The 55,244-nt window shown below is 47.6% G+C and overlaps 1 protein-coding gene across 1 annotated transcript; it reads right to left on the bottom strand.

The window, feature by feature from the left end:
• Positions 1–12,051: 12,051 nt before the first annotated feature.
• Positions 12,052–47,916, bottom strand: CACHD1 (cache domain containing 1). Its single transcript, XM_010147483.1, has 23 exons — positions 47,792–47,916; positions 45,514–45,658; positions 43,932–44,148; positions 40,389–40,538; positions 39,074–39,307; positions 36,207–36,356; positions 35,533–35,656; positions 34,906–35,023; positions 33,032–33,200; positions 30,512–30,654; positions 29,479–29,660; positions 27,999–28,109; positions 23,888–24,010; positions 21,718–21,817; positions 21,482–21,598; positions 19,598–19,758; positions 18,815–18,901; positions 18,521–18,637; positions 17,454–17,605; positions 16,917–17,078; positions 16,006–16,083; positions 14,993–15,094; positions 12,052–12,526 (listed from the first exon to the last, which is right to left on the bottom strand). Exons 3-23 carry the CDS (start codon positions 44,047–44,049, stop codon positions 12,288–12,290), a joined length of 2,937 nt encoding a protein of 978 aa, XP_010145785.1. The 5' UTR covers positions 44,050–44,148; positions 45,514–45,658; positions 47,792–47,916; the 3' UTR covers positions 12,052–12,287.
• Between the last annotated feature and the right edge of the window lie 7,328 nt (positions 47,917–55,244).

Below are 55,244 nucleotides of genomic sequence, written 5' to 3'. Positions count from 1 at the left end.
CCCAGGGAGGACAGCGGGGGGAGCAGAGGAAGCTCGGTAGCGCTCAGGCTGCCAACCCTTTTGGGGTGTGGGGGTAGACGGGGGTCGGAGGGTGAACGTCACCCCCACAGTAACGTGTCTCGAGGGAGATTTTAGGGAAGGGCTTGAGCTGAGAAGCGTTTGGGGCGCCGTGAGGAGGGCCATCACCCCAAGAGCCATCGTGAGGGAGGCGCCTCCAGGAAGCCAAGGCCTGGGCGCTCCCTGAGGCACCACGTGGCTCACGGCACCCCGAAGGTACCGTTTCCCCAAAGTCCTGCAGTCGGTACCTTCCTTCCCGCCACCCCACCGCACGGACTGAAATGCAGAAGGACACCAAGATAGAGCAGCTCTCAAGTGAACCTACGGAGCATTCTCCATCGGAGGTCAGCGGGTGCGACGGCCCAAGATGATCTCGTTCTAATTTTGTTCTTCATCAGAAACATACCAAGCAAATTCCAAAGCACCCAAATGGGTAAACCCGCGCCTGGGCGCTGCACTGGCGGCAGCAATCGCCCTCCTCTGGCAAAGCACCACGCGAAGGCGGACGGGCAGGCACAGGGCTTGCGGCTGTCACGCGGAGAAAAGGAGCACAACACCCCAAAAGAAGGGAAGTATTTCTGGGAGTCACCAGAGAAGAAATTTTCCCTTCCATGAAGCCTCTGTCTGCGAAAATGTTTTGCTTCAAGAAACAAAATAGGTTGTTCTCTTGGAAAATTCATTTCTCCGTAGCATAGTTACTCGCAGCGTCATTTGCAAGACAGTAAATTTAGCTTTTAACGTTGTCATCATTGCTATAAATGAATGAATTTAAATATTTGTATCCATTTTTAGATGTGAGGCCAACCACAACAGGCAAAAGAGAACCCAAACCTGAAAAAGAGTAGTCTTAAAAAGGAAATTGGAAAGACATTGAGTTAAATTGGGTATATGTGACTAAGTTCTTATCAAGAAAATCTCACTCTGGATGATAATTATCGACTAGGTTTGAAGTGCCATTTCAGAGACAGGATTACCAGTTAGGGGCAAAAAAACTCCGCTGAACAGTGTGTTTAGAAATTGCTTTGGTTCAGGCCAAAGCTAGCAAGTTAAGACTACAAACAACTTTGGACCTTCATTACTTCTGAAACTAATTTTCAAACTACTGAGCAAACAAGAATCAAAGTGCTTTTTGTTCTTTTTGGTGTGTTACTAAAAGATTTGTCAGGGCTGACAAGGGCTTCCTTTTCCCTGATGTTTTTTTAAACAGGCAATGTTCCACCTCCTTCAATATTTGCATGATGTTTAACAAATTTTTGGAAAGCAGAAGTGTGAAGGATGTTTGTAAATAATCCCTGTATTTGACACAGGATAATTTGAGAACTGCCACACGCAGCCTGTCCTGAACAATATTGGCTTGGCCGTCAAACCAAGAAACAGCAAAACATGTCGTAACAAATTATCTGATCTAAAGAAAATGGCATATTCTTAGGAAAAGAAGATTTACCTAGGTCACCATTCTTTGAGAAATATAACTGAAAAATAAGTATACACCTGCTATTTTTTCAAATTTCAGACAAAGATTTGTGTTTTAAAACTATGAAATACCTTCTCCAGCACAAGCTGTGACGTACAGGCTTCTTAAGTCCCAAAGTTTACAAATATTACCCATCCTACCTATAAAATTATCGTTGGAAAAGATGGACAAATCTTGAGTGAAAAGTCTGCTAGTGACTTTACAAACCGACTTTCAAGTGAAGCCATGACATTGAAGTAGGGATACTAAGTACTGTCTCTTCAAAACCCGTCGGAAGCGTATCATAGATTCCGTGATGTAAATTATTCTGGGACCATGAACAAGATTGCTCTGCTAGGAACACTGAAAGATGTAACTAGCTCCTCAGAACTAACTACCAGATTAAGCTGTTAGGGCAGAAATTATGAATCTGCTCGCACATCATAGTGAAGCTAATGAAGTAGTGAAACCAGAGTAATTAATTATCCCATCAGTTTTTCCAGTTTGAAGGTGGACACTCTAGTTCACCTATATGCTACTGATAATTAATCCTCCCTATAGCAATTACCGTCTCAAAAGCTGCCTTTTTCTTTTTTTTTTTTAGGCTGCAGGTGAATGAAAGTCATTAAAAGTTACAGCTAAAAGAAATAGTTCAGAAATGAATAGTTCGATATTAATGGCAAAAAATAAGAATACTGCAGTACGGGTTGCAGCTCCAGAGAAATGTAAACGTTTTTCTTTCTTAGAGGTGCATATTTAAAGACTGTAATTTGTAGGTAAAAGTATTAATCTGGCTTTTTTTCCCACTAATGGTCATACTTCATTCTGTATGCAGGCAGTGGACATCGCACTGGTGGATGAAGGAATTGCCTGCGCTACAAGGCAACCGCAAAGCGCTGCGGGAAGAGGGCAGGAGCGATCAAGAGGGCACCTCAGGCTCACGGAGGTGGTGTGTGAACAGGAGCAAGGAGGTAGGCCACACGTCACCTGGTACCACAACCCAGATCAGCGAACGGGCATCAGCAGCCTACCAGCCTGACCCGAGGAAGTGTTCCCTCTTGAACCAGATGCCATCCCTGTTCTGGACCCCGCAATGGGTACAATTTTGTACACCCTCCACCTAGAGAATCAAAACGTGATTCTGAATGAAAGAACAACCAAAACTGAGCACCGTTAAACACCAGAGCCCTCTGGAGCCCTCACAGAGCATCGTTGGGCACGCGGATAGCGTAGAGGTGGTGCAAGCCAACCATCCCGCCTCCTTCGGAGCTCCACAGACATACCAGCGCATTAGACACGCAGCTCTCGCATTTGACAAGCTGATCTTCAGCCTTCAGGAATTCGCCCATTTCACCGTACGCTTTCTGCCAGCAGTACCACAACACGGTGCAAAACAACGCTGGTAGGGCAGGTCCCTGTCCTCTGTGCTGGTTTTGGCCAGTGCTCCTGCCAGTGAGCCACTGCTGCTCTCAGCTGGTAACTGCTACCTGCCCTGAACAGTGAAAATAAACTCTGTAAGCTTAAACAGCCCTGGCTAAGTGACCCAGGTTAGGGAACCCTCACAAGGCTCCCCGCTGCTGCAGGAGTGGGAAATGCCTTCAGGAGGATGCTGAGATGGTGCAACTGGGGTGAAATGCACAAGTCTCCACCCAGCTGCACCCAGGGAACGACGGGGACAGGGAGCCAACGCACGGATGTATTTTCCTTAAAGAGGTTCATCTTGTCGACGCAGACGTATGCATGGGTGTACGACTACACCACTACTCGCTTCATGGGGCTTTCAAAACACAGCCCCACGCGTTTGTTTATGCTTCGTGCTCTAAACACTCTTCAGGTTTCTAATGCACTTTCCTGAGGTTTCAAAATCGCTGCAAAAGCAGAGAGCACTATTAAAAAATAGCAGAAAAGTATAGTGTAAGTTTGGTTGCGCTGCTGACGATGCTATTACACAGATAAGCCACCTCGTAGTAATCTCATTTAGTTCACTAAATTCCTTGTTAATTAAGAGTAACGTACCCATCCACAGCAGTTGCTTTTGTAGCTCTTCTACGCTGAATTTGCCCATGCTTCTGCAGCTCTGAAGCAATACAAGCCATACGTATTTTTTCGTTTTTATGGGATGAGAGTGTTAGAATTGTGTCACAAACATTCCTTCTGGGTTAGTGATGTGCTCAAGCATAACTGTCCATGTTGAAAGGCACAAACGATCAGACCTGTGCAGGTAAAGTAAAAGCCAAGATTTAGAACATCTGCTGGATCTCCAAGACCCATCTGATGTTCCCAGGTATACGAGACACTAGGAATGTATCGGTGAGCTCTTTTAGGTAAGCGATTTCTTAGATGAGAATCTAAACAATTTTCCAAAGCCTGAAACCACGTGATTGGTGTGTTTCCTGCAAGTTGGGTGAGGAACCCATCACTTGCTGCAAATTGGAAGTTGCCATAAAAATCCCTGACGGCCAGCACCACTTCACGTGAACGGAGTGTAGCCACTACCATTCTCTGTAGTCTGTATTATATATAGACTATATACAAGCTCTGGCTGCTCCTTCGGTGTCATCGGGAAACGGAAGTTTTCAAACCAAACGATGTGGATTCAGCTGTCCACACCAGGAATTAGTTTGGCGATGACCATCTAGATGCTCAGTCGTTTACCTCACAAATGCATACTGCCTCCAAAATAAACCAGAGGTGCCAAAAGAAGTTCCTTTCACCATTTTTCTAACAAACTGAAATACTTGCGGCATTCTCAGTGTAACATTCTGCAGTGCAGTAACTGTGGAGGTTATTAAATAAATGGAATTTCATATCCAATTGCCAAGCTAGAACAGCGCAGTGAGCAGCTGATACCCTCAGTATTCTGAAGGGAAGACTTGGTAACCCTCGCCGCAGCTGCCCCATCAGTCTCAGGCTTCGCTTGTCCTGCAGGGTTACAATTCACTAATTAGAGTAACGCAGCGTGTCTAGACTGCCATTTTGCTGAGAAATGGTAATGAGAAATACCGTGACATGGTAAATCCTCCCAACTAACCGCTAAGCTCGTTTTAAGGCTGGAGATAGTTGGATTACAGTTTCATTCTCCAAGCGCTTAGGGCTTGCAGGAATATAGGATCAGACTTCAGGTCCATCAAATCACATCCCAGCAGCATCCATCTTAGGGAAGTGATGCCAGATGGGCAACAGATTGCTTCAGAGACCACGGCATTCAGGGCTGCATTGCCTCTGAGCAGCTCTTTTCATTTCACTGTGCTCGCACTCCTTTGGGGAGCCTTATATGTACTGTACACAGCTCACATGCACTGGAGTATGTAAGGTACTGCTGTGCATGACCAAAAATGGGATGTTTCTGCTCTTCCACACAGACACAGGACACTTCAAGTGCCTTTGCCCACAGCTGAAGGTTTTCTTTCTAAGTGGAACCTGATAGCTATTAAACCCGGTGTAATGCTGCTTCTACGGGTGTTAGGAATGATGGATTGTCTCAGTGCCGGACTGGTTAGCAACTTCTCCTCGGTTTCCACTCTGTAACACAGAAATGCAAACAAACAGTAAAAATGAGAAGAGAGCAAAGGGCTATAATTTATAAAGCCAGTAACTATTCTGAGGAAATCCTTACGCTGAAACGTCATGTAATGGTCTATTTTGGGCATCGTGGTCTTTGCAGTAGAATTTGTAACCTTTGTTGCCTAATGCATATCCTTAGCAAATCCCTGTGAAGGTTGCGTTTAAAGACAGCAAGAAGAAGAGTAAATCTCGAAACAATCCACCACAAAACAAATGCAGGTTCTTGAATAATAACTGAGAACAAAAGAAAATAAGATTAAATAAAAATTTAGGTACAGTGCTCTTCAATAAATGGCCCTAAGGGCGGGTATATCCACAGGGGAACCTCAGCAATACTTTCTCCTAAAACAATACCTTCCCTGCTTTACATCGCCATCAGCTTCAAATATAGTAAAAACTTCATGGCAGAAAATGCATTTTGGCCATTTTAGTATTAAAAAAAAGATGATGTTCCCTGGGTTTCTAGCAAAAGCAGGTACAACCCCACATTCTTACATGGAGCATTGTTATTGGCTAACCTGTTCATGTCCTGCAAATTGTAGTTTCAAATCATTCTGTCTCAGCAGCCTTCCAGTGCCTGGGGGGCTACAAGGAAGCTGGGGGGGGGCTTTTTACAAGGGCCGGGAGTGACAGGACAAGGGGTAACAGGTTTAAATGGAAAGAGGGAGATTGAGATGGGACATCAGGAAGAAATTCTTCCCGGAGAGGGTGGGGAGGCACTGGGACAGGTTGCCCAGAGAAGCTGGGGATGCCCCATCCCTGGAAGGGTCCAAGGCCAGGCTGGATGAGGCTTGGAGCAACCTGGGCTGGTGGAAGGTGTCCCTGCCCATGGCAGGGGGTGGGAATGGGTGGGCTTTAAGGTCCCTTCCCACCCAAACCAATCTGTGATTCCATGAGGCCTATCTTCCACGAACTGGAAACTGATCTTGATAGTTCACAGGAAACTCTGAAATCATTTCACATCAAAAAAATAGTGAGATCATAATACTGAGTTGAAGCATTCACTAGGGCAAGCGGGTCCATCTCCATTACTGTATCATTACAGCCCGTGGGTCTGGCTAATTATAAATGCAAAGAAAATCTTTGGACAGATTATAAATGCAAAGAAAAACTGGACAGCTAGTACGTACTGGGAGTGCACAGGCATCTTACCAGCAATATGTTTTGATATGATAAACTGGTCAGTGATTTGTCTGCAGCAGAGACTGGAATATAAACACCACACACCCCTACCCCACCCCCCCATTTTGTCCTTAAAAAAGCTGTAACTCGTTAAATATGGAAAGCTGGTGTACAGGATGTAACACAAGCTAAACTGTGCCAATGAGTTCTTAAAAAATTTATGAGATTTTAAAATGTTCTGCCACTCAGTTATAAAAAGGTTTCCATAGAAACTGTCATACAGCGTGACTTTTTGCTATAAACACACTTACTGAAGTGTTGAACTTCTACGTTTGTTCTGTTTTCACGGGGAGCAAAAAATCCCATCCCCTTCCCGCTACCCAGGTTCTCTGGCTGAGGTTACAGCACTGACACGTTTTGCCTTCTTTACAGATTTCCTTGGTTAAGCTGCAGTAAATGAACACACTTAGAGAAGTTACTATTATTTTGCAGGAATTAGGTCATGTAGGTTAATTATTCAGCCTTTCCTCTCTCCCAGTTGCATGTCATTTGCATGCATTATGCCAAGAGAATTGATATTGGGAGGAAATCAATTGAAGTGTCAGAAAGTTGGAAAACTGGAAAGAATTATACTAAAACTCTTCGACCAAGTTCCCACTTTCCCGCAGCAGTGCCCACCCATCTCCGTGACTTTTTGGAAGAGCGCTAAAATTAGGAAGAAACCCATCGGTGTTGACCAAACTGGAAGTATCTGGCAATCCAAGGCTGGCCCGCTGTGCAGCTGTATGACAGCGCCTGGGTTTGAAGAGGAGAGACGGCCCGTTGGGGAAGAACATGGATGGCACTGACTCTTTCCGCGCCTTTTTCCACCCACACACTGCTTGTAAAAAGCGCTGACTCGGCAGTCTGGGAGGCTGAGGTTATTCCCCTTCTCCGTGGAGCAGCTGTTGTCCTTGCGCCCTCACGGTGCGTTGCCAGGTGGAGGGTGGGGTAGGACGGTCCCTGCACTCTGCTTTTTGGCCAACAGGCCCCCTTCCTGGCGATCGCTGGGTTTGTTCTGTCGGTGGCAATAACAGCGATTGTTTGGGCAGTGCTCCAAGTGCCGGTGGTTTTGCCAGCGTCAGCTGCAAAACTGTAGAATCAACCAGAACAAAACACACCTATTACTGCTGGCTCCCAGCTCCCGAGAGCAGTACCATCCACTCCACCACCAGCGAAACCAACCCAGGGTAACAACGGTCAGTATCTTCCCCAGAATTTAGACGAGGCCACGAGCTGAAGGGGAAACTTCCAGATCCAATAGATGTTCTGCCATCAAACTGATGCTTCTCTTCTGCTCAGGGCACTGCTGTTGCTGCCTCATGGGCTCAGAATTGCACGGCGTTACAAGAAAAGCCTTGGTTAAACGGAGTAGATGCGATTAGTTGATGGAAACCCTTTTGTACTTCAGACATTTATTTTCCATTAGTGTATTATTAGATCAAGAGCTTATTGAAAATCTCACTGGAAGTTTACAGGAGAGGCAGACGTGATTAAGCTTTGCCTGGACCTGTGCAGACAACCAGTATGTGCATGTGCCAGTGCGGGCTGCCACGCAAAGTCACCTCAGGAACTCCTGTAAAAACGCGGTGTTAGAGCTGCTCTGGATTTCTGCCAGCTCAGGCTCCTCGGGGTTCCCAGAGGGAGGCCCTGCATACCCCAGCCTCAAAAAGCAGGGTCCAGATCAGCGGTACAGGCGGTGCCGAGGCAGGGAAGCATCAGGCTTTCCTACAGAGAGAACCGGCAGCGTTTCTGCGCACGCGCTGGCAAAGACGCCGGTTCTGCTTGGCACTTCACTAACAAGGCAAGGGCTGGAGGACTTCACTCTTGGACTCGAGTGTCTAAATTCCACTGTGGCCTTGGCTTCGGAAATGCAAGCCTTTCTGGGCCAAGGTCCTTCCGTGACTCAGTTCAGAGCACATAAAGTAGAGAAAATAATTACCCCTCATCACGCACAAGTGCTATGAAACACTCTGTGGCACTTATTTGTAGTGAGAGTCCATGGCAGAGAGGAGATTGTACAGCAAAACACCCCAAGTTACACAATTAACTGCTGTCGGAGTGAATATTCCAAACACCCCTGAAAGCCTTGTGCAGGCTCCTCTGAAGATCCCGGCCAGCTTCTCTTTTAAAAACAAGTGAAAGGGTAGCTAAGAGCTAGGAACGCTGCACATCAATCCCTGCACCTGCACACAGCCTTTGGGATTACCTGCACTCTCCTACCTTGACTGAGGACTTCTGCGTCCTATTTCCCGCCCTTTTCCATATTTGCTGCCCGCTTACTCCTGTAATTTGCACTCACACACATCTACTTTCTATCCTCATCACCAGCTCTGGGTCACTTTACAGAAAAAAGCCTTTGAGAGCCGGAGACCTCGTTTTGACCAGTTATAGTCACAACTACTGCTGCACACGTGAACATCCCATGAATTCACATCCGTCTTCTGTCATTGCCAAGGGCGAGAGTAAAGATAGTATTTCATGGCTTATGTGGCCTTATAAAATGTTCACGGGCAGATTGTAACATACTCTCCTTTCCAAATCACATTTGTTATCAAGGCGATAGCGTAAACAAATTGAAAAATCATCTCAATTCACTTCCAAGCAGTATATTCCAAACACAAAACAGCTTCTACCTCCGGGCAGGCCAGCTGGTTACGTGGATGGAGGACCTGCTTGTCACAGACAGGAAAAGTTAATTTGCTTCCGAGTGCTGAAATGCTGCAAGCACAAAGTCAGTTTAACACTAGCGAACACAAAGGCAACTCACTATCATTTCAAACCAACTTCTGGATGAATGAAAGAAAACCTACAGGAAATTCACACGTGAAACAAGTGAAAATTAATGGCTGCAAATTCTACCAGGTGGAGGGAGGGAGGGTGCGGGGTGCGAGGCCGAGTCAGGCAGTTAACTGCTGCCTTCATCAGCTCGCTCCTCCCTCAACACAGTAAAATACCGGGGAGGGAAGCCACGGCAGCATCCTGCGCAATAAAAACGGAAGAGCTATCATGCAGCTCCTTAGAAACCTCAACTACATCCATGTTCCCTCCTGTATTTATCAGCTTTGGTTTTCAAGGCACAATAGTATCCTCACCTGCGCTACATTTATTCCTGCTCGGACAAGGTTAGCTGTCAGCATCTGAACTTGGGATTTGGCACACCTCTAGAGCTGTGTTTTCCCCTTAGTTGTTCCGTAGTAGCACGAGTTTTGGCCCTTCTCCTGACTTCAGGCACAAGCAAGGTTGTCGGGACCCCACGCATCAAGAACAGCTTGTCCGTCCTAGAAGCAAAGTGCTGAAGCAGCAGCGAGGGGCAGCTCTACAAAAGCTTTTAAAGGTAAAAGCTTTTAAAAGTCAAAGCGCGGGGGTTTGGCTGCTCTGACTTCCTCAGAGCTGTTCCGAGAGGAGCGTCACACGCGCGTGTGGCAGGGCTGCAACAGAGAACACTGCAGGCACTCTCTGCCTGGCAGGTGGCTTTAACAACAACCAGTCAATCTGAAACAGAGGTGTAGTCAGAAAGCAATTAACATTATTGCATTTCACAACACGTGCTTATTCCCATCTCCTCCCGATACACCTTGAACAAAAATGGTTTCTCCCACTGTAAAAAAGTAGTAGGGAATATGCCAGTGTGGGTTATTCAGTGTATACCTACAACCAGAGTTTAACACCGCAGTTTAATTAGGGCTGGACTTAACGACGTGCTGCTCACTACAACGTGCTGTGTAGCCTTACCTGGTAAATGAACGTCAGCCCCAGCGCAGGCAGGCAAGTGCGGACCAAGCCAAAGGTGCGCTTTTCTTGCCTTCTATTGATGTTATTTCGTATGCAAGGGAACTATTTCTAATGCTGCTTTGCGTAACGAAACCTACAGTCGGGGAGCAGATGCTCAAGATCAAGAACTACTGAGCAGCAAGATGCCTTCACGTGTGCGCAGATGGGCAAAATACAGTGACAGTTCTGCTTTACACCTCAGTCGCTTCCAGAGACACTTTTGCTTTTGGCTGAATTTCCGCTGCTGTGTTACACACAGGTTTGAGCAGAAAAAGTCCGAGCTAGCACCAAATCTGATTTACCTCTGACCTGTAGCGAGAACACCTTTCTGAGTTCTACAGGCCTAGGAAAGGAAAGAGCGTCTTGTCTGAGGTTTTGCACAAAACATTATTAAATCTTCCAGAGTTGGGCAGTTTCCACGCTGGAAGTGATTCTCCCTTCATGCTTAAAAATCCTGCTTCGTGGCTGGGTGTGCTGCTCTCTGGTCTAGCAGTAATACTAAAATAAGGCATTTTCTTCTGAAGGCAAACCCGACCAAATGGCCGGATTGCCCTTTACCCAACGACCAGCCTTATTTTGGACCCAAAATTAGAAAACCTAGCAAGTCGGGTTCACAGACTGACACACAAACTGTCCCAGGACATCGGATGCAGCTCTCTGAGAACACAAAGCCGTGTGTAACGGATTTCTACAGCTGTCTGCTCCGCAAGAACCACACCCCAGCCCTGCACCGGGACAGCACAACAGCAAGTCCAAGAACCTGACCTGTTGTAAGTCCTGTTACAGCACAAATTAAAGGAAATTGAGATGGAGCAACTTCCATCCAGCCAGTATCCACGGAACTATACTTTATATACAGTTTATTTCACTAGATTTTAATTTTATACATAGTATAAAGGGGTATCCTGGTATCACACATAATTATTTTACTGTACTGTTTAAGAACTGATTTTTTTACATAATACAGCATTAAGTACCATATTAATTAAAACAAGTGATCTTTTTAAAAAAACCTACATATAAATGGATGTTTACCGTATGCACAGTGCAAGAATGTTTTAATATCGTAATCACAAAATGTGAACCTAAAATACAACACTGTGATTTCAAACTAATTCATAATTACGATGCTCTGTGCTGTAGAGAGATTGATTAATCTTTCTCTGAATTACCAAGCCATGTTAAATTCCAGACAAACAGCAGCAGCTCAGAATTCTGATGTCGCGTAGATACCTTCCACAGTAACCCAATTTTACAAAACACTGGTTTCTCCCTACTTCTGATCCTGACAGTGGCCTAAGGAAACGGAAGAATGGCACAGGTTTCATTTGGAATTATCTGGCAACTAATGCTAAATCAATTCGTTATTATTTCCACACAGGAAACCTGTAAGGATGCTCGAAGGGGTAAAGGTGGAGAGGTTTATGGGCAGAATTCTCACGATTTTCGTAATGGACTACAGGATTTCTCCTCTGCAACTAGGAAGAAAATACTGTCATATAAATCAGGTCGTAGTATTTACAGAAAACAGTTGTGGAAAAGAAAGCGTTCCTAATGTAAACACGTCAGAAAGGACTTCTTCATTTTCCCTTTTGCAGAGCGGGGCAGCGGATGAGCATCAGCTAATAAGAAACAGATGTCTTCCTGGGAAGAACCACTTCACCATCACAGAACGTATGTGGCAGTTGTCGAGAATTGCTAACATGTTTTCTCCCCTCCCTCCCCCCCGAGTTGCAAGTTCAATAAATAGTAGAAAAATAATCCTTTACTTAAAAATCTTGAGATGCATTGTCCCGGGTTCCACGCAGCAATTGTCGGGGCAGCGACCTTCCTACGCGCGAAACAAACCGCAGAGCAAGCAGCCGCCTTCCCCCCGCCCCACCTCTGTCTGGCACGTCTTTCCTCTTCAGCTGCACGGATCTCTGCTCTTCCAGTTAAGGAAACCAAGCCATCTCTGGCGCCTGGAAGCTCGCGCTCTCCTCTTGGCTCAGCGTAACAGGGCTTCCATAGCGTCAGCTGCTGTGTAAACTCGCGTCCCTCTTTCGGAGGTCTAACGTGCCTCCTGCTCCGTTTCATTAAACGTTATGGCAGGTCCATTCGTCAGGCGCGTTTCCCTTCCGTTCCGCAGCCAACCTTACATTTATAAGGATGTAAAGCTCTTATGCCTAACCAGTCTGCTCCGGAAGCGAAATCGTTCCTGGTGAGAAGCACAGAAGCAAAGCTGCCCGTCGCTGCGTGGATCGCTGTTCGCAAGTCACGTTGCTTTTGTGGCCGGTCATTAGCATTCTGCATCCACAGTGTGTACCGTGACTGCGGCCTGTAAGTGGTGGCTGTGGTGGAGAGTCGGGTGGTGCAGCCGGTAGTGGTGGAACTTGTGACTCAGCAGGGCGGCCGTTTGAGGGGGAGTGTCCAGGTCCAAGTCTTCATCGTGGTTTCCAACATCAACGCCAGCCGACAACGGGTCGTTATTGCATGGCGGGTTTTCACTGTCTTCCTGAGGACTCATAGTGCTGTAGCCTAGAAAATAAACCAGCAAGACTGAGAAGAGCAAGACTAAAAGGTCAATATTCCACGGTGCTGACTGCGGCATCCTTCATGGAACCAGACACCGTCAGTGCTTTAGAAACAATAAAACAATTCATTTTCTTTAACTAATAGAAAATCAGAAGCTCAAACCATCCTCTCCTCTACGTTCACAGCAGATCCCTTTCTCAGTCACCGTCTGTGCTTGTGAACTTTGGGGACCTGTGCTCTGTGCCACCCTGAACGGTGAAACCCAACCGTGCCTTCAACAGTCTGTTACAGCAGAATTGCCAGCACTGATGTCAAAACCCAAACATCACAGAGCTTTTTGGGGGTGGCACCTGTTAAGGTATTACTTGGATTTTCAAAAACAGACAAGGAACAGGTGGGATCCGTTACCTCTGTTCCTGTCAAGCTGCATCTTCCCTGGGAAGGATCGCCAGCTACTGCATCAGGATCAGCAAAGGTTCTTCCCATCACTTTGTACAATCCCAGTATTGTATTTTTGAAAGGAAGAGAGTTCCTTTCACCTGTGTCACGGTTCACCCACCTGGGAGGGTCTATTTGCAAAAACCAAGCATGCGTGTTTAGCGCTGCCGAGTCCCAGGCAGTCGCGCTGAATTCCACGGGAAGTGCTTCGCGCAGCAGGTCTGTTCAGCCAGGCAGCCCCGACGATTAACTCGTGGGTCTCCTTTGGCTAAAACATCCACTACTGGAGCCCAGGAAGTTACAAAACCAGTGGATCAGCCCTCCAGGAGTAACAAGACACTGCAGTCACAGGGATATCCTCAGGAAATGATGTCAGCGGAAGGCTCGCTAACAGCTAACCCTGCTGAGACACCATCGTGCTTTCTCAGCGAGGAAGCTGTCCCGTGGCGGGTCCCTCGGAGATTTTCTGTCCCTTTCTCTTGCAGCAGGTGCTAGTAGTTACTCTGAGATTTGGGTTTACCACTGAAACCAGCTGTTACCCCTCAAACCCAGTTTGCAGTGCGAACAAAACCTCCTCAGTATTTCTAAATGCAAAAACACCAACAAAAATCCAAAGGAAAAAGACCTTGCTTTACTGAGAAACATGATCCTTCTCAGAAAACTTTGGGTAAGAGCTGGAAACCCACGACAGCTTCTGAGCACCTCGGTCAGGTTTTCAGCTTGAGACACCTAACAGAGGTGTGTTAAAAATGCCAGGGTAAGCACCAGAGCTGGTTCTCACTTCCCGTGGTGAGAGTGACAGTTTCTAGCTGGCAGGGAGGAATTGGGGAAGAAGCCTGGGCAGCCCTTTGAAGATGGAATTACAGAAACTAAAAATAGCACTAAAAATAGCAGGGCGCATTTCAGAAATAGGTAGACAGTTACCCCGCTAGCCCTGACGTGTTGCCCAGAAAGATGGGACGGATTTGCTTGGGCTACAAGAAACGTTAGTCTAGCAGATCTGCCTCAGCACAGGTGATCTGGCCCCAAATCCAGGGTAATTCCTCCCGGAGCAAGATTGTCTCTCAGACATCTGTTCATCCACGATCCACGGCTTTGGCCTTCGGATTTCCTGTCCCTCAGCAATTCCATTAGTGCAGCCACTGTCTTAATACTTTAACGGGTCTGCCGTAACCTACCCAGCCACTCCGGCACACGGGTAGAGCTGACATCGTGGCAGATTGCCTTGTCTAACCCTCCTCTTCATTTATATGAAGCCTTCTCGTGAGTCAGCAGCATGACACCCTCCTCACAGCTTTCACGGTTTACGACGACTTTGTCTCGGGGCACGAGAGACGTATCGAAATGCCCTGAACCTAAGTAGGGCTGAAGCGCGGGCTGCGGCAGACACACGTGGCTGAACACCCTTCGCTGCTACACACGTACTCAGTTAACGCTGACCGTTATTTGCTTAAAAGTGACATCAGACGTCCTCTGCGGTGACGGTACGGACCGAATGTCCAACAGAAAGGCTAAGGAGGCGCCAACACATCGGTCTCTGAATCCTCGCTGCCTTTACCCCAGCAGATGCAGGTGTCCAGCACATGTTGGCAGACTTTTAGGAATGATGCGCACGTCCTGTCAAAGAGCGGAGCAGCAGAGATGCCGATCTGATTGCAAGGGGTTTGCTTTCTCTCCGCAAGCAGGAGAGGTCCATCATCTCAATGCAACACCTGGACTGTTCGGGTTGGCGTACGTAGCACCGTTCCTGCTGGCCTGAATTCTGGTCACCCAGTGAAGCTGGCAGAACCCACACGCTGGCAGGGGGAGCAGGGCATTTAGCTGCTGCTCCGCTCTGGCTCTGCACAACCAGCTCCCGCGCTGGGCAGTATCGTCTGCTGTGGGGCGTCAGAACTCGAACCGTGAAGCAGTAAGGAGCATGGGGGTTTGCTTTGGTTTGGGCAGCTTTAGCTGCAATGTGCCAGGCATCGGAAGGAAACCGAGCAACCGCAACCGTGAACCTGGGGCCAGGGCAGCGATTCGAGGTCTTACCGTGGTCACTCTCCGTTCCCGATCGCCCCCAGTACCGGCGTCTGCGTTCGGGGCTGTGGGCGTGCCGCTCTATTACCGCTGCTATAAACCGGGTGTTACTAACTGGGAGAGACAAAGAACAGGTCTTAAAGGAAGCGCTTTTACTGAACTGTATCAGTGGGACAAATCAGGTGCAGGGGAACCGACTTTCTGCAAACGAATTCTTCTCAAATACTACTGCTTTTAAGACTGTCAAGTGACAGGGGAGTAGGAGCAAGGAGATGGTGTTTAAATGTGGAACAGATCAAGATCCAGTCAAACTCGTTCACCCTATCTGCTTGGATGTTAGAGAACTGCTGTGCCAATGCTAAAGAACCTGTGGCAGCACTGACAGCCAGCTCAAAGTGAAACTAAAAAGGACTCGGAGCAGCAATGGATGCAGGCCGTGAAACTCAGACACGCTTCGTTTTCCACCTGAGTGCTGACACAGTTTCAGCTTGGGTACTGCTCTAGAGAGGGCCCAGAGACAGGGCTGATCTGACCCTGGAGGGTGCTCCGGCTCATCTTACCCCAGCAGCATATCCAAAGCACGGTTTTACTGAATGGTAAAGAAGCACCAGCATCCAAACCAGCGCAGAGAAGGTTTACTGCCACATTTGGAGAATGTACGTGCCAGGCTTGGCCTCCGCGTTCCAAGGCTGAACCAGGGTAGGAGTTTTCCATACCCTGTACTGTCACAATTGCAATCAGAGCCCATCAGAGCTATTTCTGGGAGTGGTCATGATGGGGGGGCATAAGGGGCAAACCTCCTCCACACAGAACAGAGATCCATCTTTTACAGAAGTGAAAAATGTAGTTTTTCAGCATGAGACTAAAGGTGCACTAGAAGTTACAGTTTAAGTTAAAACCCTGTTCTGTCCTTTTCTACCACTCATCAGCACAGGGCTTCCTCACGTATTTTTAACTCATGTCTCAGGAAAACAAATGACTCATTTAATCTAACACATTTTTTACAGCAGTGATTTGGTACTTACTGATTCCCCTGTCTTCATGGCTGTCGTCGTCTCTCTCGTCCCTATCATTTTCCAGGTTCGACATACGCACTGACATTTCTACACACCATTACAAACAGAAAAATGCAACTGTTAAGAGAAAAATTTTGGATCATCTTACTAAGGGCTGTCCCCCTGGTCGTACAGCGGAAGCACTTTGCGTGACTGTGTGAAGAAATGCAGCCTGAGCTTGGTGTGCTCTTCTTTTTCCGAGACAGGTGGGAGTAGGGATCCTGGGAAAACGACACACCCCACATCCCTGACAGGAACAGGCCTTCAAGTTTTGAAGAAAGCACACGGATTCAAATTCGAGCCAGGGTATAACACAATATAGAGGTAACGAGCCCTGATCCCACTGGTACCAGTATCCTTTCTCCCCAACAGTTTTGTCCCCCGGACCTCAGCGATGTTAGCTATGTAGAGAAATCCCACAAACATAACAGGGACCAGGAGCTGGGAACACAAGTGAAAAAAGACACATCCTGGAGCAGCCCAAGCAGAAAGGGTGGGCAGAGCACCCCAAAGCACCACACTCGTGCAGAAACAAACACGCGGTCAGCGTGCTATGGCAAGGGCCAGAATGCTGTTACGCTGGGCTTATCGTTTTAGCTCTAGAAACGGCCAAACTTCAGCTTCCTGACAAGAACCGCTCGTCAAGGTTTTAGGGCAGAGGCTCCTCGGGCGGCAGCAGGGCTGGCTGCACCCAGGAGAGGGCAGCAATGCACTAGCACCCTGGCCGACTCCAGACTGGGTGGGCAAAAGGGAAATAAATGGGGTGAAGCACTGAAACAAAACCAAGGGAAGAGGTTTTGGATTTTGGTTTGGTTTTGTTGTTTGTTTGTGGTTTCTTTAATCCCCACCCACTATTCCGCTCCCAAGCGTCATCAGCTCACCCTGGGCAGCCAAAGGTGACATGTGCTGGTGACTCCTCCGGTGTATCTGGTGGCGATACGCGTACACTGCCAGGACAAGCACCATGATGCAGCCCATAATGCCTCCAGCCACTGGGCCGACTGGTGCACTTTTGATCATGTTCAGAGTGATTACCTCGTCTCCTAAATCAAAAGGGACAAAAGAGAGGGAACAAACCATAAATGCTCTGCAGAAAAGTTTAAATCAACATCTCTGGGGAGAAGATCTCGGAGGGTTTCAAGTGCTCAACCGCGCACACGCAGGACAGCACCCTTCAAACAGGAGACTTTCAGAGAAGGTGCATCTTGAAGACAGGAGTGTATAGCCACACATCAGTATTTCTGAAAATGCAACACCCACAACAGGCCTGACGCTACTTTTTTACTGCTCGATGCGCTGTTTATGCTAATTTACCACTAGCATAAGAGATGAGTATGTTACGCGAAGGATGCTCGGACACGGGAAGTGCACTGAGTGAACGCAGTTAGTGCAGCATCTGCTCAGAACGGCGGAGTTACCTATTGCTCCCAAGTCATCCACGTACGGGCTCTTCGCTCCCACAATGCCACCGAAGCATTCCTTCTGAGGGGCACAATAGGACTTATCCAGATGGGTCTTCCCATCGCTGTCCACCATACACCACTCGCAGTCCAACACTCCAAAGCACTCCCTGGAAATTAAAAACCAGACAAGACCACGTTTCCTTTCAAGTTCAACACTTCTTGCTTGGCACAGCTCAGTCTATTTGAGAGTCGTGACACAGAGGGAGGCCAAAATCACCCGTAAACCCTCACAGACGTAACGTTTGGGCACAAAAGCCTTCTCTTGAAAATGCCCAGGTACCACACAGAAGTTATACAGGGCAGCTGCCTCTTCCCAGTCTGTTTGCTTTGGGATTTTTCCTCCATCACTCGGCCTGAGCAAAGGGGGAACTTTCTACTTGTAACTCCTCCAAGAAGACATTGCTCAGCCTGGTGAAGTCTGACTACGGTTCCGCCCTTTTTCTGTAATCCTCTGGAAGATGGAAGAAAGGATTTGGAAAGTCTGGTCGGAGCACAGTGTTCTAGCCATCCCCGTTCCCTGGAGACGGCTCAGAACTAGCAAAAAACAAACAGGCCCTCAAGCTTCCCTATGTAATGCCAGGAGTGGAACAGAGAAGTGGGAAGGTGGAAGCTGACGGGCAGCTACCATCTCGGATGTGCTCCGCAGTCACCGCCGCAAAAGCACGGTTCGCTTTCTGGGAACGCTGCTGTCCACACCTTCCTCCAGGAGGCAGACAAACCGCAGCACGGCCCCTTGGCTGTTCAGCAGCACATCTGCCACTGGCACAGCCCCCGGTTCTCAGCGTTACAAAGTGTGTCGGGAAAGCCATCTGTCTGCTGTTAACGGTGTGATGCGACTCCAACGGGAATACCGCGCTCTCCCATTTCTGCGCTGCAGCCATCACTGGAGTGTGCTGAAACACCTCCTTCTGGCATCACGCTTCCCTTTTTTTTTCCTTTCTAAAACATGTCAGGAAGAGCTATGTTCACTTCACTGTTTCAGGAACAGGGTGTGTTCTGAGGGATGGAGAAGGCCACCTCACCCGCTCTCCGTCCTCTGATTGCACTGCGTGTTGATGCACTGCGGGAGCGCGTCCTGCAGGCTGGGATCGATTGCCGTGAAAGTCATCGGCTCCTGATGGACTTCACAACTCGGATTCCTGGAGTGGGGCCAAAAGGAAAGCCTTGTGTTAGAAAAGCAGCCAAAGCACAGTCGGTGAAAACCATAATTTTACCTGAGAATTATACCACAAGCACCGTCTGTTCTGTCCTGTATGCCCAGTGAGCTGGCCTGAGCAAACAAACCGTTTTGCTAACCAACTTCCGTCCGTTCTCACCTGCTTTCGGCGTTGGTGAGATGGCCGGTACATTCATTTACCTCCAGCGGGCACTCGCACGGGCACTCACATTCGTTCTGCTCCATTCTGCAGGGGCAGAAAACACGCAGAAAACGCATCAGGCCTGGCGCTGTGCTTTTATCCCCGCAGCGCAGCTCCCTGACAGCAGCTCACCCTGGAAACGGCTGCTCAGGAACCTTTCTCCTTCCCTCAGAAACACAGGGATCGTCTGTTCTGCACCAGGGCTGAGGACAATGTCGTAACGGAGCCTCTCTGATCTGCTACCCACCCCCTGAAGTTTGAAAAGCAGACAACCCCCGGGGGAGTCTCACATCCAGAGGTGAGGATGCTTTCTGCAGTGCCACAAGCACGTAGGGATGCTGGTGTAGGTGGGATGTCCTGCAAGGCCAGGATCCCCTCAATGAAAAACTACGTCAGTCCACATAAAATCGTGGGCATTAATGTGCCAGAACAATTAGCCTGACGCCCAGATACGGGCTCCTGAGAAACTGCATCTGTCGTGATGGATAAAACAAGGTTATCTACCCAAACGTGTCAGGAACAAACCACCCGTGTCTTGATAGGCCGACAGCAAAGGGTCAGAGGCAAGCTACATCACACGCCTCCTACAAACAGCGCAGGTGAACGATTCTGGTTTCACCTCAGCTTTGCACTGTAGGTTCTCATTTGGCTTATAAACTAAACGTGTTTTTACAAACCCCGAGCCCAGAGGGAAGAAGTGAATGCCCGGCCCAGGCTGTTCACTTCCGATCCCCTGCTCACCTGTGGCAGTTGAGGCAGAGCCTGTCTACCATACTGCAGGCACAGAAGGCGAGGGAATCGCAGGTCTCGTTGACGATGCCCACGAAGGCGTTGGTGCCCGGGATTCTCGTCAGCCTATACTTGGAGCAGTGACTGCCGTGCACGAGGTTCGTCAGATCGCCCTGGGAAGAAAACCAAGAGTGTCAGCGGAGTCGCAAGAGACCTGCTGTTTGAGGGAGCTGAGGGAACGTTCACTGGAGTGCGCCCTTCGCAGACAAGAGGGTGATAAAACTGCGCTGGGTGGAAAGACTTTGCTGAAGATAGAAAAAAATAGGCTTCGCTGGTAACCGTAAGGCAGCAGCGCTGAGTGGATACCCACCGACAGCAGGTGACACTTCACTCCTTCGCATTGCTCACCCACCACCCCGCTGTGCCAGCCTCCGGGGAGCTCCGTATGGGGCTCCCTTCTGATCGGGAGGCCCCACCACGGCTTGTTGAAAACTTCCGGGCACGTGTACTCCAACAAAACACACCGCGGCACCCTACAGCCCATCTGTTTGGGAGGCAGACTTCTTCCCGATTCCCGTCTGCTGCCACAACCTTAAGTTTTTGCTCCATCCTGTACAATCTCCTCTACAGTAATACGTTCTCTGGTTTGCATTTCGAGTGCGGGCAAAACGTTTAAGCCTACCTGACATAAATCAGTGTATTCTGACACAGCTTTTGTGACTCTCATCTCCCACCTTCTCCTTCCGGTAACAACTGGAAAGTGTTACTTAAAGAGCAGCTTCTCGCACAGAGCTTAACATCTTCTGAGTAATTCTGCAGTGACCTGGGGCGCTGCAATCGGCATTCAGAGTGCAGCGAGACGGCAGCCCCTGGCACAGACCCCTCTGCACAGGAGGATGCTCAGTGACGTCCTGCGGGGACCGCAGAGTGTTCAAATCTCATAGAATCCCAGCATGGTTTGGATTGGAAGGGACCTTAAAGCCCACCCAGTGCCACCCCCTGCCATGGGCAGGGACACCTTCCACTAGACCACGTTGCTCCAAGCCTCATCCAGCCTGGCCTTGGACACTTCCAGGGATGGGGCATCCACAGCTTCTCTGGGCAACCTGTCCCAGTGTCTCCCCACCCTCTCTGGGAAAAATTCCTTCCTGATGTCCCATCTCAATCTCCCTCTTCCCGTTTAAACCCATTACCCCTTGTTCTGTCACTCCCTGCCCCTGTAAAAAGTCCTACCCAGCTTCCTTGTTGGCCCCCCACCAGGACTGGAAGGGGCTCTAAGGTCTCCCCGGAGCCTTCCCTTCTCCAGGCTGAACCCCCCAACTCTCCCAGCCTGTCCCCATGGCAGAGGGGCTCCAGCCCTCGGAGCATCTCCATGGCCTCCTCTCCAAAGGCTGCAGGTTGACAGATGTAACACAGCAAACGCTCACGCCAGCTGCATCAGTAACTGCATTTACTGGGTCACCCAGCTAAAAGAGCAGTCACTAGAGACCTTTACTGCCCGTGTCACAGGAGGATGTGACACTAGCTAGAGTTGGAAGCCAGAGGTCAGGAGAGAATCCAAAGCAAAAAATCCCAGCTACTGCTGGAAACTCCTCACCCAACGACCGAGAACTTATTTTCACGATGCTGGATGAGACTTTGCAGACATCAACCACAGTTGGCCCAGCGGTCGCATCCATAACCCCTCGTATGTCAACTGACTCCTCCTGCGAGCACAGGCTGTGCAGCCCCGATCGCCGACTGCGCTTGGAGAGGGTGAGCAGAGGCCAACCCACAGGGAGGGCTGGCTTCCAGCCTCGTCTGCTGATCCTGGCACGGGTCTGCGTTTCCACCAAAAGAAACCCAACCCAACCAAAGTACATTCAAAAGCAAAATAAAACAGAAAGACACACTCACCACTAAGCTGGTATTGAACTTATAAAACCGCTGAACGGTTCTGTCACTGAAGCTGTTGCAGAGGTTTTTCTTGACGAAGTTCGGGTGGTTCAGGATGTCGTTTGCTACCAAAGGCTCCTAGGTGAAAAACGAGGGATTTTACGCCTTTGAAAGCAGACACAAAGAGCAGCTTCTCTGCAGCCCGTGCCACCTCCGCAATTCAAAAAGGTAGAAAACCAAGAAAAAAGGAGGCAGACCTTGTGCGTAATGTGCTGCTGCTCCACGGGTGCGTGCCCTTTGGGGTCGATGAGGGTTGGGTGTGCTACCAGGTACCCTCTGTCCTCCATGATAAAGCACCTGCCCACAACAAACAGAGCGAAGAGTTTCCCATTAGCCCTCCTGGGCTTCAGAAATGACTCATGACCTCAAACACCACCTTAAATTTACAGCTAGGGCAAGAATTTGTAAAGGCTTCCGCTTATTCAAATAACAGGGCCGTTAAACAACTTCGCTGCAAGATGCCTTTAAAGCACGTGACGGGTATTTCCCTGAAGCTTTTAAACCTGTTACTGCTACAGCAAGCCTGGACCACCGCGGGCTTGGAAACGGAACCGCTTAGGAACAAGGAAAGCGGATCGGCGCGTTGTCTTGTCTGCTCGGGGAAGGTCCAGCAATAAGTGAAGCATAATGAGCTTGGAAAGCTTTAACAGCTTATTCATCTACTACGTTACTAATTAAAGAGAGACTTCACACTCTCCTTAATGACCTCCCGCTTTAGAATTCCGTTTTAACGGGGAGATAAATCACTCCTGTTTCATTCTCAGCCTTTCCTCTCCCTTTTCAGCTCTTCCCATTAGTTTCCCGTGTGATCTTGGGAACGATGTCGGATCTGTGCCCCTTTCTAAAAACCAGTGTCCCGCGAGGTTCTAATCCGCGACGTTTGCGGCATCGCCCGTTTCCATAGCTGCAGACAGCCGCGCTGGGGAAGGCGGAGGAGCCAGCGGCTCCGGGGACGGCACAGCCTGCGCCAAGATCAAGAGAACTGGTGGCCGCAGAAGGGAGACGGGAGGAGGTTAATGCGGCCGCTCAGTGCTCCCAAAGAGCTCAGCGGGGTTGCAGCCACATCCCCCGGCGCAGTGGGGCTTTGCCCGGGCCCCGCAGCTGCGCTGCTGCCCCGACCTCCTGCCTGGGGCCAACGGACACCTCGGGCGGCTTTACCGGCTGCGATTCCCATGGCAGCGTGCAACGTAAAGCTCTGCCCACGTCGGCTCACAGATATACTTGAAAGGAATCGGCGCAGAACAGATGGGACTGAAGACTTTAGGAACACAAAGGCTTCGTGAAAACTTTTAGGTGGATATTTTTTAGTGCCCCAAACTGTGTGGGTTTTGCATTAGGAATTCACGTGATGTTGCGTTTTCTCTTTTTCCTGAAAGATGCTCTAGGGAACAGGAGAATGAGCAGGCTTGGGATTAGCCCAGCGTGACCGCAGAGAGAAAAAGCGTAGTGGAGAGACATGAGAAAACCCCAAAGGCCTGCCAGAGAGTCAGCTGGCTGTTAGTACCTGTGTGCATTTACGCAGCGGCTGTAAGCATCAGATCCGGCTTCTGCACTGCAACGGCCTAACCAAGCGTTTCACTGAAATCCCTTGTTTAGGGAGGGTAGAAACAGAATAAAGCATCCGACCCCGTTTGTTATGAATAGTTTGTAACTGGGGGGGAGGGAATGCCAAACCAGAAATCCCGGTTTATTTTTCTTTTAAAGTACACCGTAAAATATATAAAAAATACCCAAACCAAACCAGAAAAGAGGAGGTTGAGAGAAAACCACTTCCCTTCCCAAATTTAGAGTTTAAAAACAAAGAGACAACAACAATGCCCAGACCGCGTTACCAACTTACTCCAGATCCAAACCAGAGTCTGCCCCGCCCCCGCCATGCGATTGTTCAAAAAAGGGTAGAGGAAAGAGGCAGAATTAAGACACACATGGGTCCACACAAAATTAGATACTCCAGATGAAATCAAGCAACTTCTGACTAGTGCTGGGCTACGTATTTCTGAGAAAAACACAACAAAAGTGTATTTTAACAATCACAGTTGAACTAACTAGAGATAACACATCATTCTTACATGTTCACAGTAACTAAATGGGTAAAATGAAAACCAACCGAAGAGAATGGGAAGTGTGCTCATTTAATAAAGAACGAGGTTTTTTGCCCAGGATTTCAGTAAAATCTAAATATCACCAAAAAAATAATCTGTTATCTTCCGCTTTCGTACTCCTGCAGACTGTTTGCTTAGCTGATATGTTTTGATCTTGAGTAACAAAAACTGGCCACGTTCTTCATGAGAAGGACAAGCACACGTTTCAGTGGAAATGAGAGAAGACACAGGAGGGTAACAGGATCCCCTGGAAGGATCTGCTGACCTGATTTTGTTTCCTCCATCCTGGTTGCAAACTGGCAGCAGGTCCATGAGGACTTTGTAGAAGTATCGCAGGGTGAAGTCGATGCCCATTACAGCCACCGAATGTCCCGAAGACATCTGTGCACTGCGAAGAGAGGAGAAAGAAAGCTTTCATGGCTCTATTAATAATTAACATTTTAATTACTCAGTTCCCTACTTGAAAAGGGCCTGGCTTCCCTGGCACAGAACTGACCAGCTCCATTCCACAGCTCCAGACTGAAGCTCAATTCTCCCTGCTTGTGTTTAAATGAACAGTTACAGCAGCTCCGAAGAGAGAGAAGAGTGTCTGAGCGGCGTTACCTACTTGCTGCAAATCTGAAAGCCTCTGCACATCAACTGCACCTCATGCAACCCGCACGTGGAGGGACAGGAGAGGCCAGGGCTGGATGACACCCAAGAACTGACCCTTCTCCCCGTGGGCTGCTCTCCCTCGACTCCTCCATACACCCCCACCGCCTGTAGACAGGTGGTGTCTAATACCCGCTGCATTCAGCAGCATGAAGGAGACGTAGAAATTCCCCACTGGCACAAGTGAACGCAGGACGCAGCTCCTGCACTTCTGCCACCCCAATCCCCGCCACCGCCTTGGTGAGGTACGTTCTGCACTGCCCCTCTTCGCTCAGCCCCCCGCGTTACACCTCTGGGAAGCTGCTGCAGGCATTTGGCTACACCCCTGAAGTTCTGACGTGGAGGAGCGACGGACGGTGGATTTCAGCCAGGCAAAAAAGCTGGCCAAGGCACAGACCGGAATGAGGCTACTCTGCACCAGGCAACTGGGTGCTGGGTGGGTGCTGGGTAACGAGCAGCGTGTGAAATGCTTCCAATCACACCCCGCTAACAGGTGGGTATCCGTGCGAGCAGGAATTCTACGGGAGTCATTCATGCTAACCCGATGCTGCCTGTGGGGTGCCAAGTGACACTTCAAACCACATCACTTAACAAATGTAGAGATTCAGTATCTTTCCCCACGGCTGGGCAACCTCAACGTCAAGGTTTGGGGCAAGGGCAGACCCAGGAGCCTCCAGATGCTCCCCGGGGGTGGCAGGGAGCGCTGCCGTGACTGCAGTATTTCGCCCGCACCGAAGGCGTGCCCCAGCTCCTGTTTTTACACACCGGTGTGGGATGTGCACAGCTGCCTTCGCAACCAGTCCATCAAAGACTGACCAACCACTCTCAGGCTGAGGTAAGGAAGAGAATTTTCTTACAGCTCTGTAACGGTGAAAAAGCGCTACTTGTGCTCAGTCGTGTCGTTCTAACCTTCCTCACCGTCCAGGAAGCTACTGCAAGAGCCCTCCTGGCAGACTCACGGTCTTGACATGGGCCTGAGACTGGATGCTGAGAGCTCCAAATAGAAATTACATTCTATTTATGTTGTTATTTTCCCAAAACTTCCCAATTCCCACCTTCACCCAGATACTCAAGACCTCCCGAACCAATGGGCTTGAACCAAGGCGCAAATCCTGCTGGGCATCAGCGAGGTTCTGGAACAAAAGCCTTCCGGTATAATAAGATAGGAAAGTAACTAGTATTTGTTATGGCAGGTCATGAAGACGCTGATACGATCCAGTGGTGTGAAGCAGCGCGAGGCTGGCCCGAAGGGCCAGGGAATCCCCGTCACTCCCGCTCCTCAAAGATCACTACCTGCAGCACTGAGACGGCACGGGCAGTCCAAGCCGTGACGGACACAAAAGGATCAGCTCATCCTCAAGTCACGGGGCCTGACACAATGCACTGCGTGGGCTTTACGCTGATGACAAAGGAGATGTGTTTGACTTGCTCCTTCTTAAAATTTACTCTTCTAAATAGAGACAAAAGCACTTGGAAAAAGAAGATAACAGAATGGCATGGCTGGACTACACAAAGTAGAGGCTGGGGGAAAGCCCCTGTCCATATAAATATATACAAGTATGTATCTATAAATAAGATTTAAATATATAGGGATTTATAGTGGGTATGAAGAAAATATATACCCATCTACAACCAACTCTGTTTACTGACTGAAGTTTGTTTGCTTTTAAAGAGATACAGTGAAGATGTAGCCCAATCCAATTTGTCAATGTATAAATAAGGATTCTAAAACCCTGCATTAAACTTGGTTTTAACCTTACCCAGTTGGTGGAGAAGGAGCGGGAAGAGGGATGACAGTGAGGCAGCACAGACACACTGAACGATGTGACGAGGCATCGAGCTACGAAGTTACTGCTCTCTCCCAACAGACAAAAAGCTGTTAGGAATGCCCTAAGTATTTTAGCTTCTTTTTTAAGACTTAAATCCTTTTGGTTTGATGAATTAAACAGCTTCTTGCATGAATCTCCTCTACCCAGCCTCCAAAAAGAAGAAAGATATGTCTAAAATGGGAACGAGAGCTAAGCATCAATTCCAGACAAACGAATGCTGTGAGTTAAGCTCAGGCAGCAGTTCCTAACGCAAGGATGCCTCTTAGCTCCACAGATTCCTCCCCGCCCCCTCTTTGAGCCCAACCAAGACCTCTTTGGGGATTATAACCGCATGTGACTCTAAGCTTTAGAGGTCATATTTACCCAGGAATCACACTCACATCTGCCAAACTTTGTTTAACCATCCTTTAATCATGTTCCAATAACCCACGCGAGCTTTAAGTTCTTAAAGCTAACTGAACCATCGCGTGTGAGGTAAAAATCAGAATTTTGATTAACTGCACTTCCCTTCTTGCAAAAGTGCTTATTTCCCTGAAGTAAATCCCTCTGTGAGAAGCACCACTCGGGTATCAGCCCTGATAATGCTCCTGCCAAAGAAAGAGAGGCAGATGTCCCGTGGAGGGAAATCCCCAACAAAGCCGAGATGTCTTGGAGGGGAGGAGGAAAGCAGCGTCCCCAGCTCTGCTGGCTTTGTCATCTGCATTTACCAGCGCAACGTCAGAAGTCCCCTTTGTACCGGTGCGGTCTTGGAGTCACTGCTCAGTCTTGGAAGAGACTGTATGGGAACTCAACGAGGAACTAGCATTTCTGAAACTTGGGAGAGCTTATGACAGAAAGGTTTGGTACATATTCTATGAAGTGACCTCCTTTAAAGTGCCTACACCTCAAACCAAACCTCAGCCTTGGGCTGGGGGCCTGGCCAGGAGGGAGCTGAAACAGAAGTCTGGTCCTCGAGGAAAGGGTCACCCCACTACTGACAAGACGTTCATAGAGAGACCGACTCCACTTCTCCTGGTAATATCATTAACTGCGCTGGGAATAACGGCAACACCGAGATTCTCTTGATCAGCTCTGAATGGAGATGTTAGAATTTCCCCTTTCTTTCTTTTAAGCCACAGAAGACTAATCAATAAAGAAAATGCTTCTTCCTATATGGCTATGATGTTCCTTCTGCTTTGGATCCCAAAGGCATGGGCCACTATTTCCACTCTGATCACAACCCTGCAAGGGCAGTTGAAGGTTTACAGGCTTCTCCTCAAGTTGTTCTTGCTCCTGAAAGTTCCTGTCCAGAAGTGCCGAACCGAAACACCACAGGCGAGGAGCCCCTCAACTCCTGGAGCAGGGACAGAGCTTTAACTGAAAGAGTCTTGTGGACTGACCCCCATCCGCAGGTAGCTAGATCTGCTTTCACCTCTTGTTCCCTCCCAAACGTCACCCTGGTACATTACAACTTTAGAAGGATGAGTGTGAGTAACTGCAGGAAATTCAGCGACTGGCTGTTTTGATGGAAAAAGTATGGGAGTACCAGCACATCCCCAGCAGAAGTGATCCCTCTCCTCTCCCAGCTCCTTGTCTGGCACACATCTCATCTCACGTTCTTCCAGGAGCACATTCTCACCCACCAACCTTCCTTCTACATGCTGTACTTGTGTATCGATAAAGCTACAGAATATAAACCTGTTCACACCACACGGATTTGTCACAGGATTCCCATACGCCGTTTCCACCGAGTCTGCACAAGGTCACAGAACGTTTCACCAACAGCACTTCAAAACCAGCTTTGGTTTTCAGTCCTTGCACATGCAGGCGTCACCCAGCCTGCTCCTCTCCTACCCAAAGCACGTCGCGGTAACTGAGGGAGTTCTTGCCTGACACAAACCTCAAAACCCCATTTACCTGGAAGAGTGGACTGTGTGACTGATCGTAACGACGTAGCCTGCCCCTCCGACATCTAAGTAAGGACCAGTAAAGGTAATCAGCCCTGGATTAGCCACTGCATGCAGGTACCTGGGGGCAGCCAAAAGAAAGACCCATCGTTAGCGAACAAGAGTTACTGTAAACTTTAAGACAGTATTCTTGACTGTGCGGAGACACAGCCATCGAATCCTGCCCGCTGTGAACAGTGTGCCACCAAATTCGTGTCTCTCAGTATTAAACGAGTACCTGAGTAGGATTAGGAGCCAGACCTAAACCAGATTTGCCCAATAAATGGTTCCTCAGTAGATACAACTGCATTAAAAAAGCTGAGTTTACTCCTGCATCGAGCACGTTCGATGCCCTGGCAGACCTGCTTCCCCAGAACAACGCGTGGCAAACTCGAAGCCAACACTGGCAAAATCATTACCCTGCAGATGCAGGAGAGAGGACGTGCTGCAGGCAGAAATCACACCTGGAAATCTGGGAAGATGTCAGAAAGTCATCAGAAACCTGGCTTTATAAGTAACCCAAGACACTGCGGTGTGCTGCACGCGGAAGCTTTTTCAAAACCATGGCTGGAGAAAATCAGTGACGGGTAAAAGCCAAAAAGAGAAATAACCCTCCCAAAACCAACAGTGAAAATAATTTGGGAGCTTTTAAAACGGGGACAAGGGGCTCTAAAAGTGCACCCAGTCCATTCACAGCAGGGATGCGCCCTCGCTGCAGAACAGCGAGCAAAACGCCATCCTGCTCTGTCAGGAAAACAAACAACAAAAAGGAGGAAAAGCTCAGCAGCAGCTCCGGAACTGACGTTTTTCAGGGAAAACACAGGTCAGGAGAGCTACAGCACGGGCAATGCCAGGAGCAATTCAGAGCCTTCCCGGTGCAGCCGGGGGGTTGGGACCCGGCGCTGGCCCGTGCCTTTCGCAGAGTCAGAGTGCGGCAGGACCTGGCTGGCTCCGAGCAAGAACGCACACAGGGCAAGCACGCTCCCGCGCTCCCATCTGCAACGCCTGCACGTCTTCCCAAATGAGACGCGAGTGCGTAATTAACAGCGTGCAGGCGAGCCAGCCAATTCCTGCTTTAAACTAATGCTGAAACCCGCTGTAACAAACCCACAGAAAGACTGAAACATTAACAACCAAAACCGGCACAAGGCGCTGACAACACTCCCGAACTGGCTAATCCCTGAAGGGGATGATGATTTTCTCAATATTTATACCCCCATCCGCCATAGCAGGGATATGAAACACAAACTACTACTGAAAAGGGGTGAAATAAAGGTTTTACCTGGCTGTGTTTAAGCACCAAGCCTTCTACCCACTGTGAAAACATTCCCAGTTAAATAGTTTATAGCTGGCTACAAAAAAAACCCAGGCTATGAAATCGATACCAAATATTTTCCTTACTGCCCTCTAAGTTTATCCAAAGCTTTGATAACAGGACCCTAAAAACTCACCATTGTCTCCTGGTGGGATCAAATGCTTTGTCCATGAGGGAACCGGGGTAAATTCGGAGCACCCCATTGGGGGTTGCTATGTAACGGCGCACAATGTAGCTGTTCAGGCTACTCATTTCCATTTGTGTCATCCATTCATCTGTGACGTGACTGGTAGCCATTACTTCATTCCTGACAGAGAACTGCAAGACAAAGGCAGACCTAGCAGGGTTCCTCCAAGGCTTGCATGAAAAGATAATAAGCTGCTCGCAGGGGTTTCCTAAAGAGCCATCAGAGATCATCTAAACTCAATTACTTGTTTAAAGTCTTCTCACACCAGACGGATCTGGCACATTCCAAGCAAAGGAAAAGCTTATTATAATGAAATATTGTTGTCATTATCTCTGCGGCTTTGGGTTTGCTCTCTTACTTCACGTAAATATAAACACCGCTCTGCTTGCACACAAACCCGAATCTTCTCCTTCGTATGCCTAAGAACACCAGGAGGCTTCTGCTCAGAGTTTACTGCAGCTTCAATTTTTCCAGTGTTCATTTCAATAGCTGCTTATCAACTCATCCCCCCTCCTTGGGGAGGAAGCCCTCCCCCTCCTCTCCCTCCACTCTCCTGGGCCTTCAAGCCCATGGCCACATCTGCAGGCATGGGGATACCACTCCCAACCACCACTCCGCACCCTTGTGAGCCTCAGGAAACCAGCGTTCCATAGCATCACAGAAGGGTTTGGGTTGGAAGGGACCTCAGAGCCCACCCAGTCCCACCCCCTGCCATGGGCAGGGACACCTTCCACTAGACCAGGTTGCTCCAAGCCTCATCCAGCCTGGCCTTGGACACTCCCAGGGATGGGGCATCCACAGCTTCTCTGGGCAACGTGTCCCAGTGCTCCCCACTCTCTCCGGGAAGAATTCCTTCCTGATATCTAATCTAAACCCGTTCCCCACTTTCAGCTTAAACCCGTTACCCCTTGGGACGAGGCATGGGACGTGAGGAAAGGAAGCTCTCCAGGGCGGAGCAGAGCAGTCAGCCCCGAGGTCGTACCTTGAGGCCAGGATTGGCGATCAGGCGCGTGTTGTCGCTGAGGTACGCTGTGTAATGCTCCACCATCCGCTTCGTCTCGGGCTGGCTGAGATGTTCGTACGGAGAAGAGAAGCTGCCCGCAGAGAGCATTACCGTCGGGCTTTCTAAAAATACCGAAATATGGCAAAGCTAAGGACAACGAATTGCACACATCGCGCAGTAAATAGAGTCGTAACACGAAAGGGTATTCTCCACCCGTTCATCCACTCTCCCACACTTCAGTCTGCAGAGCGCACAGCTCCTTCGGGTGCTCCCCGGGAGGACTGCGAGAGAGGGCAGGAAACGTGAAGCTTTCCGCCCAAAGCAGAGCACTTTCCCGCGCAGCTTGCCTCCCCAGGCACCGACAGCACTTAGGTCAGACATGAACTACCTTTCCTGCTTCAAAATACAGAAGCCACAAAGTTAGCCCACTAACTCCACCTGTTATTTGGTTGGCTTTAGTGCCCTCGCTCCCCAAATTTCAGCGACTTCTGTGCGACTGCTTTTTGAAGGGTTACAAAGGCTGTTTTCCCTTAAAGAAAACACATTGTGCTAAGGAGTTGTTCATTATCCACGTTTAAGTTGGATACAGCAGAGGAAAATGACAATGAGCACTTGGAGCCACAGATAATGAAGCAGCAGAGAATGGCAAGCGCGGCGGGGGAGCTTACCCATAAATGTGGTGCTGCCTGGGGTGATTTTCAGAACAGGCTAGAAAGTAAACTTGCACTGTGCAGAAACTGCAACAGCAGACAACGTTTTCAAAGAAAAACGATGGTGATGTAAGGGCTGAAGGTTGAGAAGAACGCCTTTGCTGAATATTTGACCCATGGAACCCAATTTCCCTGTGTGTACTGGTCTCCAGAGGAAAAATTTCACTGGAGTATGTGGAGTGTCCTGCTTTTGTTCACATTCCCTAAAACACATCCCTGTACACGCAGCAGCCACATGTCCTGCACTCATCCCTGACGAGCTGCGATTATAGTCCTTCATCTGCTTCCCAGACCGAACAGTCTGATGTCATTGCATTTTGCCTTGCAGGAAGTTTTTCCACTTGTCAGTTTAGTACTGCGTTTTTAGGATATTTTCCATTTGTGTCTTGTCTTTCTCAACAGAAGATAATCAAGACGAGGCACCACATTAAAGAAAGAACAAACCTCCTGTTTTCAACAGTTTTCATAGGTTTGTCAAGTTCCTCCATGACTCCTCCAGCCTCATCTCATTTAGCTATTTGTGGCACTGCAATATAGCTAGGAAAGTACCACAGCTGTGCCCCTAATCCACCACGAGACCTCCAAACCTTGCACTTAATTCAGAACTCCTTCTAACACAGCACAGATTTTAGCAAAACCCCTATAAATAATAAATATGAAAGCTTCCCAATCACGATGCTTATGTGAAAAAAACCTCTGTGTTCTTAGAATATTTTCTTAAGCTCCCTATTCTTTCCAGGCACTAGAACCTATTCTGCCATGGAGACTCCCTCTTCCACTATGTCTGAGCAAACACTGAAATAAGTCAGGTAAAGGAGAGGCAGTTTATCTTATCAAAAGCAGAAATGTGTCAGTGACCCAAGAATTTTTAAGCAGGTAAAGAGGGTCTGGAAACCATCACACCACAGGAGTTCCCGTTTCCCTCTGCAGACATAAATTCTGACTTCACACAGCTTGATGGTATTAAATGCTTACTTCACTGCTCGTGGCAGAGAAAAACTTGTGTAAATCCAAAGTCGGAAAGCAGTCCTGTATGACTGGCTGGGACTTCGCCCTACTTAGCTGTCAGTAAGCTGCTTTGCAGCCAAGAGAGCAGAACTTCACTTTAAGCTTGGTGAGCCATCCTCAGTCTCCCCATTCCACTTTCCGGAAACTCGATCGAGGGGGTGGCAAGGCTCACAGTGCATTTCACAGAATCACAGAGCGGTTTGGGTTGGAAGGGACCTTAAAGATCATCCAGTCCCCCCCCCTGCCATGGGCAGGGACACCTTGCACTAGACCAGGTTGCTCCAAGCCTCATCCAGCCTGGCCTTGGACACTTCCAGGGATGGGGCATCCACAGCTTCTCGGGGCAACCTGTTCCAGTGCCTCCCCACAATCTCCAGGAAGAATTCCTTCCTGATGCCCAATCTCAATCATCCCTCTTTCAATATAAACCTGTTACCCCTTGTCCTGTCACTACATGCCCTTGTAAGAAGTCCCCCCCGACAGCGGAAGGCTGCAACAAGGTCTCCCCGGAGCCTTCCCTTCTCCAGTATGAACAAGCCCTTACTCTGATGAGCAGTCCCGCTGCGTTCACTCATGCAAGTGCTCGCCACTGAGCAGGGCAGCTGTGATCAGTGAAGAGCTATAAGAAGCTATGAGAAGGCTGATTAGAAAATCAGCCGTGAAAATAAAAGCCTCTCAAGGGGAGAGTACTGCCAGTGTTTTGCGAGAAGGGCTTTACCTTCTGCTGTCATGCTCTAGAGAAACATGCACAGAGTCAAGACGAGCTTCAAGGAAGCTTTACCTAAGGTGGCCAGCTGCTTGAAGTGTAGGCAGGCGTTCGGCTGACCCAGCAGATCCAGCCGATGATACAGGAGCTTGCTGCTGGGGACAGTGTTGAGATTCTTCAGCTGCTTAACAGGTATTTCTGGCTGTATTACCACGACACACAGAATAAAGGATGTGTCCTGGACCTGAAAAACATGGGCAAGTCATCCAACTGAAACAAAAAGGTGAAGGTGTTACAGAACTCATTTTCTGTTTAGCATTAATTCTCTTCGAACTGCTCATCTCGTCCAGTTCTGGCAGGTGGCACCACACTTTGCCATATTCTCAAGGATCACAGGTCCCAGTTTCTCTGAAAACAGACAGCTCCTTTTCAGAGAAGCTAATATGGATTGGGTCCTACAGAAAACAGAGAGGATTGTGCTCAAGGCATACGGTCTCCATGCAGGATAGAGACACTGGCCTTCAGCGGTCTGATTACTGCAACGCACTCCCATGCAGCCACATTCCACTCTGCAATCACCTCTTACGTAACGGAGCCACTAAGCTGTCTAAAAAATACTTTTCCATAGTCTACGCACAAAATAACGTAAACTTTTTTCCTGAAAATGAAATATTTTTAAGGCCTTCATGTTGATGCTCAATCAGCAGTGACTTCTACGACTGTTCCATGGTACCTTCTGAAGTGTCATTAACAGAGGAGAAGCTTCACGTCCACAGCGGATAAAATCACACTGGTGTTCCCTTTATGAAGAATCCAGACACATTACTTCTCGGAAATAAGGTTTTATCATCACCAGTCTTCACTGTGTGCTGCATGTGTCACATGCTTTACTGGTTTGTGTATTTTAAGTATCCTACAGGACATCAGATGAGCAAAACCTGGAGGTGCCCAGCTGCTCTGCAAGGGTGTGTGACATTTAATGTAGCATTACAACATTAGAAAATTAGCTCCAGACACCCTCCTATGTGAATTTCTGTTTCTCAATGACAGATCTAATCTCTTAAAAATGCTCAGCTTAATCTTTTAGGTTGAATTTAACTTAATACCGTGAAATGATCCGCAAGTACCCTCTTGAGTTCATTGGCACAAAGAAGTAGCCAATTATTTCTGGCATCAGCAAAATTCACCTGGATTACATTTAACCTCAGATTCCACTTGAATCCCTGGGTCAAGATTAGCCTTCAGATATGTTCAAAACCAAAGAAAGGAAGAGAGCTGCCAGGAGCTCTCACAGCTCACAATACAGCCTGTTGCACACGCATCATACTCCGTTTCAATGAAAGCTTTGGAGTAACTAATGTTTGTAAGAAAAGAGTTAAATTACAGCCAACATCGCCACTGGCTACTGACACAGGTCTGCAACAGGAGTATCGGAATGAGAAGCTGACATATTCCCAACTGTATTAATTAATGGATTGTACCACTCTGCCCCAAATATAGTGACAGTATTAAGCAGAAGAGTGACTTCACAGTAAGCACTGCCTCAGCACTGTACTGAAGCGTGGTCTCTGGGAGGCACTGATGTGTCACCTGGCTTGCATAAGACATCCAGACCAGGAGAGATTTACTCCTTTGGGAAAGCACGAGTATAACCTCTGTGCAACTGTACATCACCTGTCTTACAGAACCAGCACCTCCGTGAAGAGCGAGCAGACACGTACGCATACAGACACATCTCTGAAGAGGACATATTAACCAACCTGAAACAGTAATTCCACTGGTTCTTCACTGTAACAACCCTCCCCCGGCATTCGTGCAGTCTGAGTCATCCAAACGTCTCATACTTCAACATACAGCGACACTTCACGCTTCACCACATTCACAGATGTACTTCAAAATATGAACTCACTCCGTGGCACCCTGCAAACGGTGCCACTTGCATCCCTTACCATTTTCCAGGCATAGCTGACATTGTAGGCTTCTTTTCCAACTTCCCTCAGTTTGTTTACGTGCCAAGACAGCGAGGAGTTCACGGGAACCGTAATGATCTGGCTGCCCAGGGGAATGCTAGATTGGCAGACAGAACGTTTTATTAAACACTGAGTAAGTGCTTAAGTAAACCCCATCTACTGTACATTTATGCCCGTATCGTTAGACAGGAAGAGGTTAGCTGTTGTCCTAGGTGAAGAAAAAGTGTGCGTGCGCTGAAAATGCACTCATGTCCCACCACGTTCTGAGTTAAGGCACATACTCAGGTCAGACAAAGGAGAAAGAAAAACCCAGAGCGAGTAGTGGAAAAATCTTCCTGATGTGGAAGAGAGAGATTAGAAAGAGTATCCCTCAGATCAGCTGTGGAAACCACTGCTGAGCACACCAAATGATAAATGAAGAAAGCTGGAGGGAAAAACCAAACCAGAACTGTTGGAGGAAAAAAACCCCAACCCCCAACTCCATCCAAGTATCCTATCTCCAGATGGGAGAAGGAACTTTACCTTACATTGTCTTAAAACTCCTCTAGAGATACTTCTAGTGCCCTAAGGACTGCTAATGCTTGGGCTTGCATCCCGATTCCTCACCTAAGGATGTTCTGGCGCACCAGCTCAAACTTAGGAATGTTCTCATAATGGATAATATCCGTGTGGAGCGGTGGTTCAGACAGCAGGTATGGCCTGGTGAGGGATGGGTGCATGAGAGTGTACCCTAAAAAATAAAGACACAAACCCAGACATCGCATGAATTGTAACAGCTGAGCCCAGGATGAATATTTACAGGGGAAAAAGAAAACAGTAATTGCATACAGTTACCGCAAAGGCTTAACAAATGTCAGTGAACAAGCAACAACATTATCATCGGAGAGGTTGCAAATGAAGAACTGGGGAAGCTGCAAATGAAAGGCGGCTCGAAGAACCAGGCGATAAGAGGCTGGGGTCAGAGAAAAAGAGCTGAACACACTTATACACCCGTTTTGCCTTTCGCCCCACACATGGAGAACAGCTCGGGTGTTACACATGTACGAAATCCCAAGTACAAGTTTCCATACCAAAACTCCAGTGCAGAAGTTTCAAGTCGAGAATCCACCCACACTCCAGCAACTCCCAGGCAAAACCAACCCAACACCACACAACTCACCTTTTAACAAGCACTATCAGTCATGACTTATCGACGACTTAGAGACATGAGAGCTGAGTTTCATTCTGATGGCTAATGACCTCAGCGGGACTAGAAGAGATTATCCGAGCCAAAAAGTTACCTTTATTGTCAATGAGGAACGTGTAGGAGCCCAGGGAGTCTTGATAATAGGTGACATCTTCCAAGATATATGCAAGATTAACATCTACTCCAACAATCCCCAGCAGCAGGTTTCCGAAGTAACACGGTTTACTTACAGTCATTATCAGGCCTTGGAATGAGAGAATTAACATAAAACCATTAACAATAACGCCTAGTTAATTATTTTTAGAGGAAACAGAGCATGCACTTCGCCATTTCAAGATGCTATACAGTCAAATCTTATACAGTACTCCTTGCTGGAATGTGGACAAAACCTGGCACGCCTACAGGGAAGCTGAGCAGGTTACCTGTCGCATCAGGCTGGTTTTAGCCACTCTGCCGTATGAGTTAATGTCTGCGTCTCTGATAGTGACCTAAGGTACATTTAATCCATTTATCAGAATACACACCACAATTAATGTTGGGGGGGTTCTGTGGATGCCTTACAGGCCAGAAATGCATTTGCATGGAAAGCCAGGACAGTATTCTGTTCCTTTAATATCATCTAAGGCGATTTTTAAAAGAGGAGGAAGGGGGAGGAAGAGAATTTGTGCTTGTAAAGCAGCAAGAGGGATGAAGTACTGCTCATCAAGTTGCATATTCAGAATATTAAACCTCCTCTGCTTAACTGAATGCCAATACGGGCACTTGTACTGGGAACCATACCCAAAATTACACAATGGTTTGAGAAGCATCATGTGCCTGAGGTCAGAACTCTCGGTAACACCTTATTTCTCTTACTTTCTACACCGCCGCTATTTGGAAACTCAGCGACTCTCTTCCTCCAAACCAATACAGAATTCATTTGCATGTGTGAGCTTTTAAGTACACTTTGATACTTATGTAAGACAAGCCTCTGCTATTGCACCATTTCTAATCCTTCTGTTGCTCAAATTTTCCATTATGCTTGGATATGGCTTTGTGAGAGGGTAATAATACAGTGTCATTACCGAGGTTAGGAAATGCAGAAAGTAGCAAGCATTCTGATTCAGAAGGGATTTGCTCAGGAATAGTCTTAAATTTGTTTTGGGACTCAGCACACAAGGCAAACGCACAACCTAAACTCCGCAGCCCTTGGAAACCCTTCAGCACAACCCTCCACCACTCCTACGTACCAGTCGAGACTAAGAATGTGCAAAGCCCTGAATGAAGAAATACAAAATGTGCTCAACTGACAAAGCGGTATAAAATCAGCAGTGTATCTCCTGACATCTCTGTGATGGTTACATCTCTTCACAGAGCACTGGAGCAGTGCTAGAGAAACCTCAGGGGAGTCCCCCAAGAACGAGCAGGAGCAAATCCTACAGCTCCAACCTTCCAAGCTGGGCCTTTTGGAAGGGCACCAGACCCCAAAGGTAGAAGGAGCAGCAGCGCTGCAGCTTACAACTGATGGTGCTTAAGCAGGTGTTAGCTCAGGCCGTGGGACCCTCACCTGGGTGGGGAGCTCTGCCAGCACTGTGGGAGCAGCCTAAGCCCACTCTGTACCTCCTGAACCTGCCCCCAGCAAGAACCCGACGAGGATCACCCTGCAGCACATGCTTACACTGAGCACAAATTAAACTAATCTTTGCAATTCCTACACGCATGTCATAGAATCACAGAATGGTTCGGGTCAGAAGGGACCCTAAAGATCATCCAGTTCCAGTCCCCCTGCCATGGGCAGGGACACCTTCCACCAGACCAGGCTGCTCCAAGCCTCATCCAGCCTGGCCTTGGACACTTCCAGGGATGGGGCATCCACAGCTTCTCTGGGCAACCTGTCCCAGTGCTCCCCACCCTCTCTGTCATCTCACACACACGCTGGTACGCTCCCAGAAGTCTCGACCGGTATCCACACCTCCAGTCTCTGCATTACTGGATGCGGCCGTGAGGTCAGAGAAGGTTGAACACAGTGTTCATCAAGGTGGCATCTAACTTGAAGGTAAAAGGGCAGGTCAAGTCAGCATAAATTAGAAACTGATGGGAGAACCAGCCTGCACACATCTGCTGAGTTCAGATATTCTTCAGGACGCATTCACAGTCCTTGGAAAAATTGTCACCAGGCTTCCATTAAATTCAGTATATCCCTGACTCCAGACTGGCCGGGCCATCCCCAGCCAGCTCAGGCTTCTCGTCTGTCCGGTGCTAGAGGCAGCCCATGTGTGCAGAAGGAAGAGCTAAGGACATCAAATTTTGGGCAATATTGAATAGCCACTCTCTGTGCCATTTGGTCTGGCTGCCAGTGTCCAGCATCCCCGTCTGTGCAGCCCGGCAGCGGGTAATGGATGCGAAACCACTTGTGAAGAGTCACTGTCTGGGGTGCAAAGACAAAAAAAAGGCACCTCCAGCAGGAAGGATGACTCAAAAGTCACATGCGTGACTCCACAGGAAAGGGATGCTCAGACAGCAATAGCTTTGTCTCTCCTCCACTGTGGGGGCCTGTGCGATCCCCCCAGTCTACCTGTAAGGCCTCAAGACATACAGGAGGCCTGAAATAACGCACTCTGCGGTGGTGCCGCACGGTCACGGCTGTCATTCCAACATGACAAGGTTGCTTCCCTCAACTATAAAGAATTGCTCTCCACAAATTATGGATGCTGCATACATACACATATGTGTATGTGGACAAATTTCACCCCTGAGAATCCAGTCTGGATCTATCCCATGTCTTAGTACCACTTTTTTCCATAACTAGGTCTTCTGCAAAGAAAAAAAAAAACTACTGGCAAAAAAGGGTAATTTTACATTTGCCTTGGGAACACACCTAAAAGCATCACTGTATAAAACCACAGTATTTTTAGGACTATGTAAGCAAAAAGGAACCTAATCTCTTACATTTTTCTACCCAGATTCAGTGTAAGCACTTACCGTCTCCCATTTCATCTGAGAAAGGCAGACTGAAGACTGCCTCGTCAATCATTCGGTTGGGGAGGTTTGTATAGAATCGGCCAACCGTCGTTTCCAGGTTACTCAGCTGGTTTAGGACCATCATGCTTCCCTTGATCACAGGCAGGGTTGTTCGGTCCGGCAGCCCGTACTTCACTGAGTTCTGCTCGGCCAGGTCTCGCAGAAAGGCCAGCTCCTTCAAACCTGTCACTCCCTCTGAAACAGAGATGCGAGAAATAGAAGGAAGGAGACAGAAGCAGCTTACTTTCCAGCAAGACTCCTGCATCTTACTCCAAAGTGCTGCAGTAAGAGCAAACTGATGTGTATGCTACACTGCAGGACTGAATACGCTACAGGCTTATTTAAGTGACAAGGCGAAGAGCTGGAGGACTGGTATGGTTCCAGGGGAAGTAAGTAGCTAGTACAACATTGGTAAGATGGCCTGTCATACTGTTGCACGGTGCAAAAATTCAACATGCTGTTCACATTACCACTTTAAACAAGGACTGATGTGACCCATACATGCACAGGACAGCTCTCTACCCGTGGCTGGTCCACGTCAAGGAGCAGGAGCACATTATACGCCCTTGGAAATAACAGGCTTGTTCTTCAGCTCAAAGTTTCACATTTTACCTAAGTCCCAGGCTCAATTCCCGCAGACCAATCAAAGACTTGTGCATACCCTACGTCTCAAATGAGTATTTAAATGTACAGTCAAATGACACATTAGCTTAAGCATTGCCTTCCTTGGCTAGAGTCCACATGCAATTTTCAGTAACACAAGATACAGCCTTCTTACTGAAAATGCTTTGTTGGAAAAAGCACGGGATGCCAAACTGCGGTGTGCATGATCTTCCTATGTGATTCCACTAAGTTGGGTCCTCAGTTACCAAAGCGTTTCAGATCACGTTTGATGCGACATTCACGCTCCTGGGCTAATGACTGAAACACAGGTCACGCGCACTCCCGTTCTGCCGTGCCAGGAAACGTGGGCAGTGTCAGGAAGGTTTACAGTTGCAACAGTTTTCAAATTTAATTCAGTCTCATTGCCACTAGACAATTTAATCAACCATAGTTTATATCCTGAGCAGCTGCACTGTGATATATAAGCACATAGCGGCAGAGTTTTATGCACCAGAGAGGGAACATCTGGATGCAGCCTCTGGATTACATGAGCCAAAAGCCACTAATAAACTGCTCCCAGTAAGGCATGGAATTACATTTGGATGAGCTTAATAAACTAGTTGTACAATGAAAGGGAATTTTTGTGCACTGGAAATACAAAAACATTTCTCACCATTCATGAGCGCGTAAGTAAGAATCATTACAGAGTTATTGAGGAAACTATTCTCTTCGTTGATGACACGCAGAGTAGCTTTTTTATCGTCTTCCGAGGAATCTTTTGATGTTATCCCAGCCGAGAGATAAATTATGACCATATCAGTATCTAAAAGGGATTAGATCCATATAGCAGAGAGCGCATTAGACTTAACTCAGGCAAGTCATGCAGCAAGTCCGTGCATTTGCTCACAGCCTTACACTGCCAACAGCTTCATCTGTGAGATTCACGGGAACCTACAGTGGGTAAACATGCTGCAGCCTCATGGCCTGTAACATTCGTTGTTAAACTTCCGTTCACAGCATTTAGCAACCATCCGGACGATTCGGTGCCTACCAGCTCCCCAGAAGCACTGTGCCTTGTTTCCCCCGAGCAGACCTCACCGGCACCTCTGGCCCGGCTGCAAGCAGGCAGGAGCACGCAAGAGCAGCACGCAGCCCGCTGCAGAAGCTGCTCAAAACTCCACGGAGGGGCTCAACAAAAGCAAAAAACCTGCAGGTTTCATCTCCTGACCCATTGTTCTTCTACCATCCTGCAATTCTATACAGCTGAGCTGCGCTGCGTCCCAGGGGAGCAGCCCACTGCATTTCCTACATGGAAAGTGCTGCTGCAAGAGCGGGGGCTCAGCATCGCTGTTGCTGTGACAGGCCCCTCCTCGGCCTCCTTCCCAGTGAGGCTTGGCCACGCCACCCGCTCAGCAGAGCAGAAGCACGGCGGTGGGCACCGCAACAGGCGTACGTGAGAAACTCAAAATCTCTCCAGAAGACCCTTTGCCCCACTACAGCATCTCCTTGCCTGCAGCAGTGCTGCAGTCTAGCCCCCGACCCGCAGGACGAAGGGCACCCGAGGCCTGCCGACGGTGGAGGTTAGCGTGACGCTTGAGCACGGCGACACGGCACACCGCCGTCATCGTTGCCTCGTTTCCCATGGAGTGGAACACGTTTTTCAAGCAGAGTATGTTCTGGGCGAAAAGCCTGCCTCAAAGCCTTTGAGCATGTAAATTCAAATCACTGCTTACGCACCTTCCTGTTCCATCACGCTGCATCTCACGGTTAGAAGTACTTTGTGCACCTAAGGCACCTGGAGGGATCACACGCCCCACATAACCTGGAGCACAGGAGGTGAGTTGGATACCCACTGTGTTGTCCCACTGGGGTTTTCGGTGTTTCTTTTTAAATGGTTACGAATGCTTCGACTTGCACATTTTGTCATCATGGCTCGAATTCAGCCAAACTGGCTTTTGATACAACCAAGTGAAGAGGAGCTGTTACTTTGGGGGGAATTTCTGCCTTTTTATTTTAGAAGCTAAAACCAGGAAAAAAGGCAATGCCAGGTATTAATGCATCTTTGGCTGTAGTTTAAGGAAAACTGTTACGTGCTTCCTAGGCTCCAGCACAGCATTTATATACTGCAGCCAGGCGTGATGCCGCGGTCGGAAAGCTTTGCTGGCAGGAGTAACACAAGACAGTCCTAGGTCTGCATTAGGGACCAGCGGCATCAGCATTCCGCAGCCCATCACCCCACGTGTGGTGCCCTACCCTTCTGACAGCTGGAAAAGGCCCTTACATTCAGCGTGCCACTGCTGCACCTGCCTGTGCCGCATGGGTGCTCATACAATACCCAGACCCACACCGCGGCTTTGTGTGCACACCCCCCCGCCGATGTACCTAGAGTTTCCAGGGAATGTTGGCACCCAGCGGCAGGGCATTTTCTTACACGTTGGGATGAGGGTCTGCGGAGCTGGACCACAACAGGAACAGGCATAAGGCAGGAAATTCAGACGTGTTCAACGGCACAATTCTCCCATCTCACACCAGTGGTTCCCTTCTAACTTTTCCAGGGTGAATTCGGGAGCGAGGCTGTATCTCAACAGCTTCCCTGACACACCCACACATTGTTCTCCGGGAACAGGATGTTAGAAAATTAACAGTGAAATGAATGCTATTTTCTCTAGGTTTGTTTTTCTTTCTTAAAAAGATGAAAAGATTATTTACCAGAAAATGAGGCGGGTTTTATAAACATCCTCTTCTCAGACCTATCACCCTAAGAATTCTGAAATTTGCATATACACATTAGCCCTTCAAAAATCTTCCACACTCAAAGAAAACCTAAATCTGAAGCATTTGCCCTTTAACTTTCTGTACTTGTGCCCCAAAATAATTCTTTGGTACGAAACCTCGTAAAAGTAGGTTGTTTTCATATTAATGAACAATATACCAAAGCCTTCTGATCCTAATACACAAACAGTGCCAAACATCAAAAATATGTAGGAGGATGCTGCAAGACTCCACAGCTGGTGTTGTTGGAATAACTGCCGGTGACTAATGCACCTTATCCCAGCCAGCTTCAGCAGCGCTGGATTATTTATTTGTTTGTTTATAATTTTCTAGGAGGTGGCACCCCTTTCGTCACTGTGCCAGAGGACGGTAAAAACCTGCCCCTGACAACCCCACCTTCCAGCTCAGCAGCGTACGGTCAGATACACGTTTCACCCTATCTACAGGCTAAAGTTCAGAAGCTGAACCTTTAATAGCAAAAGCACCGTTGTATAAACTGAAGGAGGTACGAGAAGCAGGAGCACATTTCCTCAGCCTTTCCAAAGCACTTTCATTTGTGGACTTTTCATTTTCTTCTGTTCTGAGCTGGTGCCCTTCAGGAAAATGAGGAATTTGCACTCGCTGGAGCAGGCACAGGACCGAGCTATGGGATCTGCGTTACATAAATCAACTAAACCGACAGAGATTGGTCTGCTTTCTCCACCCTGCCATGGCACTGGCAATGTCACTCGACTCCAACAAGCACTCGGAGCACAGCGTCAAGAATTTGCTTTCCACAGCTTCCTGGCAAGCAAACGTGCCACTCAACTTCACATCCATCTTTTCCACATCTTTCACCACATCCTCATTACAAAAAAAAAACCACTCAAAAAACCCCCAATCTTGGGAATGGGAAGGAAAGCCCATAATGCAGACACCAAAATTCAGGAGGATATTCTTAGATGAAGGAAAATTTAGCCAGGCCAACCTCACATTCCATAAAATATCACCCACAATTGGTATTTTCACAAAAACCTTTTCCCCGAGAAGCAAGGGTCACTTCCGTAGGATTCCAGTTAGGGGGATTACCCACACACGTACGTCTTAGCAGTAAGTCAGTGAACCTGCAGCAAGGGCAGTTTTCATTAGGAGGACACCCCCTGCCTCCCCGCACACATTTGGGAAATAATTCCACTATCAGGCAGTTCAATCCTGCAATTTCACACCGTAGTTCCAAAGAAAGGCAGCAAGTGAAATAAATGAAAAGGGAATGGCCACATTTAGCAGTCCCTCATGCAGATTCCAGAGCAAGTAAATGCTACTTACAAAAGCACGGAGGGGTGTGTGTGTTATTTTTAATATTCAAGACACCACATGCCTTTGGCCTCTGTCAAAGTGAGAATCTCCAACAAGAACACATTCGCAAGCCTCAGAAATAATCGGGATTGCACAACGAGGGACTTACTTCCTTGGAGTTTTGTGCCATTGTTTGTGTTTCGTATCAACTGGAAAGCCTTTTGAAATCCCACCGCATGCTGCGTGGGGCTGTCGGATGACTTTATACCGCTAACGAAGGTGGACATCTTCCTCTTTGTCTCACTAGTGGCAGGAGACAGAAACGTCTTATAGCACTGATCCAGCGAGCAGGTTCTTACTGTGTCTGCCACGGTTAACACAGAGATCTTGAAAGAGAAGAAACTATATTGGATTACCTCACCATTTATAATTCTTTACGCACCGATATAGAAAACACAATGGTAAGCCAACTGAAGAGATTCCGTGGATTTAAAATTCAATTGTTAAAAAATAAATGCTTGAGGCATAAATCCATCGAATCTGAAAAGGATTAGCCTTATGGTGATTTCGGGAAAAAGAGACTTCAGTCTTTGTTTCTCAGGCGAAGTCAGCTTCGCTCCGCTCGTACGTAATAGTTAGTGTACTGTCCTGGGCAGAAGACGACGGGAACGGGAGATAACTCAAACCCCCATCAGCAGAGAGCGTTTTCAGGAGAGCCTTAAGTGGAGCGCATACAGAAAATGAAGAAAACCCTCTAAGAACTTTTCACAGGCAAAACATCACGTTGTTTTAACGTTTCAGCCAAAGCAAGCTAAATCCCCCATCAACTTCCATCCCATAAGTAAGTTAAGGCATGTAGTGGTAACACCTGCATTAATATACACAAAACATACCAGTCTTATGAACTGAGTAGCATGACTTAGTATGAATTATGACTGATGCAAGACAGTCGTGGCATTAAGCACTGATCACACACCCGTGTAACAGGTTTCATAACTCTGAGCCACTGACCGAGTGATATGTTTGGAGCGTACTTTCTTCACTGCAGGTCTGTATTAAGACACATGCACTGAAGTACTGTTCACTCTGCTAACATATAAGCATTTTTCTGCAGTATTAAAAGCACAGAAGTTAGAAGTGTTTTTCCCATACTATTAATGAGAGACTTAAGGCAAACATTATAATCAGGAGTTCAACAACTTGATTGGACTGAAATTCCCACATTTCTTGAGAATCCAATCCAAATTTCTTGGCCCTTTGCTTCAGCATTTTCTTGCTGCTATCATGGTTGTCTGGGAATCTTCCAAACACTCACTCAGTACAGCAGCAGAATAAATAATTTCCATTTCCACGAGCAAAACCGACAGCCTCAGAAGTAAAAGAGTTGCTCAAAGCAATTCAGAGGTCGTCAGGCTCCAAGCGTGGTTCTCCTAACTGCACGCTGTATCACACTGCTGACCATCAGCTGGTCTCTGCCAAGACGAAGGAGCCTCTGAAGATTACTCAGAAACAAGATTATGCCTTAGACCAGTGGCTTTCACTTTTTTCCAGCCTGCGGATCCCAAATGTTTTCCCTGCAGTAATACAGGCTTCCAAATCGAGTTCAAGCCTCCATCACCCATTAGGGGTAGACCACAGATCCCCATGAGCCCAGGGACCACAAGTTAAAACCACCGCTTAGGATGAAAACTGAGGACACCGAGCGTGGTGGAAACCAGTGAAAACACGCCCCTCGCGCGGAGAAAGCTCACCTTATCGTGTTCATCTATAGAGCTCAGGATAACCTGGGCCGCGTCTCTGGCAATCTGAAGCTGCGTCTCCGTGACTGAAGCCCCGTGGTCCACGATGACAACGATATGCTTGGACTGAGGTCGAACGGTAGAAACATAGACAGGCCTGAGGGAGACCAAAACCCAAACCACTGCCATGAGTCACCTCCTCATTTCCACTAGAACATTCACAAGTGAGAACAGTTGAAAAATAAACCCAAAAATAGACCACGAAGAAACAATGACTTGTAGCAGCATTTTCTTCCCTTCATGAAAACTTCTACTAGGAAAGATGAGTTGGGAATCTGAACATACACAAAAGGCTCTCATTTCCGCCCTGTTTCTGATTTTTTTTAACCAAAATCAAGTGTTGGACCCTTCTCCCTCTGCCAAGCCGCCACTTTCGCTAGGAATAAACAATTTTGCTGATGCTGATTTGCAACTGTTTTGATGATGGGATTACTGTTTGCAGCAGCTCACATCAAGGTTTGGGTTAAGCACTGACAAGTGAGGAATGCCTCATGCTGAATGCTGGGTGCCGGGAACCTTGCTCCCATGTAAAAGGAAGTGCAGTAGTGGGTATCTGCTGCTTATGTGACAAGCAAAAACCTGTGCCACTGTACAGAGCTGCACCAGTGTGGGGTGTTGGGTTTATTGTCATAGGGGAAGACTTCAGGCCAAGCGAGGGTTTTCTCTTGGTGCCCTGGAATGCATTTCACACCACTGGTGCTCCACAACCCCTTGGGTCCGGGCAGTTTTAAACCCCAGGGCCAGTTCTGAGTTAACTCCGGTAAAGGCTCTGCCATGCATCTGTTTGCGCTACGATCGAAAACCCTGGTTTCAGGGAAGGGGTGCTCAGGTCCCGTTCAACATCGTGAGAGATGCGGGAAGATTTCACAAGCTCTCGCGCCAAGATTTCAACCTGGACAAATCAGGAAAGGACTCTCTTCCCTCTTCAGTCCAGACCCCAAACTAGAATCAAGCCTGAGTTTTGGGATCTAAATTTTATTATATCAAATCCAGCCACAGACATCATATCAGAAGTAAAGGAAATGCAGAAGATTTTAGACAAGGCACTGCAATAAACAACTGGCACAAATCAGTTCTTCATTGTAAAACAGCCTGCAGCTCTACACTGGTATTAATACTTAGACCTTAAATAGGGCCTTTGATCTTCAAAGCACTTAAGTATTAAATAATTAATCCATCCAAGCTACCCTCTGAAGTAAATACTAGCAGAAAGATACCCCTTATTTCGCCATGGAGAAACCGCAACCAAGACGAAGCGATTTGGATGAAATCACCAAGGGTTTTAGTGTCAACATTCTGATCGAGACTGGGGTACCCCCGGCTCTCGCGTCTTCAAACCGCACCTTCCAAAACCACAGCAAACTTCATCAAGCCCAGACGCCTCACACTTTGATGACACACAGAAGATAACATCTGTAAACATCTGATTTCTCAACCCAGACAGGTAACCAAAACACTCCAGTCTCTGTACACTCAGCTATGTAGAAACGTACCCCGATGTGCTGATTCTTCCTCTGCAGAGATTCACTTGTACAATTAGCTGATGTGTGACCAGAGATAATAGAGCCACTGCACCTTCCTGGAAGACTCCACCCTTGACTCTTGATCACTCCCACAAAATTGATAGCAAGGGCTGAGGAAAAAATACTGCACTGCAACTGCTCCACTTCCTGCCCACAGAACAGGAACATTCCCCTGAGCAGGAAAAGCAAGTCACCATTTGACCCCTTTTTTATATGGTTTTCTCGGAAGCAGAAACTTTCCACTATTGCTGCTCCTCTACTATCCACAATGTGCCACTTGAACCTTGGGTGGAGACTGGAACAACGCTCCTACCTATGCCCTTTCCAGCCTCTCGCCCTTCCACCCTCCTCCCCAGAGCGATGTCCCTGCCACATCACACTACTTCATTAACAGGGGTCAAGTGTGAGTCAAACACAAGACAAATTTTGCCTACGGGCAGACCTACACTTTACAAGTTACTGTTATTCCCAGCTTATTTGATTTGGGAGAGGTGAGGAACCTGTATGCAATTTTATTTCACATCAAAGTTTCTTAAAAGCACAAACTGGTGCTTTAAAAAACAATTCTAAGAAAACCCAAGGGACCCTATTAAAAGTTCCTTGTGAATGTTGTCGTCTTGGCAAAGTGTAATGCTGAAATGAAATCAGTGCTTGAGGAACCCAATTTTAGTGCTTTTCCCACTAAACTGTAAGGAGAGAAATCATACCTGCTGCGGTGTTCATAGCTGCCTTTGCACCGGAACTTGTGGGCTGGGAAAACGGTGAAAATGCCTTCTTCCGAGCTGAAATACTGCCATTTAATTCCTGGGTTAGACTTCAGATTATCAGCAAGAACTGAGGGTCGGAGGGGAAAAACAAGAAATGAAGTAGCGTTACGAAGGGAGGTCAGACGTGGAGGGATGTTTATGCAAGGCTTCTCTCGTGTGTGCCTGGAGAAGAGTAACTTGGGTCCCAACACCAACTACAAGCAGCTGTATTTGAGGACCGACAGAGCTTTGTCTGATTTGCAACCAGCGAAAGCCTTTTGGAAAGTGACTTGACAGATTTTGTTTAGTATGTGATGACAAATCCGCAACCTCTGAAGTGTAACTGGGGCCGAAGAAGCCAAGGCAGGAGCAAGGAAGGAAGAGATTAAGGCAACTACATGTAATATATACACATACATACATTTACATGTAATGATAAACACATTTTCCACATAGTTTTCATAAAGAAAAGAATCCTAACGTTAAAAACATTGTGTGTTCTTTATACTGCAGTAATTCCAAAACATTAAACACGTTTGCTGCTCTGTAAGCCAATCTGGTAACGCTGTCTATTCAAAAATGTCTGCGTGAACATCTAGCAAGAACAGTTCTACACACAAGTGTCGGTCAAGGAAAAACCCACCATACAGAAATAGCTGAAAAGGTTAAAAAAAAGGGAGAATCTTCCCTCTGTTCATCATGCTCTCCTCTTTGTGTAAGGGCAGACAGGTACAGCTCTACTCTCGTGACTCAAGAATGTCCCCAGGTTTCTCACTACCCCTCTGCCATAATTAACAAGGCCGTGGGACCCCCATGTTAGGAGAAAGAGCCACTTTTCAGGAAAACCAGCATCCTCCTCCAAAGGGTTATGCAGTGGTCACGTTCTCCAAAGGCTACATGGTGGCTCCATGCTGGTTCCACCCATCCTCACCCTGAGCATCTCCACCGGGGTCCCATTTCCAAGCTCATAAAATTCAGAAAGAATGCTAATAACAGTTCTCAGCAGCTACGTCACAACTCACTGCACGGACAAAAAGTGAACGAAGAACAGAGAAGGTAAACGACACGACCCCAAGGCATGTTGTCGGGGAGCTGAGCTCAGAATGTAACTGTAGGGTACAGGTCTTAGACCCTCCTGTAGGTTAGAGGCCGCATTCATTCTCTTTAAAATGTGCTCAATTTCCAATTAAACTAATCTTAAAGGAAGTGCTACTTAACACTATCAGTGAAAGTCTTCCAGAAGCTACAGAGCTATCAGGAAAACCCCTTGTGTTAGTAACACCACCAGACCAACCCCAACAACGAAAGCAAGCAGCTACCCCAGGGCCGAGACCGGCTGTCCTGAAGCAGATAAAGACACTTGATACAGCGAGCTAAACCGAGAGAGCGTACAGATACCGCGGAAAGCCCGAGCACTCAGAGGACATTGGTGTTTGAATCACCCCAGGCAGAGGCAGTGCTGGGGTTTCCGCCTCGTAGCACGATGGACCCGGCACGTGCCCGCTCTCCCCCAAGCCTGGTGAGCCGGAGGGATGGGCGCTCATCCTGTGCACACGCCGCTGACATCAGGCAGCCGGGGGCTCGCTGGGCCCCTTCAAGCAAGAGGAAAGTCGCTCCCAGGAGAGAGGGAAGAGAAAGTCATTAGCACGGGCGGCGCAGACCCTCTCGCCAGCACGGCAGTACGGGGATTACGCTGCACTTGGGGCAAAACGACGCCTCCGCTCCCACCAAACTGCACATCTGAATTCTTTCGGTTTTACCCGACAGTTAAACCAGATCACGTCAGCTTAAAATGCAACCCCTTCCCCAAAAAAAGTCGTTCCTTGCCATTTCTCCTTTTAAGCTCTGTGGTTATAAACTCCCCAGAGGTGGCAGAGGGAGCTCTGATTTACATGGCTTCACCTTTCGCTGAGCATTTCCCTTTGGCATTTCCCTCAGGACCGACACTGAAAACAGGCAGTTTCATCTTCCCCATCTCAGCCATTATCAAATACGCCAACATTTGGGTTGGAAATCACTGCAGGACACATTTCAAACCTTAGCCAGATGTTCTACCCACGCAGAGCACAGTTTAACTTCAACATCCTCAACAGTTTAGCACTTTCTCAAGTTTCCCAGACGGGCTGCGGCCACGATCTTCTCTCCACATTCAGCTCAGCGTAATTACCCTGTAAAACACACTATCTTGGTGGTGTTTTTCCCCTTGGTTTTCGCTAGTTTTTTGTATTTCCACAGTGCCTGAGAGAGGGAGTCCTGGCTGCAGCACACAGGACTCTGTACAAAGATGCAGCTTTGCACGACTGTGGCTTTGAAGAATCTGGTGCCTCGATGGGCGAGATGGGGAGAAGGACGGAGGAAGAAACATGCACAAGGCATGAAATGGTTGATGAGGGTTTTCCCAGGGGGTTAATGACAGAGTCATGGGCCAGAACTACACTCTGCTCACACCTCTCACTTTCTCATCCTTCTCCAAAAACTGCCAATTCAACCCCAACAATGATGCCAAAGCTTGTTTCTCCCTCTGCCCTGGGCACAGGTAAAATCAACCTGGTGATGTTCTTGGGAGCAGGAATCTTTGTCCTCAGGAATTTTCACGCTTTCAAAGAAATGGTTCACGATCCTGCAACCCGAAGCCAAGCAAATTCGCAAATAGGAATCTTTGTCCTCAGGAATTTTCATGCTTTCAAAGAAATGGCTCACGATCCTGCAACCCAAAGCCAAGCAAATTTGCAAATATTGTTTGTTTTACTCAAGCTCCCCCTAAATTTCTCTTAAGTCCTTGTTTCGGTTTTACACCTGGTATGATACTAGTTTTGCAGTGCCATTTCTGATGTGTACAAAGAGCAGGTCTCTGGTCACAGACAGTGGTTTCTGCGTAGCAGGGACACAAAGCAATGTGAAAGTCTAATACCGACAAATTTAGGCAACATGGAAAACTTTAGGCAAAACCCAGTTTTAATTACACACAAAATAAACCTAACCCACACAGGGCTTCTAGCTTCTATAGCTTGCACTACTAGAATTTCCTCTCCTCATCCTCCTGCAAAGCACCCATCCTGTTTTCCTCTCAAACCCAGATTCATTTCTGAACTCATCGAGAGTTTGCCAGCCGAACCCTTTAAGGAAGGTGCAGCTCACAGCCCACACAGGCTCTCCCGCACGGGAGTATGCTGCACAACCGCAGCTGTGGAAATCCAGGAAAGTATTTGATAAACCTTGATTAAGATGCAAGGAAAAGATTGGAAAATAATTCCTTTCAAAGCATCAAAATCTTGGAAGAAATTAAAAAAATTAAAAATCACAATAATTTTGACTTCTTTTTTAAACAACACTGTCTTTCAGCAGTGTAGGGCAATCAGCACTATCCATCCTGTTGCGCAACACAAAAAAAATCAGAAAAAAACGAATGCAACTACCCTGACATAAACAAGGGCCAACCGCTAGTTCATTTTTACGTCTAGCCACTGGGATTTCATAGTTCTGGGGGTGAAGTATGGCGGCTGTTACGCTTTGCACAAAGAAGCTGTATTTCTGGTGTTTAAGTTTCTGTTATGGGTTAGAACTTGAAAATATGGGCTATTTGAACACTCAGTTGAAGCCCGGGTGAAACAGCTTGCCCAGTTTCATTTTACCAACAGCACTAGTTCATTTTTACGTCTAGCCACTGGGATTTCATAGTTCTGGGGGTGAAGTATGGCGGCTGTTACGCTTTGCACAAAGAAGCTGTATTTCTGGTGTTTAAGTTTCTGTTATGGGTTAGAACTTGAAAATATGGGCTATTTGAACACTCAGTTGAAGCCCGGGTGAAACAGCTTGCCCAGTTTCATTTTACCAACAGCACTGAAATAAAGAAGTTTTAATTATAAAGTCGGGTTTGGGTTTTTTTTAATCACTGCCATATTAAAGATAAACTTCTCATTCCCCCAAGGCCATGATTTGTATTTATTTCCCCATGACACTATCTGGGTATTTTGCTTTCAGACCTCAAAGAAAGTCCTCGCAGCCTCGGTGCCTCTCTCTGCTGTTCCTCCTTTTCGCAAGGTTTTGCTCATGTTTTCCTTCAGCAAGCATGTTAGTCCAGTATCACCTTCCCCGGAGACTACCAGTTTTACTGTAACTCTGCTTATTTTTATTTTCCCTGTGACCACAGCAGACAATCTCCCAGCAGATGAACCATGGCTGAAAAATATATACTTTTTCTCTTTAAGTGGGCTCTTTTTTCCCATCCACTAGAGCTGTAAGAACGCCCTGGTTTCTTGGTCCTGCCAGGACACCCAGTCAATGCTCTTTTTTAGCCTAAACTCACTTATCCCAAACTTTCCGCTCCCTCGGGGCTTCATTCCCACCTCCTTCCAGCACAGCCAACCTCCAGACTGATTACACGTTCAGAAGACCCAACAGAAAACGCACTGGAAGGCAAGTTTCCTGTCTAGCCTGAAGGCCAAATCTGTCACAGAGCCACCCTTGGCAGCACTAGCAGAAATGTGCGCAGGGCATCCCACTGGTACTCGCTTTCCAGGCTCCATATGCTTGACCTGTTGCCCTCATTTCAACCCAAAAAGTAATTTAGTTGTTTCATTTTCTGGTCAGGGTCAAGTGACTTTTGCACGTGTAAGAAGGTACCATCCCCTCGCTCTAATACAAAGTATTCTGCATTACTGGGTACATGTGATGACTTTTCTAAAATGAGCATCACCACTAAAGACTCAGTCCTGATAACACACGTGAAGGGATCCAAGAGACCAAGCCTTACAAACAGAAATCTCAGTGGAATCCCTTAATTCCAGGTGCTGACTGGGGATATGAACAGCCATCTGGGAGCTGGCACTGCCAAGTCACTCCAAAATCTCTGTCCCCTCCACTACAGAGCAGCACTATCTGACCCCAAATCCTACTGTAGGCAGAAGTTGGAAAGTATTAACATGAGAGCATTTGAAATGATCATTCTCCCTAATTAGAAGTATCTCACAAGGCAAAAAGGACCGTTAGAAAGAAAGCCCTATGTGATAGGGTTTATAAAACTTCAAAGGGAATGCGATATGATAACACTTAGCACTTCTAGATACCACTTTACATCTTCAAAGCATAGTCAAATCATTAACTAATTAATCTTCAAAGAACAGTACAAACAGTCAGTGGAAAAAAAAAAGGAACTACTGAACATAATTGCTCATTATAAAAGAGTTTCCTGGAGTCCTCCTCTTTAGCTTCACATTTACTGAGCTGCAGAACTCACGGTTCTCACCCTACGAAGAAAGAGGTTTCATTTTCTGTGAAAATGACACAGACACGGCAGTTCTTCTCCGACAAGCACCTCCGTTACAAACAACCCCCATGAAGATGCTCCAGCGTTCCCAGAAACAACAGCAGAAGGCGAATGTGCTGCTTTCACGAGCGAAGACACTAACTCTCCAGACCTCCAAACCCGATCCAGGATTTTCCGAGTCAAACGGCATTCTGGCTCACACGTTTTCACCAGAAATAAAAGGCTCTGTTGCTCAAGCTCAATTAAAATTCTGCTGATGGCATGAGCCAGGATGGAGCCCAGCTCACTCCTTGGGTGCTCCTGACGCTGAAGGGGAAAGAAGTAAAAAACCCTTTCATTTTAAGGAATGAGCCCAGCTTCCTTGATTAAAAGGATTTGGAAGGCACGGTATTAACCCTGCTGCTCAAACACCTCCCGGCTATTTTAACTCACCCGTGTACAGCCACAGAAGGGACAGTGTAAGTGATCAACGCCTAGGATGAGGCACAGACAGAATTCACTGAGCAGCTCGGTAGCATCTCTGCCCACTGCTGGGCCAGAGCGCTCTGCTGAAGCTGCCTGACCTGAAACAGACGTTTCGGCACTTGGAAGGACGAGACAAAGAAAGAGTCACCGGTTCCTTGTTTGTTCAAAAAGAAAAAAACCCGAAGGAACCTGATAAACCAAGGCACTGGCTCTGGGTAAGATTCTGTCATCTAATAAACAAAGGACTATTCATACGCGCGAGGACAGATCTCTCAAACTGACGGACTGAAGCCTGTGATTCCATCTAAAGAATAAAGACTCTCTCCTTACCTATTTTGTAGTAATGGCTATGAGGAACTCAAATGGAAAACTCAAGACAAGATAAAACCTTTTTAAGATATTAAAAAAAAAAAAAGGCACATGCTAGCAAGAAAAAAACTGGTAAATTATTATTTTTTAAGGGTTGATAAAAAGCAGATCTATTTCTTTCTTCTTCCTGCCCTCCCCAGGGTCAACGCTTATTTTCTCTTTACATCATAAAAATCCAACCAAACACTGCAAAAAGCAGGTTCTGAGGCTCTGAAAGTTTGAAAATGGGCTGCATGACCCTCCTTAGCACATTCTTCAGACGAGAAGCTGAGGCTGTCTGCGCCGAGGGCTCTCCCAGGCTCTGCTCCCGCGGCTCGCCCGGAGTCTGCGGTGCAAATTCCATTCCCTTCCAACACCTACAACTTCACCACTCTAATCCCACTTCGGTACGCCGCGCACAGAACGGGCCAAGATTAACATTCAAAGATTTGAGATCGAGGCTGAACGCAGCAGAGTTTAAATTTATGTTTTGTTGAGAGCTTTTTACAGGCTGGATTATTTAAACTGCAAAACTCGTGCGGGAAAAGAGAGACACTCGTGGGAATTTTCTGGTACATTAAGGATGAAATGATCAACCTATCTGGGAAGACAACCTGGTTGATGGACAGGCGAGGTTGGTTTTGGAAACTGCAGGCAAACTGGAGGAGAGTGCGGGAGCTCCTGCTTCTGGGCAGGAGGAGAAGAGGGGTTTGAAGACCTTCTCCGAGGAGGCTGATGCGCTCGGGGTCCTCCCCACCACCCTGCATCCAAGTGGAAAAGCCGGTATGACATGATTTTGGGGAAGCCGTGGCTTCCCATCCCGCTGTGGAGCAAGGCAGGAGAAAAGCACCACCAAAATACGCAGATGTACCGACAACCCTTAGGGCTTTTTAGAGCAGCATCACTGAGGCTAAGGCAGAGTCAGAATTCCACATGCGACAGCTCTTCCTCACCAGCTCTACGGGCGGACACTTACACGAGGAGTAAGAAAAACATGAGATTAGAGAAACTTTTTTCTTGCTTGATCTTTATCCTGTTTCAAAGGCGTTTTTAGTTTAGAGTAATGAACACACACACATGGATTTATTCAGAAACAGCTCCTGTGGAGACAAACTGCTCTGTCCTAAGTGTATCTTCCAGGAAAAGTGGTTTCACATAACTAGGATGCTGCAGAAATAAGAAAAAGTTAAGGGTTTTGAGAGACAGAGAACACTAAGTAGTTTAAAAAAACATTTCTAACCCGAGAGCCATCCTTCTGTTGTAAGGATGCTGGTGCAGTGACAATACTTTGTCCTTCTAACCAAAACTTTCTCGGGGCAATCCCAAGCACAAGGA

The sequence above is a fragment of the Eurypyga helias genome, unplaced genomic scaffold, assembly GCF_000690775.1.
Source record: "Eurypyga helias isolate BGI_N326 unplaced genomic scaffold, ASM69077v1 scaffold672, whole genome shotgun sequence".
NCBI lineage: Eukaryota > Metazoa > Chordata > Aves > Eurypygiformes > Eurypygidae > Eurypyga > Eurypyga helias.
Note: the sequence above shows the minus strand (reverse complement) of the source record. Positions and strands in the feature narration are given on the sequence as shown.

What these genes read in the sequence shown, in the direction of transcription:
- CACHD1 (XM_010147483.1), bottom strand. Translation starts at nt 44,049, where the DNA reads ATGTCCACCTTCGTTAGCGGTATAAAGTCATCCGACAGCCCCACGCAG. An exon ending in CACACAGTCCACTCTTCCAG is followed by an intron (nt 24,011 to 27,998) that starts GTAAATGGGGTT and finishes CTCTCTTCGCAG; the next exon opens with TGCACAGATGTCTTCGGGAC. An exon ending in GATGGAGGAAACAAAATCAG is followed by an intron (nt 21,818 to 23,887) that starts GTCAGCAGATCC and finishes TGTTGTGGGCAG; the next exon opens with GTGCTTTATCATGGAGGACA.